The sequence below is a fragment of the Homalodisca vitripennis genome, unplaced genomic scaffold, assembly GCF_021130785.1.
Source record: "Homalodisca vitripennis isolate AUS2020 unplaced genomic scaffold, UT_GWSS_2.1 ScUCBcl_1133;HRSCAF=4372, whole genome shotgun sequence".
NCBI lineage: Eukaryota > Metazoa > Arthropoda > Insecta > Hemiptera > Cicadellidae > Homalodisca > Homalodisca vitripennis.
The window spans coordinates 12432-84520 of record NW_025777254.1 but is presented as its reverse complement, the minus strand read 5'-3'; the positions used below and the strand labels follow the sequence as shown (position 1 = coordinate 84520).

Sequence of the window (72089 nt, the reverse complement as noted above, 5' to 3'; positions counted from 1 at the left end):
AGGAAGTCCTTTTAATGCACTTGGACGCCATAAAATATATCATATTTTCACATTTATTTTATTACTCTTTCTGATATATATTTGTACAAAACTAAGTGTAAACAGATATTGGGCGGTTTCATAACGCCAATTTAGAAGCTTTGAACAGTACTCACCAAACAACTACTGCATAACTCAACTAATTGCTAAAGTGTACAATTAAGAGTAAGATTTTATACCAAAACTTTTAATTTTCCTTATCTTAATATTTTTCCTTACTAGTGTTCAAACAGTGGGTTGCAGAAAAAGGTTAAATAAGTAGTGGTTACTATCAAGCCCAATTCTAATGCCTTTCACAACACACAAATATGTCAATAAAATTGAAAATAGTTGGTAAAATAATTACACATATGAATTGTGCTATTCATAAAAAATAATATTTAAACAGAACAGTTTTAGACACAAACTGTTTTAACTAATGTTAACAGACTCGTATTATATAAAATTCTTGTTCTAATTACTTGATTTTTCCGTGCATGATACTTTAATAGTTGTTTTAAAAGACCATTATAATCGTTTACAGCAATTCTTAAGTTATAAATGGTGTATTACTTAACAATACACTTAAGAAAATAAACCCGACTTTCATTTATGCATTTAGCTTTTTGTTTCAATCTTTCTGTAGGTGGACTGCTTCTGTAGCGAGTCAGAAAGAAACTAGTAAAAAGGCAGTAGTTTACTGAATAATATTTAGCAGATAGAGTATAGATCTCGAAAACATCCGTTCAAGTGCTGTAGTGTGAGTACGGCGATCCCCTGTCAAACCCTCGTCAAAAGAAAACCTGTGAGTCGGACAGTAGGGTCCACGGTCCCGGCCTGGGACCCACTGTCCACCCCTGCAAAAGCAGGTAAGAAATTACCCCGACAGTTTTACGGACGTGGACCTACAGTCCGTTTACCACTATAATCATACCCAAAGAAAAGCATTTAATGATAACAATATGAGGTTTTACAGTGTTCAGAAAAAGGTGGCTGGAGGAAATTACTTTTTCATTCATAAAACAATTTCCTTAGTTATAAATCACTAGAAATGTCTATCTCTGAAATTTTACCAACAATAACGGCCAAAGATATAAATAATTCATATTTTTATCTTCATAAGTTTTTATTTGGGTTTAATTGTAATTTTCCAAAATTTCATACACCGTATGTTAGTCGTGGAGTATCTAACACATTTTTCTGTTTTTCTGCCTTCAGGAAATTGATCTAAATGTGCTGCAAACTCAAAGTAAAAAGAATAATAAAACCGATTACTCCACCTTGAAGGGTTCAAATTAGTCAAGTTATTTGCATATCTTACTACAAGGGACAAATGATACAAGTTCTTTTTAAAATCAGAAACAACTGACTACATTTTATGTCACAAAATATTGTTTTTATCAAATAAAAAAATGTTCTCGAATTACGAAATTGCATCACAAGTTTTTAGATAGTAAATCTCTTATTGAAATATAGGATCAAATATAGTGACACCTTTAAAATGGATATCGTTTTAATTGCAAACTACGAATTTTAAGTATTTTTTTTATATTCATTAGTTGGAAAGCGTAATTCCAAAGGGAAATTATACACACCAATAAACAATTACTTATTTTAAATAAGTAATAAGTTTATGTCAGTTTTTCGGTCAGAATTTACACGTTGAAATATAATAAATAGAATTTTGATCCCTCCACGTTTATTTCCTCCTCAACACAGATATTAATTTATCAATGGCGTAAAGGGAGGTTATTTAATCTATGGCTACAAGTAATAACGTTTTGGATGAATTAGATACTCAAAAACGAGATTTTTCAGTCAGGCTCTTTTTTTTTTAGTTTATTTCCAGGAGTATAACTATTTATAATCCCATACGTTATCATATATTTTGACGTGACAACGTCTTAAATTAGGTTGCGGCTCGGAGTTCACTCATGAAAAAGTGTAACGCCCCGGTAACGTTACGATGCCCGTCCAGTGGGTTCCGCCGCACGGGATCCGCACGGGATAAAGCAGATAACTGTGGGTCCGCCGCACGGGATAAAGCAGATAACTATGTTTATTCGTGAAAATGTGGAGTGCTTAGATTCGTCATTTACAACAACTACAACAATAAAGGTAAATAATTGTACACTGATATTTCATTATCCGTAAACTATGATTGATTGATTAATTGTTAGATTGACACAAAAGTTGAGAAACTGAGTTTATAGGTTATGTCATACTATTGACAAATGTTGATAGTGTTAAGTAAATTATTAGTTTAAATCACTCTGCAATCAATCGTAATTCAGTCGATTGAGAAAGAAAACAGCGCGTGTTGCTAGTCAAACATTTAAAATAACAAATTATAAACCTCTAAACCTGTCATAACAGTGCGACCAAACAAACGAACTAAACCGACCAATCACCACGCGCGGAGTTAGAATTTAACTGTGTTTTAGCAAGAATTTCAAATTCCAATTTTAGTAAATGTTTTATTCAACTTTAAACCATTTACAATAACAAATTTTAATTAATTTAAAATTATTTAACAATGTTTTAGTAAACAAAATATATTTCTATAGTTAAAATTTGTGCAATTCTTATTTTTCATTCAATTCCTTGTTCCTATTGTGCAATTTAATAATATTCATATCAATAAATATTCTACCGAGAAAAAGACGTTGTCACGTAACGTAAAATCTTCGCGCCCGTAAAAACCGACTTTACAGGCAACCATAATTTTTTTTTTTACAATAGTATTTAAAATTGGATATAATCTACACTTCAACGATCCTTCAGTTTATAGAATTAAAGGCATAAGTACTCAAGTCGTATCTTAAATGAAATGTTTGTCAGTCTTGTATAAGTTTTATATTTATCACACGGAGGTTAGTATAAAAAGTAAAAAATCCGGGTTTTTTGCGTTACACGACCTCATTTCTTAAAAACGTTTCCCTAAGTTTAAAATAAGAGTGTTTCTCTGATGATGCATTAATGCTATGAACACATTTTTAGACCTGTATTACATCAATACATGAAAGCAGGTAAGCAGTAATCAGTGAGCGACGACCAGTATTCATTGTTCCTTATCTTATCGCAAAATCCGGTTTTATCTGGTATTGGCGCGCTGGTCCCTGTGGTAAACGTACTGTAGGTCCACGTCGTCGATTATAGTATAACCATAAACCCAACTTTTATGTCTGTTGCAACTCGTCGTGAAATACAAAAAAATAGTTTCTGTTTTTTACGTCTTAGGAAAAGTTATGTTAGAAGACTGACTAAGATTAAATAAATCTTCCCAGTCATGCCTTATAAAACTAAGCGAGTTACAACTAGAATAATGCCGATTCCTATTTTTTAATTGGAGGCATTTATCGTTTCTATAAGCTGCAATAGCATATATTCAGACTGTTTGAACTGCCTAATGTTGTATATAAAATCTACATAAAAGTGTATAAGTTTTCTGAAAGTATTAAATTATTAGATTTGAATATTATATTAGAGTTAAAAAACACTGGACATATGATTAGTTAAAGATAATGTGTACAGAATAACAATATAAAACCTTTTTAAAACGGGTTAGTCATCCTGTTGTTTCATAATTGTTCAAAAATTGTATATGAATATTGTAAATAACTCCATTATTTGTATCTTTAATGTCTTATTTCTCCATACGGGCTGTGGTTATGAGTTATGCAAAAGTTGTTAATATTTAAATTGGTACAGTTCAAAATAGACGAAGTAACAATTTTAGCACTCTCCAAAGAAATTCGTGTAACTTGTTCTGCTAAAACGTAGACCCATTATTATTACACTTATGGCATTATGGTAAAACACATTGGCAATACACATATGGTATTATAGTATGGTATGGTCTGGTATGGTATTATGGAATGGTTATGTTTTGGTCACTTCTCCTGTCCATAATATTGATTTAAAGCAACATAAAATTATGGTTTTAGCCAGGACCAATTTACTAGTCAAGCAAAGACTTTACAATAATTGAAACTTCAAGTAGAAATAAGTTTAGCTGGGTCATTTGACTGCGCAAGGATCAGGCAGAATAAAGAGTACAAGGTACTGATAAAAGGTTAAAAGGTTATAGAGGATTTAAAACCTGCGGTAACTTTAACTCGGATCCAAATGTGTCAACTGAGACTGACTGGCAACCAGCTCTCCACTTACACGAAAATTACAGAACCTTTCAGACATGAAAATCAAGGGGTGCCTTAGTAAGTAAACAAAGCTAGGACAAACAGAATAATGATATGAAGGTATTTATATGGATGGACCAGGGGCATTGGACGTTCTAAGGTGAAAATAACCGGAATTGGAAAAAAGTTTGTTATACATACAAACTATCATTTCCAAAATACTTTAGAAAGAGTTTAAGTAAACTCGCTCAGAATATGCTGTTCTATGCTGATGCTCATCTAATACTGTTGATGGATGAGACAATGGGTCCTGATAGCATAGTGATGTTCAATACAGAACCATCTGTCTTCCTGTCAGGCATCGTCCAATTGTTTTACGGTTCATTCTTAGAGCACGGGTCCTTTTTGCGTTCTTTGGTTTTAGCACGGTTCCTTTTTGTGTTAGTTTTAGCACGGTAATTTAAAATTATTTTCTTTATACTAATCGTTTTAAACGAATTTTATCCTATTAAAACAGCAACGCCTCTTTACCAATTACATAATCTTCAAGTTCTTCCCCGTATCTATTCTAGAATACAGAATTGGAGAAGAGTAACAAAATTTGAATTTTAGTGGACGAAATACTAGTTTTAGGATCACCAGTGTCAAAAAAGGGGTTTGCTCAAAATAAAATAGTGGAAATCAATTTGATTTCCAGCAAAGTCCTCGATAACTCCTATATGGTAGTTTGGAAGTAACCATTGAGCGTTTGGTCCTTAGATTACGTGATCCAGAAGACTTGATTTTCTAGTTAAAGAAGGCATTCTTAAACTTAAAACATTTTTTCTAAGGAGAGGCCGATCCCCTTTTAAGCCTTATTCTGCCCGTCCTCATAGGCTACTGGCCTGTGCGAGGACCTTATCAAACAGAATAAGGGGGAGAGTCGATACAGTACAAGATCAGTGGTACTGATAAAAAGTGCAATGGTCACAGACAGGATTCGAACCTGCGTTATCTCTAACTCACACCCAAAGTCCAGCGACTTAAACCGCTCAGCCGTCGGCACTCCCTGAATTCATTGTCTGTTCATTTTATAATTGATCTCGCAAGCGGAGACAATAAAAATGAATCACAATTAATTGATAGTGTAAAACAATACAGCAACATTTGAAATGTACAGAAATAAACGTATCTTTTTATCTAAGATTGACACAGATTAATTTTGGTAATTGTGGCTGGCTCTCAGAATAAGACACTTACAAAAAAATTTTCTACGAAAAGTGGAATAAATCTTGAGATGTTACACTTTATAACTATACTTATTTATATTTAATTTTTACTACTGCAGACGAAGGACTATCAAAATATAAATCAGAGGTCTTAACAAAAAGATGTGTCCACAGTTTAAGTGTGTTAGAAGGTGAAATGCGTAAGTTGGAGATGTAACGCATAAGTTAATTATATCAAGTACACAAAAAAGCAATTTTTACTTGTTACCAAACTTTTATCGCAGGTTACGTCAGATAAACTAAAAAATGTGCATTACATTCTTTCAAATTAAGCTATCATTCAAACAGTGGAGGAACTGCTTAAATTTGGTATTTTTAGTGGATTTGTCAAACAAAAGGGATAATTTTGAAATCTATTCCTACGATAAACAACAGAACGGTGTGGTTTAATCCACGATTTTTTTACGGAGTTTATATTACTATACTATTTGTATTTATATGTGCACTCATTTTGAAAAAATGTTGAGTGAACATTATATTTAGGAATACCAAAATCATCCTACACACCTTAAGGAAAAGTTAGGTGGCCAAATATATTCATGAGTCAAAATACTATCTATTAAATCATTTACTCATATCCATTCATCGAAATTTTAAGTAATATTTTGCCCTCTAGTGGTCAGAAAAAAATACTCCTACTTATCTCTTTAAATCCCTTGGATTAAAACAATTCATAAATTTAAATATATTGTTATGTATTATCTAAAGTTATACAAGTAAATTTACACTTATATTATATTAGCTACTAAGTCAATGTGAAATAAATGTTAATATATTAAGGGTGTTTAGAAAGGAAAAATAAGATTTCCGTCAAATAACCTTCCAAATCGCTGTAAGATGACCAACCTAAACTTTAATGGTCAAAATTACCAGAAAGGTCCAACTTAAAGGCTTAGCGAGAACAAATGTTCATCAGTTAATCAGTGTTAATTATAGCATCGGTTATCAGTAGAGCAGTAGCCAGGGATTATCAGGGGGCAGTTTAACCCACCACCCCCTCCCCCACTACCCTCACAGACCAGCTTAACTCCTGGTTATTTATTCTAAACCCTCACCAACTACCCCTGTAACCCGCCTTAAAATGGTAATCCTTTTAAATCTGAGAATAATTTAATCTTAAAAAATGTATAGTCTTCAGTGAATAATATTTAAATGTATGTCTAATGTAAAATTCAAAATACGATTGTCAAACGTGGTCCTGTAATCTAAGCATAGGCAAATCGGAATTTGAAGACGGTTTAAGATTGCAGTAGGTCTACATTGGCATTGGGTGCCATATTTAATCTTTTTTAGTATTATTGTCATTACTAAAAATTGCGAAAGGAGTGAAGTTCTAGCCTGAACACATTTATCAACCAGGAGATTATTTATTAGCGTACAAAGACGTAGTACTCACACGGGGATTCGAACCCGTGTCCTTGAAGTGGCAATATCTAGCTACTTGGGACAGCGAAGTTTCGTTTCACCTGAAAATCACTAAATGCTTCGACTCTATGAATATCGTGTTTTTCAGTTAAGATATTCCTCTTGTCAAAATAAGTGAACTTGTATCAACCAACTCCTTAAGGATAGTAAATTTGAGTGTAAATCCTGTAGTAATAAGTTATTCTTTAACCTCTAAATAAACTGGGACATTCAAAATAATTAAGATTTTATGTTAGTTTATTTAGATCTTTTCGTAATTTTAAGTATTAATTTCCAACCTTTTTAGACTGAACAAGCGTGGAAATCATTTCAAATGTTTTAAGATACAAAATATGAGAGATTAAAAGAGTTCAATTTTAGTTTCATTTATGAATACAATAGTAAAAATTAACTAAAATCAAGTTCCAGTCGAATAAGCTGCTTGCACTGTAGACGAAAGACCTAACCAATATAAAAATAGTTTAACTTTATTCCTAAAAATAGTTTAAAACATTAAAAACAATATAAAACTGGCCTGTTTTTTGTCTGCACTTTGCGTATAAGTTAATTTGATTTGCTATAGATTTTAATTGATAACGGCAAATGTTTTCATTATCATCACTTTACTATTTTTACAAATTAAAACTTATTTTGTAAACCGTCGTTTTAAATAAAGTTCAAACGACGAAAATGAAAGGGAAGGTAACCGGCATCTTTCAAACAAATCCAGAAATATTTACTCGTTTTATTAACTGTGGTTGGGGCTATCAGAGGCAACCAGACGCCACGATATTCAGCCTGGGATTATAAAAACCAATTAAGTAATCAAAGAATTAATTTCACTCATTTTAGCCCTTTAAATCCATTCTGAAGTTTAGATTTAATTAACAGTACTTCCCCTCAGTAGACTGTTACAGTTAGCGCGTTACTTGATGATTTGATATTCTTTTTTTATTTAAAAGGACATCTGAAAGGAAAATCAATTTAATTAATTTAATAGACAATTCTCAACTGTTTTTCTCGTGTATTGCTTATTTAATTCAAATTAAATAGTCATAATATATTACAGTGGGATATGTTGTAAGTCATATTGAAAACTTTTGTTTGCACACCAAGTACATTTTTAATTCAACGATGAGTCCTAGATTCCTTGTAAAAGTCTATTTTACAAAAAAGTAAAAACACTTACTCGTAATCGTAAGTCATTACGTACTTTTAGGACTACATCAATTATAATTTTTTTACGAATCACTATTGCAATAAAATTTGGTTAGGCAATTCTTTTAATTTAAAAATCTCAGCTCTTTAAGATAATTTCCCATCCATTTTGTGTGTGTGTGTGTGTGTGTGTGTGTGTGTGTGTGTGTGTGTGTGTGCGCGCGCGCGCGTGCTGTGCGTGCGTGCGTGCGTGTGCGTGTGAATTTTTGGAGACGAAATTTTAAAATTAAGTTTTTAATCACAATCTTTTCATAAAAATATTGCTTTTGGACATTTGTACAGATTAAAATTGTTATATGCTCCAGCTAAAAATTCATACCTTTATTTTTACTTATCAATCGTTTTTTCCTTTGAGCCTGGTAATAAGATACCTTTAATGAGACTTTAAAATGCCTACATCTCATCGTGGAACTACAAACAAAATTTTAATAGTTTTTTTGTCTTCAGAAGAGGAAAGACGCTTTGAAAGTTGTGGTGAGCTCTTCATTCAAATTCATCCCCACCACAGCAAAGTCCTAGTTTAGGCCACTCCCATAACTATACAACAGTGAATTGAAAATGCACAATTTAATGTTCTTACCAGTGTCGCTATCTGTGGTAGCAAGAGCGTGTTTGATTCAGACAACGTCGGCCATCGATAGAAGCAGGTCTCATCGCTGTAACTCTGTAAGTAATTTGTTTAATTTCGATACACAATCTATTTGTCTTGAGATACATACACTGTACATTTCGATTTATTTCAAAATTATAGAACAAATGCTTCCCTGATGAACAAAAAATAAATGCTGAACGTAAATAAACCATTTTAAACCCGTGAAACTTGCAATATTTGTTTCAACCTATTATTTATTGTAATTTAATATTAGACAGTGCTATGTTTGTACGTATCTTACATTAAATATAAATTGGGGTATTAGGTGGGGTTTGGGGTGATCTGGTATCACGTATTTCATTTTCACGTTTTCTTGTATTTTTTCCCCAGCTTTGAGAACACGAAAGAAGACGGTGACACTTCCTGTAGCAATTTTAGATAAAAGTAGGTATAATTTTTTATTTTAAATGCTTAGCCGTAGTGGGGAGGAGAATTGCGTTAAGAAATTTGTTAAGAACATTGAAATATAAAAACAATTTCCTTGAAGATTATAAAGCTGATTGTTTTAGTCATACAAGTATACAGGAAGACAATGTTTTAACTGTAAATTGCAATTATGCATTTCAGTAATTGTGTGGTATGGGGGACTATAATAGAATATTTTTGTCTTTATAAATAATTACTTCTCTTGTCACCAATTCTCTCTGTGTAACGATGGCAATATTTTCGTATAAGTTTATTTAGGGAGAACCGCTAACTCTGAGAGAATTAATTTTATGACAGTGATTGTGGGGGGGGGGGTGTAGGACTTGATTGTTCGTGTTGAAATTGATCACTTACTTTTCAATTATGAAGAAATCACATATTGCTTAAGGTCTTCTAAATTGAGAAATTAAAAGATTAATTGAAATCAAAAGTTAATCGGATAGTGAAAATGAGGAGCAAACATTCAAACAGTGTATAAAACATTCTTTAAAAAAATGATACATTTGAAAAATATATGATAAATTACAATGGAAACTGTAGTTTATTCAACCAAATCGTGTTTTATATCAAAGACTATAAAATACTAAGAAATGTTGAAGTTTTGATCAAAGAGTGATTTCTCTGGCTGCTCCTTTTATCAAACCATACCTTTTCAAACAACCAATAAAAAACACTCTCATTAGTAAAATTAAGTCTTGTTTTTCTATCCTTACTAGGTTATGTTCAGAGTGAATTTTTTGTAAGAATGGAAAAAATCAACCCTAGATGTTTTTAATTAATACAAACATTATACGAATTGCTTGTCAGTGCTGAAGATAATAAAGTTCAATATGATTGCTTGGACGATTATATCGTTTTTTAAAGTTTTACAATTTTACAAACACTTGTGTATTTTAAAAGGTTACATACTATGAGTTATAAATCGTACGACCTAATTTTTAATTTTATTTTAGAATTTTTTTTTAAATTTGACATGAAATATTAATTGAGATCTGATTGGTGAATATACTCTTATAAAACTAATAATTTCATGTAATAGCCCCATGGAAGGTTTTATATATATATATATACATATATGTGTATGTGTGTGTGTGTGTGTGTGTGTTTGCATAAAATAAGGTTGGAATTAAATTATTTACAATATTTATTCTTTTATGTAAACTAAACAGTGGGCCCACACTTATATATAACATTATATGTGTGTGTGTGTGTGTGTGTGTGTGTGTGTGTTGTGTGTGTGTGTGTGTGTGTGTGTGTGTGTGTGTGTGTGTGTGTGTGTGTGTGTTTGTGTGTGTGTGTGTGTGTGTGTGTGTGTGTGTGTGTGTGTGTTGTGTGTGTGTGTAGGTGTGTGTGTGAAAAATAAACATTGTTACTGGATTCCTGCACTCTGTAAATTAAATCCGGATGCATAGGCCACACCCATGAGATGGATAAAGTATAAAGAAAACTCGTTAAAATAGTTGATTAACTTTGGTCATCGTTGAGAATGTAGCTCAAAACACATTTTTAAATCCGCTTTTGACACAAGTTCAAATATTTATCTGTATCTTACCATAAAAGGAGTGTTTAGTAACAGACCTGCGATAGGCGTGTATAAATTAGACACGCCTAGAGGTATCGTCACACAACTGTTATATCCTGATGATCCTTCATGTTGACCCCGGAAGACTTATTCCCTCGAGTGGTTTTGAAGCCCCTTACTTAGCCTTCCTTTGAACAATGAATCCTCAGTCTCTAATCTCATGAGATAATAAGTCCATTGTCTCGCATTGTCTGACAGCAGGAGATGAGCGGGAATCTCGTAAAGTCTGGGATTACAGACGACAGGCTGCTCCTGCTTTATTGTCAGCCCCTTCTTGTCACGTGACTGGTCTGGTTCTCGTTTAAATCTACATTACAAATGAGACTGCTTAAACAGAACATTTTTTTTCGCGAACGTTATCAATATTTATTATTTGTACATTGTAATAAGTAAATATACAAATGCACATAGTGTTTATTACAGTCTTTATATATATATATATATATATATATATATATATATATATATATAATATATATAATATATATATACAGTGCTGGCCAAATTATTAGACTAAAGTACATTTTTGTGTTTTTTTCTTCTCAATTTTTACTAAAAAAATTTTTAATTTCATTTTGGTACATGTTAAAGTATATACCCTCATTCGTGTGTTACTTTAGAATAGTATTAGCAGAAAATTTGGTCATTTTTATGTTGGCGGGTGGCAACACTACCTGTTTTGTTTATAATCTGCCTTTACAAATCTACCAGCTCCATAACCACAATCAAGTTACAGTTAATTTTTCATGTGGTTAACATGTTTTAGGTTCAGTAGATCTTTCTATTAGTGTGTTCTGTTATTATTAAAGTAAGTTTAAGGTCATTTGTGAGTGTATGAAACCACTTTTTTACTTCCTTATTGGCTATTTATAAAATTATCAGGAAATGGGTAAAAAGGCGGACCTTTCACCAAGGAAATGTGCTGTGGCCAAGGTTTCTTTTGGAAGAACATCATTACACACAAACTGAAATAGCACACAGACTAAATATTTCACAGAAGTCAGTTAGTAGGATCAAGAAAACACTTGATATCAGTGGTATTTATAAATCCAGCTGTATCGGAAAATGTGGACGGAAGAAAGCGTTTAAGTCCAAGGATGGCCAGAAAGTTGAAAAACATGACACTAGTCAATAGAAAAATGACCAGCAAGGTTCTTAGTGACCAGTTAAGAGATTATGACACAAATGTTTCACCCAAGACCATCAGAAGAACCTTGAATGGACAAATTCTTCGAGCATGCAGGCCTACAAAAAAACAACAAATAACACCGGCAAGGGCTAAGAAGTGATTGGAATAGGCCAAAGGCATTCAGTTCACTGATGATGATTGGAACAAGGTACAGTACTCTCAGGATTCAGTAGAGAACTGAATCCCTTTCACCCATTCCAATCTCTTCTTAGCCATTGCTGGTGTTATTTTTTTATGTTTTTGTATGCCTGCATGCGCGAAGACCTTGTTCATTCAAGGTTCTTCTGATGGTGCCATAATCTCATTTGTGAGTACAAATGACCTTAAACTTACTTTAATAATAACAGAACACACTAATAGAAAGATCTACTGAATCTAAAACATGTTAACCACAAGAAAAATTAACTGTAACCTGATTGTGGTTATGGAGCTGGTAGATGTGTAAAGGCAGATTATAAACAAAACAGGCAGTGTTGCCACCCGCCAACATAAAATGACCAAATTTTCTGCTAATACTATTCTAAAGTAACACACGAATGAGGGTATATACTTTAACATGTACCAAAATGAAATTAAAAATTTTTTTAGTAAAAATTGAGAAGAAAAAACACAAAAATGTACTTTAGTCTAATAATTTGGCCAGCACTGTATATATAAAATATATTATATATATATATATACACACAGGAGGTGTGTATGTCACTGAACACCTCCTAAACGACTGGACCTATTTTAATGAAATTTTGTTGTGTGTCTTCAGGTGGATTCGAAAATGGTTTAGATTTACAATTCGGTCCGATTTAAATTGTTTATTTAGTCAATTTTTATTTCTAAACTGTTGTTGATTTTGGAGTGTTTTATATTGGATCCGACAGACTGCGCTACGATACAATACAACGTGAACTGATACCTAACAGCTGTTAACACTTTCAACTGAAGTTCATTAAAGAGGCAGACAAAATAGTTTACATTACAATTTTATAATTTTTTTACTTTTTATTCTCATTTAAGCCTTAGCTCTTGGCTATGCTGACTTATTTTGGGTCACTGTGGCTATTATTCCTACCATGATTGGACCTCCTCGGGATTTGAACCCGTGATCTCTCAGTTAGAGAGCCTTGGCTGTATCCACTAGTCTACGGAGGACAAATTTATTATTGTAAACTGCTTGATCAGTAGCGTAATACAGATTGCAAAGACGAAGTTATTATCCAATTTTGATTGCGCCAATGATCAATAAACCATCTAATGCCATGGAAATGCTATTTATACGCTGTAACCAAAACTACCTTATTGTACAAAGCTGTGAATTTTTGCACGTAAGGTAATCGAATCTGGTTAGCTCCTTTGACATTTTGAATAGCTTTTTTTCTGTAGTTAAATAAAATCAAATGGGGAACACACTCTTGCCCTTATACTAGAAGCATATGCCCCTTATAAATATTTATTAATCGGTGAAAATATCAAAATCACTTAAGCACCAAAATTGAATCTAAGTTGGATTCCGAAACCAACATATGAGACAATTTTTTTTGTTAGTGCAACAGCATAAATCAATTGTGGAACCGTAAATAGATTACACCGGAAGTGAATTTAAAAGACCGGAACAGACTCATATTGACCGCAGCGACTTTTTAGATGTGCGATACACTATTGTCATTGAGACAAAGAGGCAAGCTGTTATTGTTATTGAAATCGTCGAAGAACTTCAATAAATTATTATGGCATGTTGGAGGGAAATACGAATCTTATGAAAACTGTTTCAATATACGACTTCAGGATCCCAAAACACTGTTCTTTAAACTTAAATCTAAAATGGATCAGGAGATTGGAATAGCTTTGAATTACTACCGATTATCTCAGAACTGTTTTTTATGTCATAGAAAAAGAATACTTGAATGTATTGTCCGGTTTTTCAACAAGAAATTGCGTGCGAAGCCGCGGGCAACTGCTAGTAATTTATAAATATATTATGTGTATAATTATTTAAATAATAGTATTAAAAGAATTGAAACACTGGAAGAAATACAACATGGGGAATGATAAAATGTTAAAAAAATTATTTTTAATAAAGTTGTTTTGAATTTGAATTTAAACAACATTGCGAATTCAGTTTTGAAAATTTTTTTAGCCAGCACAGTTTTGCAAATGACACAATTGTAGGGATCATTACGTCCATTACATAGGCTACATGTGTCATTATTGCAATCAATCTGATTGAAATTCATTTACCATGCCGTTTTCCCATTACCATCATCATGGTAATATACAACACCAATGTAAAGATGTTCAACAACACTTATACAAATCCCGTGGATGTCAAGTCCATCATCAAACACAAGATATCGTGCACACAGACAGACAGACATTTTTCCAATCCCTCCAGTGATGCTTCACCAACGCTCAGCCAATAGTGAGTTGTGAGGCTTTCTGGTATGTACTATAAAACTTTTGCTGTATTTGTAAGCACCTAGTGTAATAATAATAGTCTATGTATTTACTATGATCATTAACCATGCATAAGTAATTGGAATCGGAATAAATATTATAAAGAATACAATGAAGACGTATAAATATGACTAATTGGGTATTCCAAAAGAATATTCTAAATTGAAATTTTTTTAATGTAGTCTAAATGAATATTTGTGAACATATTTTGTTGTATTCCTGATCATTTAAGAATCTATCAATGGTGTAGTAAGATTTTAAATTAGTAGTTTTTGAAAGGATAACAGTTTTTTGAACATTTGTTTGAAGAATATAATAATGCTTTATAGTGAGAATAGAGAGATAACAAAATGACCAAAATCTGAAAATCTTGTCATCGTTTCAAATCATCTACTGTCAATAATTAGTTTTACACAAATACAGTAATTTTGTTAGTCATCTTGTAAGTTGTGTAAAATTTTCTTCAAGTTTTTAATAGTTTGGAAAGTTTGTTAGATAATAATATGTATATAAAACTTTTCTTATAAAAATATGTCTAAATAAGGATTGTAAAATATTTTCTCTAGCAACAACATAACTGTATTCTTTGTGTATTCATAAAAAATTAACAAAATACAACTTTTGTTAAACAACACTTCATTACTTTAGTTGTTAAATTTTCAAAACTCAATCCTATATGACTCATTATGAAAATGGAATTGCATCAGCAGTGGTCCCAATTGTATCTGTGCAAACAGGGATGGTTCGATTACTCCAATGATCGTTGGCCCAACGACCCTCCTGGAAGAAATTTAATTTGTACAGAGGGTCATTGGCCCAACGACCCACTTTATAAAGGTATAGAGGTTTGATTACTCAATGGCTCATTGGCCCAACGACCCTGTTTGTTTCATTTCTGTAAATTGTAAAAAAGGTTTGTTGGCCCAACGACCTGTTTTTATTTGCAACAACCCTCTTATTTAAAACACTAATGTTAGGGTCGTTTGGTCAACGATCAGTGGAGTAATTGAACTAGACCCATGCAAACTAAGGCCAGATTTTTTTACCATATTATATATAGCCCAGGAGCATGCAGCCTTGTTTTTCTTGAAATTGATAAGGGAATTTTTTCTAAGAAAGAAATCGATCTTCAGCCACTCTTGTATTGGTGGACGTCACAATGGGGTGGAATCACAAGGGTTAAAAACATGAAACCATAATATTTCTCATATTATAGTGTTCTCAACTTGGTCCACTTAAAACCGATTGTCTGAAGTATAAATAATAGCTATATCACTGTCAGACGACTGGATAAAAAACACTAAAAGTCACGACTAGAAGAGTTTTAACATGGTCAGCTGATGCTTATTTAAATATACAAGGTGATTATGGTAGTGTTACCAGCACTTTCTGAGCTTATTGTTCTATAAATAATAACGAAAAAAGTTCATATAAACATAGGTCCGGAAATGCTTTGTTACTGAGCAACAGCCAACAAAAGATTTCACCCACAATATAGTACCCGAGGTTAAATGATCATTTGCGGGGAGTTTAGGAAGAGGGATTCAGAGACAATAAATGATTCTTTCTAATGATTTTGAGATGATTAATTGAATAAAGTTTGTTCCATAACTATATCTCTCTTACTATTTAAGATGTACTATGTAAAACACAAAATAATTTGAAAAAAGATTTTTTATGTTTAACTTACAATTAGTTTGTTAAATAAGTAATAAAAACATAAATTTTTATAGAGAAACTTGTATAAAATTTAATACTGAAGAAAATTATGTAAAATAAGGCAACTACAATGAAATAATAGTTTTTCAAACCAAATTTTACCATCTTACTATGCTTTGCATTCTTTTATTGCGTTTTTATTATTTGCCTGTCTCTGTGATTTTTTCAATTTGATCAAGCACTTAAATAAATAAGTCAGACTATCGTGTACCCTGTAGGCTGCACGACTGCTTAATTTTTTAGGTACCTTTTGGGGTACACAGAGAAGCATTGAAAAACATATTGAAATTTTTATGCAAAATTGCGAAGCCTAAGTACTTTTCTCATTAATACTTAGATTTTTAACATAAAAAAATGATTATGGTTTTTGACATTGTTATTGAAAAATCTGACGGCATATATCAGCCAGGAAATTAGTTGTTGCCGTGAACGTGTTAGAAAAATGTAATTTTTTTAACCAAACACAAAAAGAAAATATAGCGTTTTTTCAAACAAATATAAACAAAAAGATATGTTATTCCGTCTAGCCATCTTCTTCCCTATAAACATAAAAATTCATACATTCTTAATTTTTTTTCTGCTTGATTTCAAAATTCATGAAAATACTATGTTAAATGTCTACAACTCTTCTTAAAATCATAGCTTCCACTCTTCTGTCTTTAGAAATGGTAGCTAGCTTAAAGAGTGACTAAAACCGTTTAGACATTAGTTCCTTTGCCCTGTAGGGTTTGTTAATGTTTTTTACAAAGTGCCTGACGAAAAGGTTAAGGATTTTTTATTGCACACATTTTATTTTCTTGACAGTTATTTAACGCAAACAGTATAACAACATAAAATAGTCAGTCAAATATTCCAAAAACTAAGTAAATTTCACAAAAAGAGATGATTTTTCAAAGTGAACACCATGACTAGTGAAACAGAGGAAGCAATCAGATAGGCATGGTAGGGGGAGCTGTATGTATGCAAATAGACTAATAACATGCAACATAGTCTTGTCTTCCCCCTTACACCACCCTTCACCTCCCACCACAACCAAATTTTAGTAGGCAGTGAATTAACATATCGTGTTTGACTAGCGTAAGTGTTTTAACTCACTTTCTGACACATACAAACGTATGTGATTTTAACATGGAATAAGTAAAAATAAGTTAAGGATGAAAAAGTAAACTAACAAGATTAAAGTTTTAAAGATAATTAAATATTTTTTATGGGTAGCCACTTCCCAAAAATAGGTGCTTCTTGGATACCCATTATTGAATACTAGTTTTTACAAAAAATGCTATTTTAATATTCACACCATTATTTCGACACGTTTTAATGGAAACCAATTTGAAAAAAACCAATTTTTGGTTGTAAAGTGAACTCTATATAAAAAGGTTGCTGTAGTAATTAATATACTTTCAAGAATGTACAGAGTTAAAAATGACTTTTTATTTTGCTACTATACAAATTATTGTTTAAACATGCACGCAGAAAAGTATTTTACTACATGTTATTTATTGCATTTCTGCTGATATTCTTTGTTTGAAGGTTATTTTTGACGATGGAAGGATTGTGAAGGAAACAGGATTTTTCCGGACGTTTGCTATTGTTCAGTTTACTGGTACTGATGAAGACCTCTAAACCGCGTTATCTCGACATTAGCGGTTAATTTGCAGTCCTGGACATCCATCATTTTTACCGTTTAGAGATTTTTATTACGGTTAAACTTTTTCTAATGTATAATGATTTTCGGTTTAACCGATTTTAAGGACAACAATTACTGATTTTCAGGATTTAGGAGTAAAATGAAAAACTATACTAATAAGTAAAAAAGCAATTTATTTTCGAACTTTGTACAATTGTTCCTACATTAAAAACGTAAAAATAACAGCTTTAAATTCAATTAAAATTATCTTTATAATATTTAAATCAAACTTGAAAGTTACTTACATTTTTCAAACCTTATAGCACTAGTATTATACTGTCAACTTTAACTCACAAACATTGCTCCATTAAGTTCTTTTAAGAGTTATACATTTTTGCAATTAATCCTAGTATTTTACACATTAGATTAATATCACTAAGATGACTACTAGCAATAATGAATCCATGACTTGAGAAAGGGAGCCCAATCACATAATTTTATGTGGATGTGGAGAAATTCTTCCCCTTTTTTCAACATTATGTAATTCACATACAAGATGTTAGAAAAAATGTTAATCGTGAAGTGGTTAAATAGATGTTTTCAGCAAAAAAGGTGTTTTCTACTATTGCATGTTCTTCTTGACAGAACTCAGCAAATTGCAAAAAGGTTATCTCCCTAGCAAATACTGCAATACTAGCATATTTACATTTGAAAACATCTCTAGTGTTATCAACTTGGTATTGGGTTGGTTGGGAGTAGCCTGTGCACATTTATCACTCATACAATTTAGGACTGACAACTTAAACCTTGCATGAAGTTGGACATTTCGTCCTTTAATTTTATTAATTATGAAAAAATTATTACGTACAAGTCGTAAGTACTAAGATGACAACATACGTTTATAGATAGTACGGATACATTTTGCTAAGAGATGTTATTATATCAGGTGATTTGGATGAGGACTATCCTCTTTAACTACATATTAACTAACAATCCTATTTTATGAATGTAATATAAAGTTTGAAATAATTAAAATAGTAATTATCTCAAAAACACCTATCATATAAGATATTGCAACGTTCTCTATTAATAAAAATTATAGTAATAAAACAATTCTTTTTTAGAAGTTCATTAAAAACAGTGCTTTTGTGTTAGGTCCATAATTGGCAAAAGATGATTTAAAAGGGTTTTACAGCCATTAAGTATTGCGTTTTGGCAAATTTCCCAGATATCCTTTATAATATCAATGACATTTTTCTAAAGTAAAACACAGCTGAAAATTTACATATTTTGTGAACTATAACAAGAAGTTACAACACTGTTTCAAGCTGCATCAGCAATCAAAATTTGTCGGTTGATGACATCAAAGGCCGTGTAGTACTGGTAGAAAAATGCGCCACCTAGAGTCCAGGTGTTATTTGCCAAACCAGTCGCTGGCCGGAATGCTGACAGACAGATGGTTATTCCAGAATAGGACATCTGCGTGAAACAAATTTTAGTTTTAAAGCCAAATCCACTTTTAAATTATTTTACATGGATAAATTAAAAGAATCAGACTTCAAGAAGATACTGCCGCTGATAATGTAGCAGGCACAAAGTACAAAGGTAAATAGAGCCCTACAAAAATAAATCAGATATTAGTTGCGTTAAGTATGGACAAAGTTTACTACCAGTCTAATTCAAAAGGATGCATAAGAATTGTTTATTCTCTTTCAATACCAATTTTGAGAAAATAATTGTTTCCTTTTGGCATTAACGATCAATTACAATGTTCATCAGCTGGAAATTATTAACAGGTGCTATTTTATAGTTTTTGTAAAGAACTTTAAAAAAATCTTTTTTGAAGAAAATGATGATTTTTAAAAACCTTATTAGATTTGATTAGGGACAAAATAAAGGGTGATTCACGAAGATATGCAGAAACTGTGGGAGATCATTCTATATGTAAAAATAATGAAAAAAGTGTATATAAAACATGGATCCAGAAATGCTTCATTACCAAGTTATGGCTAGCAAAAGGTTTCACCCCGATTTCAGCTCATGATGGTAAACAAGGCCATACTAAAATTCTAATAAGATAGATTGAGGGGCGAATTCAATAATTTTTTTATGGTTTTTGGACATGATTAATTAAATAAAACAAGTCCCAGAACTGTAAGTTATGCAGTTTTTGACAAAACCTGTCTCAAATGCAAAAAATGGTTTGAAAAAAAAAACACATATTTTCCTCTTTGGACAGTAATAACTTTGTTATCTCACTCAGAAATAGATCAAAACGGTGTAAAGAACCGAATAGTTGTTTTTGATTAAGTGAATTTTTATTCACAACAGTACAACATGGCTTTTACATTTGACTGATAATTTATTATCAAACTAACCCATTAAACAAATTAAATATCTACTAGGACATTGTTAATTTCAATTTTAGAAGAAAATTGTGGTATATAGTCACTGTATTTTCTTTCTGATCATCACATAAAGTCAGTCACACTGCTCTAGACGGTCCAAAATCCAGCATGAATGAATGGGTGACATAAATAAACAAAGCACCTTGTCAGGATGATCTGTAGCTTTTGATGGAAGTGATGGAATTAAATAGTAAAAGACTTAATGCTTTCACTACAGTGCTGCCAACTGCAGGAAGGGTAATTTCTCCTTCAGAAAAATTCAGCTTTAATTTAAATACCCAACAATTTGGAAACTATTCGACCTTAAGTTGAAAGCAATTTTTTTTAGTAGGTCCAGCTACTACCACTAATTCAGTAAGATAAGAAGCTAATGTATTATGAGATATTGTTTTGCTGACTTTCTCCCTACAACTCCCCCCTCCTCCCACGATTGTAATTAAACCATTCAAATGATCTCAACACAACATATATAAGCTGAATACACGAGTGCATAATTAATTATGATCCCTTGTACAAATCCTGGTTTTCAACATCTCCCCCTGGTTCTTACTATATATCGCTAATAACATTTAAAAAATCCAGAGAAAAAATAAGTAGAAGAGGAAAGCAATGATGAGATATGCGAGTTTTGTTACCCAAATATGAAACTTCTGATTTTTCCAACTCCCAAATTTTGGATAGGTAGATTCCTTGCAGCCAATGCAACCAGCTGTTCATATCATCTAACTAAGTTTATAAAACTATAAACAAGTTAAGGGTCTTGGAGAACCTTAATTGTAATTTCTCTAAGCAGTAGAAATTAAAGGCCAAAAATTCAGCACTTCAACCTTTTTAGGAGCAGCCATCACTACATTGTGATGGAACATACTTATTTGTTATGAAAGTATATCGGGATAATACTGATTCAGTATTTTTAATTTTCAACTACCAAATATAGTAGGATATATCATTGATTCAAATTCAACATTTACAACAATACAAATGCAGTATCATCCTTGTTTGCAGTGAATTTATTTATAAACAGATGACAAAAAATAGTACCGGTTATCACGCTGACACTGACTGTATATATATATATATATATATATATATATATATATATATATATATAGTGTTATTTTGTACACTTTTGTTCACAATATAAGTAGTAATTCATCCATCACGCAATTTCATATAATTCATTCTAGACTATTAAAAATATCTAATATTATCTTCACTATTGACATGTCAAGTATGTTTTTTATATGTTTCTTAGTAAAAAAACAAAAAAAGGATGGAATTGTTTTGAAATTTAGAATACTTAAAAGAAAACAAAAAATATAAACATACTTACTGCAGTAAAACATGCCTAAAATACCTTCAAATTAAAAATATTTTTTACATTTTTTAATATTTTCAGAATTTTTTTAAAGGTTAAATTTTTACATTGAAAGCAATTCATTTGTGTACATTTTGGTACAGGTACCAGCTTCTAGTTTTCTACTGGGCTCCTAGTTTGGATTTTTCAACTGCTGACCTATAAAGTTTTGAGGCAGAAACCGAAAATGGTAGTGTGCAATTTCAGGACATATTCATTTTTTGGTCCTGGTCCCAAAAGCATCAAAAAACACCTTCCACAACCTAGACAACCACAACTAGTAATTTACGTGAAAAAGAAAAATACTTACTTTTTGGATATAATCTCTTCCCTTAATCATATACTCTTGATTGTTAATATTAAACACAATTTTTGGTCCTTTGTACTCTTGGGTGCACGGAATCTACAAAATAAACAAACTAATTGTAAACACAACAAATGCCATTAAATGCCTAAATATGTCATAGAAGCAAAATATTGTTAATCCACATTATTTGAGATACAATAGACAATGTTCTATATTAAAAATGTCTTTAAGATACATTACAGTGTTACAAAAAGTGTATAAGTTTCGGGTAAAAGCAAAGCTCATAAATCTAGGAGTAAAATTTGTGTGGTGTATAAAAGGCCTGATTTGCAGCCAATGCTGAATAAATCCTTTGGTTCACTTTCTTCAGATGCTCTGGAAGCTTCTTGAAAAGTTTTATTCGAGCATATAACGTGTCTTTCAGATAAGGCAGTTCTTTGGCAGAATGTCTGCTTGCCTGGTACAGTGACTATGCCTTGGAGGATCCCTGGCTATGCAATACATGACTGAAAGTGCAGAATGTAAATGGATGTAACTGTCTGTAAGTTAGAGCGTTTGAAAAGTGTCTTACAACTCTTTCTAGGCCCTATTCCTGCCATAATTGTAACTGCTTTCCTCTGCATAACCAGAACTCACCATACACTCTTGTCGTTTTGTATAAGTCTCTGGTTTTACCTGTTCTGGAGTATGGATCGGTCATTTGGTCGCCCTACCAATTCAACCATATCGACCAACTACAGAGTGTCCAAGAGCGCTTCATCAGGATGCTTGGCTCCAGGTTGGGTTTCACTTACCGCACAACTCCTATAAGCGAAGTCGAGAGTCAATTTGACCTCCTACCTCTACATAGAAGACGTCAGCTCACGGACCTGATAAATCTTTTCAAACTGGTGAATGGACTGCTTGACTGCCCAGGTCTCCTCAGTGGCATTGACTTCTCCATCTCAAGAGGAACTCGTTCGATGACCATCTTCCGTAGACGCTACCATCCTACTTACTACGCTTACCACAGCGGTCTCTCTAGACTTCTTAGAGCTGGAAGTGATGCTGCTCCACATGTTGACTTCTTCAATGAGACTGTCGCATCATTCAAGAGAAAAGTGGCTTCCCTTGTAAATAACTAACTAGTAGCCTGCCCCCTCTTCCTGTCAAGTGACATTTGTTTCTTCCTCCATTAAGAACAAGATAATTTTTAAATGCATATTCTTGGGATGCTGTCCAATTTAAATTCATCGCACAGAATTGTTTGGTAACAATGCTCCTTTTTTAATCTTAAATTTAAACATAGTTTAGGTTTACCATAGGTGGATTAGTTTTAGTAAATTATTCTATTTCATGCACTAATTGTAAAAAGGTAGTTTGAAAAGCACTTGAGTGCCATATAAATTCGAAGGTTTTGATATTTTTTCATGTCATGTATATTTTTTACACACATTTTACTTATGTAAAATGCCTTACTTAAAACTGGCGATGATATTGCTAATTCCTTACTGTCTATAATATATTTAACAAAGTCAACAATTGTTGTGGTCATTTATTTGCCAGAGATGTAACTAAGTCCCTTTGTCCATGGATATATTTATAATTTTACCAGAGTTTTTATCAGCTCATCTACATAATTTGATTATCCTTGATAAGACATAATCTGTTCCACTGATATTGAACTTTTCATAGATTTATAACTTTTCTTATCTCCTCAGGTGTTTGTTCATTGCACAACAACTGATAGATAGATTTTCTCCTGGAGGTGATTGTTAAGTTGGACTGGTCATTACTGAATTATTAGTTACACTGTTTGTATTAATTATTTTCTAAGCTACATTTGTGAAGTCACTGAAGCAATCTACTATAATTTTTGTATCTTTCATAAACTCTCCTTTCCTCGTTCTGAATTGCAGTTTTATTTTTTTAATGTTCGGATCATCCTTTTTGACCTCTTGTTATTTGTGGTGTTCCATAAGGCTTTAGATTTATTACTGTATTCATGTATATAAGCATCATTTGATCTTTGTCGGTTTGTTTTCATTTTTGGTCATACGAATTGTTTATTGCTTAGGAAGCCTTTTCATTTGTTATTTGCTTCTAGTTATCTAAAACAATCAAATAAAAAGGCTACTAAAACTATTTTTATTATTTGCAACCACTTTTAATAACTAAAATAGTGTTTGAAAACTTATTAAAACAATTTAATATTTCTGAGGTATTTTAAAGTCGTAACTTAAAACGTATTTTGAAGTACTTTAAAAATCAAATATTTTTTATCAGGATCACCACAGATAACCCGTAATTGGATAAGCTATCAGTGGATAATCAAGGTTTACTGTATAGAAAAAATCAATCCTGACGAAAAATATCTTTTAACCACAGTACAAACAACAGTTTTAGAGGCTACTGGTGAAGGTTATGACATACCAAGTAGCGGTCGGAGAAGAAAATTCTCTCAGCACCAATGAGCTGGTTTATGACCTTTATCTCAGCGGGAGGGCCCATAATTCCATTAGTGCTGGTGTCAGCCAAAGCGTTGCATCCATTCTTGCACACATCCACTTGACTCTTCTTGCTCATCACAACAGAAATCCTGAGAACAGTTAAATCAATCAATAATTGGGTAAACACCTTCATCACTAATGTTATATACATCAGCCAAAGCGTTGCATCCATACTTGCACACATCCACTTGACTCTTCTTTCTCATCACAACAGAAATCCTGAGCAGTGAAATCAGTCAATAATTGGGTAAACACCGGCCCTCTTAACCGGCCTCGGGTCAACCGGCCGCCGCTTTAACCGGCCACAAAGCAAACGAGTCATCGATTGGTCAAAACTCGAACGGCTATTTTTTAACGGTTTAGACAATGCCTGTTCAGTTGAGCAGGTGGTTCTGAACGTGATACATACAGTTAGTTGACAGTTTTAAGTTGTGCAGTTTAGTGTTGTGTTGTAGAGTTTTTAGGTGTGCAGTTTTTATTAAATAAAACTAAAAGTTCGAATGATTATATACTTTTATTTTGTTTAAAAAATGAGTAAAAGAAACGTAAAAGATATGTTTTAACTGTGAAAGACAAGCTCGATGCAATCCAGCGAATTGACAAAGGCGAATCAGTGAAAAAGATATGTGACGAACTTAACGTCGGGAAAAGCACCGTCAATGATTGGCGACGTAATCGCAAACCCTTACACGATTTTTGCACTAGTGTCGAAACAGAAAAGGTGTTGACGAATCGGCCCAACATTAAAAACAACAAATGAGATGGTTGACAATGCGTTATGGCTATGGTTTATGCAGGAGCGGCGAAGAGGAACTCCGATAACTGGACCACTTTTACAAGAAAAGGCAATGTTTTTTCATTAGAAACTAGAAAATCAAAATAACGCAGAGTTTTCAGCCTCAGCCAGTGATGGATGGTTAGAAAGATAGAAGAGGCGACATAGAGTAAATTCTGTAAACACTTATGGGGGAAAAATGTCCGCAGATATTGTAGCAGCAAACGAGTTTGTAATCAAACTAGGAAACATAATTGACGAAAAAATCTTTCACCAGAACAGGTTTACAACGTTGACGAGACTGGTCTGAACTTTAAACGTCTACCACAAAAAACATTCTCTGTTTGGAATGAAAGTTCAGCTCCTGGATTTAAACTTAACAAAGAACCAGTTACACTCGCCTTATGCACAAATGCTGTAGAATCACACGAGCTCCCACTTTTGGTCATTGGAAAATCCCAAAAAACCACGAGCGTTTAAAAACCCAGCTGAAGATGACAATGAACAGCCCATTTTAATAATTGAAGAAGATAACAACACAGCTCTACTTAACGACTTAAGAAAATTGAGTACTAGTGATGATCATCTTGAAGAGAAAAATGTAATTGAATGGGTGACGACGACCTTGGAAAAGATATTTTTAATGACGATCAAATCGTAGAAAAGTGGTTGAGGAGGCAAGTGAACAAGGCATTCCAGAGGACTCTGATGAAGACGATCAAGCAGAAAATAATCAGTCACGAAGAGGGGATAAAGCACTTCAGTTGGCCGCAATGTATATTTAGCAGCAAGACCTGTCGACAGCTGTTATGTGATGTTCATTAAAAGTGGAAAGACTATGCCTTCATAAAGATGATGGGGAAGAAAACACAAAAGAAAATAACAGATTTCTTTTAGCATTTACCCGATATTTAATGTACTTTTTTGTTTCGGTTGTCTAAAATTACCATACTTCGGAAACAAAACGTAGGTTTTACTTATATATTTTCTTATACAATGTATTACTCTATTGTTATTATGTATTCTATATGCCACTGTTCTTTAAAATATTAAAAGTAATTATGTTTTCAGTAAAATAACCTTTTGAATTAAATACATATTAGTTTTTGTTTACTGGTACAGTATTACGTAGTTGGTACGTATACAATATACCAATTAAGATGTTCGTCGGATTATTAACCGGCCAAACCGCTTTCCGGCCGGGGGTTCGGTCCTGTAATGGCCGGTTAAGAGGGCGTCTACTGTATTGTAATCTCTTAGATTATAATTCACAAGAAAATAAATTGTAGTAAAAATTAACTAAAGTATAATTTTCAAATATTTGCATATTATTGTTTTCTAAGGATGGTGAAAGAACGTGTTATTTCCTACCTTATAAACAATAACATGGAGATGAAAACTTAGCCGGAAGCTTGACACAGTCAAACAACAATATCTTGGTAAAGCTATGAAATATAAAATTTGTTACAACGTTAATGGAAACGTAAAATATATACAATAAAAATGACTTTTGGGCTTCAGATCATCTCAATGAGTTAAAGTTAAAGTTACATGGAATTATTAATAGAAAAAAGTAAAATTATATTCTTTCATTAAAGTAATTTTTAGCCTAATTGTTATTTAGTATATAAAATTGAAAACGTTTGTTTCTTAAGTTAGTAAAAAGAAAATATTACACTGAAATTCTGATCACAGCTGATGATAAACCTTTAATGTAATCAGCTGGGAGGCACGACTCTTATTGTAACTTGGCAGTGGTTAGGTTGTTTTATCCCATTTTTATTCATTTAAATCGTGTTAAACATGCAACTAATATAAATATTACTACTGTTTCAGATTATATAGTAGTAAGGTACATAATTTTTCTGGATTGATTGGGATTGGACGTGATCCACATGATCTGGATAATCCAGAAATACAGGAAAAACACAATGGAGCTGATTTATCATTTAGTTTTTTAAAGTTTAATTAGTGAAATGAAACAAAGTTTAAATTATAAACAAGTGATGTTTACTGTTTAAAAAAAAAATCTAAGTCAGCTTCTTTAAACTTAGATGCACTGCTTTCGTGAAGTATGACCACGCGGATCATTTCTACTGACGTCATGTCAGGCACCCTCAAAATAAATTCTCTTGTTGTGCCACAGCAATAGAATGGGTCATGATATCTTCTGGTTCTCCATTATTAGAATGGTTTGTCCTCTGTTATCGTTGAAGAACAATCTGCTGATGCAATCTGAAAATTGATCATCAGCTTGCTATTGTCAGTGTGAAAAAGTCAATAAAGTTTTTTTTTACATAGAGGAATGCATTTATGCATGAGTGTGGGGCTCACTCCGTTGAACACAAGGAATAACCACTAAACTCCCTACAGGCCGCTGGGATCCAGGCCGGGAACCATTTACAGGATTACTTTTGTCTGGCCATGACTTGCGCCTTGACAGAGCCATGCTACTTTTCCGGGAGCCTAAGGGTCAGTCAGACAACCCTCTTCCCATTTTACGCAAAAGACAACATGAACAAACGAGCAAACTCCCTTCAACATATCCTTGCTTCACAGCATTATCCCTATCATGGTTTCTGCAGAGATAATCATAACACTGAAGACAAATGGTTTGTGTTTGGTGAAACGCCCGCGAGATATCCATAACACTGGAGACTTATTTTGTATATGGCTGTTTCCTTCACACGTGTTCAAATAAGCCAAAAAACATGTGAATGTAACGATTCCCATTTTACTAGTATTGGGCCTTATGTTCACATGCTCATTTCCTTCTTAAATACGTGTGAAGGAAAGTTAAATTCTAATAATATTATAAATGCAAAAGTGCCTTTGTTTTGCTTTTGGGGATAAACCATTCGACCGATTGTACTGAAATTTGACATGGACATTCTTGGGGTCCCTGGGATGAATATAGGCTTATTATTTCAAAAATCCACTGGCCTGCGCCCCAATGGTCTTTAAAGCAGTGAAAAATCCCATCTTGGTCTTTAAAGTTCCATAACATGAATTAAAAGAGTATCAACTATTCTGTGTAAACATTTTATTATGACAGCTCCACCATATGTTTAATTAATTTAACAAATATTCTCAATTTTTTTTTACATTTATGGAGTGAAAGCGTAACAAAAGTAACAACACTTCTTATTTCAAAAACTAAGGGTCTGAGCATTCTCTTAATTCAACAAACCATTTGCTCCGTGCCTAAAATTTAAGAAAACAAGCGAGCACAGTGAGTCTGTGATTATAGCAAGTGGACTCACAAAGACATGAGACACTAAATGCAATTTTTATGGCAGAGAATCGTTGAGGGGACATCACGTTCATTACTTACTGATTAGGTATATAATACTGATATAATTTCTACATTCAACCAAGAAAACACTATGATATTGCAAACATGGATGCGGAAGCAAGAATGTCTACTTTACTGTAATATCCATCATCTTAAATATGGATGACAACTGTCAAAATGTAAGTATTGAAAGGTATTAGTATTATTGATGTTGATTTTAGTTTTTTATTTTCGATAAAAATACCAATATCAAAATTATGTATTTTTAAAAATGATTGTTTTTGTTCTCTTGGGACAAGAAGCTTATAAATTACACTTTGTCTCCTATAAGAACCTTAACGCTGCTTTCGGAGTAATAGGATATTCAGGATGGGTAAGGTTAGGGAGTGGGGGCCACCTCCTATGGAGATCCATGTGGAAGAATTAGGGTACTAAATCTCTAAGTCATGTCTCCCTGGAAGAAGGGGAGGCCAGCTCTGAACCAGCCTCTCTAGTCAAAGTAGGCAGGGGTGGCATATCCTTGTTGAGACTAGCAAGAACCTCTGAGGTTAGGGAACAAACCTTACCAACTCCAACAGTCATCTCCCGTAGTAGACTAGACCTATCAAATTGCCCTTGAACCCCAGAATCTCGACATTTGCGGTTAGTGATGTGCCGCTCCCAGACATCCATAACGCTGCCCAGATTGAAGTGGCACATCGGTTTTTGCTGTGCCCAGTGGTAGGTTCAACTGGAAGGTATAAACCAGCCAAAAGAGATTCCTGCTGCGTTAAAGAATTAGTTATACTGAATTAATTTTAATATTACACAACAATATATTTTTATTTAGCTAAACTTTATATACCTCTTAACTATATACACACTTTTATGAACATTTCCAGAAACCTAGAACTACATAATTGGAATATAATAACATTTAGCTAACACTCACTTGGTCACAGGGAATTGCCAGTATACATTTGAGTTAACGTTGATTGTGGAAAAGGCAGTCTTGTTGTGCTTGGGATCTATTCCGCCAAAAAAACAGAGATCCTCCCCTGGTAGTCGTTGGGTCTCTGAAATGTAAACCAACATTATTTACAACTCATGACAGTGTATTTTACTATAATATACTGATAACTCCCTAGGTGATGTAAGAGGAATTGGGTAAGCGATGATGACGTAGATATGCTCCTCGTGATTTTCATATGAAAACAAACATCGTATTTTCAAGCCTGATGTATGAGGTGTGTAGGAAATTTTCATCTATTCGCTACTAAACGTTGTGGTAGCAACTCATCCTTTGTTAAGGGGTGGAGGTGAGAAGGGGAAAACAGACTGATATGTGACTCCCATCATGCATCATCAACTGTTGCTTGGCCTCTGATATTGGGTTGTAATAAACGTACCATTAACCATTGAATTTATCATTTGCTGGTATCGTGAAAATGTTCCGCTCTTCACCATCTTCTTTTTCTCGAGCACTAAACTGTGACAAAACCTGAAAAACATTATCTTTGGAACTATTTTTCTTTTATACTGTAATTTCTGCAAGTCCACCACTACACTATTGTACTACTTGTGTTACTATCCTACATGAGATAATAAAAATCAATATCCCTAATAAAATAGTTTTTTTACTCTATTTTTGTGTTTGAACAATTGTTTTGATTCCTCTATAAAACCCCACCCATCATCACCAAAGATTCCACCTGAATTTCAAAACATCTTAAGCTTCCTCAGATAAACCATTTTGTAAATGAAATAATAAAACTTTACAAAATTACTCCCCCCCCCCTTCTTTTAACTACCACACACCCATAAAAACATAACATTTTATGACAATCATATCACAAGTTGAACATATGATTTATTTTAATTTTAGCTGGTATGTGAGAGAACTGGGATAAAAAAACCCAGCCAGAGTACAGTACAGCTCTGAAATAAGCCAGCACTTATAGGGTTAATAATACATACTCATCAATGTAGAAAATATCTTTAAATTATAGATATCTTAAAATTAAGTGTCTGTAAAACAGTTTATAGTTGGTAATGTTGAATGCCCAATCATTTAATACGACGTGACACAAATTTCTTATTTAAACGGCTTACTATATTTTTATTTGTTTTATTCTATCACTCCCTCAAACTATGAAAATGAAATAATGTAAAATTGTTGAGTTGCATTTTACCACCTTGTTTAGTTATCTTATTTCAATTTTCAATAGTATTAATTCTAAATTATCTAACTCTGAGTTTTTATTTCATCCAAACTGTTGGACGCTGATATAAAGTAAAAAGGGAATGAATTATTTCTAGTTATCTTATTTCAATTTTCAATAGTATTAATTCTAAATTATCTAACTCTGAGTTTTATTTCATCCAAACTGTTGGACGCTGATATAAAGTAAAAAGGGAATGAATTATTTCTATTTTCAATCTCTTTATGGCTGAGTCAAATGTTTTTTGAAAGAGATGCCAAATTGTTATCCTTCTACAAACTTTATACTAAATCTTCCTCTTTGTAGGCTTATTTGTACTTTTTTATGTGAAGATAACAGATCTTGGTGACAATAAGCACAGTTTTTACTCAGGAGAAAAACAAAAATTAAAATTTTTGAAAATACCAAAAACTGACGCTTTGACAACTCTAATCAGAACTAAGACTGATTTTGAAGAGAATCAAGGAATTCAATACCAAGATAATATGCTATTAGTTTCTGGAATAAAAATTTGTTATAGTTTACTGTTACTAAAAAAAAGCAAACTACAATCAAACTCATAACCAGGGCTGGACTCGGCTTTAGTGAGACCTTGAAAAGATATTCTGTCAGGCCCCGTCACGTTCTACCACCACTCCCTCATCACACTGCTTCATTACACCATTGACAACATTTTATCACTTTTAGTTTGAGCGGGCCTGCTCATAAAGAAAACCAAGACGTACCTGTTAATGTAGAAAGAAAATATGGGTTCTTTGAGTCTATTTTGTCTTATCAAATTGTAGAAGAATGGAGTCGCATTATGCGCAAGCTCTTGGAACCCGAGGCCAATTGTTCCATCACTGTCGTACATAGTGTAGATCCATGGGAGGTGAGTCAGTTCAGCAAATCCCTGCCCTGTTGTATTCATCTGTCCTACCTATCAGGATAATATCGGTTAGTAACAGTAGAAAATCATTTTTAATAATGCATAAAGAATGTGATTAACTAGATTATTGTAAACCTTCTCGAAATTACTACATGAAAAATTCTAACTTGTTTAAACACTTTTATTGCTCCCTGGTGTATGGACGACAAGTGATAAACTTCTAACATTTAAATATTTTACATTAGCAAACGGGTTTCTTCATCAAAATATTTTTTTTTCATTCAAATAGATTTTTAAGTCTTTCTAAATCATATGGATAAAAGTTTCTTGACCTACAATGTTTTATACTGTAATTTGTTGTAATAATGTACTTGACTGAAAAAAATCTTAAACAATTTTTAGTTTTTATGTAGAATGTTCATTTAATAAACATATATTGCATTTTCTGTCTTATTTTTCATATGTGTTGATTTAATTGAACATTAATTTTTTTAACTTTGTATTTGTTTATTATTGCCTTACTTTACATCATTCTCTTCCAAATTAAATTATTTAGATGTTTTTGTATACAAATTTGCATGTGTATTGCTCATTTAATAGTTAATATACTTCAAATCTAGAACAAGCATGTTATTTAAGACAGAATTTTGCATATTTTGTCTGATATGTACAATATGGGTAGTCTTACAAGCATGAAGCGTATTTTATTAAATTTTTCAGTTCATTTAACATAAAATCCAATAAATTTAACACCCAACTTTAAGCCATAAAACATCAGTTTCGCTTTATGTCCGTTCTTTCCCAGAAAATCAAGTGAAACCTTTTGCTTTTGCTAGTCTTAATTCGCTAACAAAGCGTTTCCAGACATATGTTTATATTTACTTTTTTCATTATTTTGATGAGAGATAACCACTTGAGAAGTTTGTCAGGTTACTCGTGGGACACACTGTAGTATAAATGCAAAAAAGTCTTTGTTTGTGTTTTTTTTCAAGTGTAAACTACTCAACTGATTGTACTGACATTTTACATCAACATTCTTATGGTCTTACTTACATTAAAAACATAAAACCAATATTTAACACTTTTATTATTTTGTGAGGCCTTTCGATATCAAAGAAATAATGAGTTTATTCCTCCACAAAAATACAGTTTAACAACAATCTACATTCTAGGAATATACACTGCCACTTCATCCAGTAGTGTGGCAGCGCAATAACAGAAAAATAATGTTTATTAGCGAGAGTCCAAACTCTTCTTTATAGACTGCTCACTCCGTGCCGCCTGCTAATCACTGTACTTAATCTTATCAATACAAATTGCCTTATTTGACTAATGTACTTTCGATTGATTAGATATTAAAACTTTGTCTTGTTACTATATTAAGGAAACAAACATTTAACAGCAACAAATATAATACACATATACAAATAAATAATATAATAATGAGGTAATAAATAAATACACATACTATTTACAGTTTAACAAAATAAATATAACGACGAGAAACCAATAAATAAGCCAACATACAATAAATAATTATACAAGAGTATTGTTTAAGAAACTGATATTACTATTTTCAAATAACCATTTTTTCAACTTAATACTAAACAATTTTACTGTGCTACAGTCTTTAACTTCTGAAGGCAGTTGATTAAGTATTTCGGCCCAACATATTTAAAAGAATGTCTAAACAACAATTTCTTTACTTTAGGCGTTCTAAAATAGTTTTGTACTAAGTTTCTCGTTCTATACATTAAATGGATTGTGCCTGTATTACCACTTCTTAAATAGAAGAGCCTTAGCACCTTAAACACAAAAAGATGTTGTAAAGGTAATAATCTTAGCTGACAGTATAGGGGAAAAGAACTTTCACGCTTCCGTTTTTGTAAAATTATTCTTAAAAAATGGTTCTGAATAACATGTATTTTTGTTATTTTATATTTAAAAGTTCCTCCCCAGCATTGTATCGCATACTGCAGCCTAGAGTCAACTAGTGCAAAATATAGTGTTCTCAACAGCTTTTCACCACAAATATTAAAAAAAAAAAAAATTTTCGTAATGATGATTTTAATTTTTTATATAAATAATTAATATGATTTTCCCAAGTTAGTTTTGTATCTAAAAATACTCCAAGATATTTGAAGCTGTCTACTTTCCCTACACTTAGACAGTTACAATAATTAGTTTCAGGACAGTTTAGGATGTGGTACTTCAGCTCAGATTGGAAATGAAAACTTCTAAAATCAAAATTTATATATTTAGTTTTGCTAACATTTATTTCCATTTTATTACTATCGCACCAGATTCTTAAAATTGCCAGGTCTTATTTGTCTCCAGAGCGGTAAAATATTTTTTTCAGAATAAAACAGAGCAATATCGTCCGCGAACGCGCTAGGGACGCCATTAAAATTAGACCCTAAAAGGTCATTAATAAAAATAAAAAACAGAGTAGCCGACAGGACAGAGCCTTGCGGCACACCTGATTTCACAGAAAGGTGTGAACTAAAACTATTTTTAATTTGTACTTGTTGGGTTCTACCCTGTAGAAAACTATTAAACCAATTTAGGGCTATTCCTCTTACTCCCAGTGCATCTAGTTTCAGTAATAGTATTTTGTGATTAACCAAGTCAAATGCTTTTTTGAAATCTATAAATAAACCGGTGGACTTGTTTCCTTCATTAAGGATTGTGTAAATGTAGTCCGTAACCTCAACAAGAGCATCCTCGGTGGACTTCCCTTTCCTAAAACTGTATTGTCTACTGCTAAAATAATTTTTATTATCAAGATCATTAATGAGCCGATTTTTCATAAGTTTTTTGATTATTTTGGAGAAAACTGACAACATTTTTACTAAAGCTTTTTTTAAAAATAGGAACAACAACACTGCTTTTTAAAATTTCTGGAAAAACTCCCTCCGAAAAACTCAGATTTATAATGTAAGACAATACCGGAGAAATAACTTCCGCGATGTTTTTTATTAAAAAGGAATTAAAACTGTCAAAACCAGAGGATTTCTTATTTTTATTATTATTTATTATATTTAAAATTTCGTTGGGGGTTGTTGGCATAATAAAAAAAGAATCACAACTTTGCTCTAAATTTAAAGTAGGGACTGCACTATCTTGAAGGTCAACACAGGAATGTACCAAGATAAAGTATTTGTTTATCTCTTCTGCAACTGTTTGTGGGTCTGAAACAGTTAGCCCGTTATCTAATTCTATTTCACTAACACCTACTTTCGCATGGTCACCACTTAACTGGTTTATTACCTTCCACTGCCTTGCAATATCGCCATTACAGTTTTCAATTTGTTTAGCGTAATATCGATTTTTTAGCGTTATCTATTTCATTAGCTAATTCAGTACAAAACTTCTGAAAATAGTTTTTGAACAAACGATCGTAAGGCCCTTTATTGTAAATTTTATAAAGTTGTTTTCTTCTCTTAAATTTATTTCTAAAAAGATATCTTCTTCAGACACATCACAAAATAATAAAAGTGTTAAATATTGGTTTATGTTTTAATGTAAGTAAGTTATCAGTACCAATATAAGCTCCATCTACAACATTCTTATGGTCCCTGGGATGAAGATAGGCCAATTTTTATTTTGAAAATCCCTCCGGGCTACACCCCACTGGTTTTTAAAGTAGCGAACAATGTCATCTTGATCCCATAAGTTGTGTAATATTAACTGAATGAACCTGTAAAATGTAAACAACTGTTCTGTGTAAACATTGTTTATTATTTTCAATTTGTTTACATTTATAGTGAGTGAACTGAACCGAACCGTGGAAGAAGGGGTGGTTCCCTACAAGGTAACTCTTGAAAAAACATGTCCCAATGACTACTGGAAAGCAGAAGCATCAGTATTTAGTATTCACTTTAGTGCTGGGAAGAATGGTACGTTCGCTGAAGTGTAGTAAATGGAGTCAAGTTGATAACAAGTAGATGAACAATAAAGAAGATGTACTTGGTCAGCAGATTTTGAGGATAGACAGCAAGTCTAGATGAGTGAAGCGCCTAGCGTAGGTCCTTCAGCAATGCCCTAGAATGTCTCAGTTTACATTTATAGTAAGTATAAATGTATGGGTATCTAAAGAAAAACCATAACTTTCCAGTTTTAGATTTCGGCGATTAGGTAAGTACCTACTAATGTACCTTATAAAATGTCCTAAAACATAAGAAGGTCAGAATTTGACTCCAAAGACTCCCTTTGAAGCAGTTGACAAGAACTATGGTAGATGAAATTTTGCTGGACTGTTCTTTTGAACTGATTTACCAATTCCAGCTCTAAATGTTCTTAAATGCTAAAATACTTTTACTCTAATTTTAAAGACTGATATAAAACCCATCTTAGTTTTCTTTTGACAGAAGTAGGCTTCTCTTATCTTTGATATATATTTACTTGATCGGGAAACATAACAAAATCAACGAGGGAACAAAACATACTAGGAAAAAATCGCCATACCTATAAACTTTTGGACGTATTTTCTTGATTGTGGCAACAAGGCAAACTCATCATTGGCGTCGGAAATAAAATTCAGTCGAACTAGCAGTGATCATAAACGTGCATTAAATTGCGTGCAGAGTTGCAGGTAACTGCTAGCAGTGCAGATACAAGAGGCGATGTAGTTTAACTTTTACTATAAATTTAAAGACCGTCATGAAACTAATCTAAGTTGTCTTTTGGCAAAAGTAAGCTTCTCAGAGATATATATTTTCTTGGCCGGGAGATAGGCAAAATCAGCTTAGGAACAAAAAAATACTAAGACCGAAGTAAATTAAAGTAACTATAAATATACACCAATTAACATATTTTCTTGCTTGTGTAAAGAAGTCTAATTCAACATTGGTGTCGAAAATATAATATACTCAAAGCAGAAGTGCTCATGCAGGTGCGAAACATACGAAATTGTGTGTGAAGCCGCGGGTAACTGCTAGTAATCTATAAAGCAATTCATTGTTTCATAATAAGACATCTAGATGTATATTAATAAAGTTAGTTGATGGATACAGAATGTAGAACTTTGTGTGAATTATTAGACATTAACCCTAGAACTGGCGGTCATTTCATCCTGTAGTGTCGGGCTGTTTTGGAGCTTCGCGCAAGGTTTTTTTAAAAAAAATATTAAAAATATAAAATAAAAGCAATATAAATAAGAGTATATATTTTTGTGTTCAGAATTAAACGTAGAATTGCACTATATTGTAAAATTAACCATCAAAAATTTTCTAATAAACACTTTTTTTAATCAAATATAAAATTTACGAAAAATATTTCTTAAATTTGGGGGGGGACCATACCTAGCAAATGAAGTTATAGTGAGAAATATTTATAAGTGAGATAGCCATTCTGTGTCAAATTTTATCTAGTTTCAGAAAAACATAAACATTATACACATTTATGAAAGCATCATAAAGCTATAGAACAAAAAGCAGCGATGCGTATAAATTCTGAAAATCGGGTGTACACGTAAGACTTTGGTAAAACAAGTTTTGCTAATACATTTATCTATGAATACATGTTATTTTGCATATTTTATTACTTAGAATAAAATAGAATATACAGTAGTAATGAAATAATTACCATAAATTATTTTTTGAAAAGTAAAAAAAGTTAAATTTTGCCATTATTCAAAAATTTTGCGAAAAATTTTCATTCAGCAAAATATAAAATAGTTTCTAAAGCTTGTACTATATAAAAATTTATAAATTTATGGTTTATAAGTAATAGGAAATATTATGTAGTTAGAAAACTATAAATATAACTAAAGATATTGAAAAAATATAGAATAACCCAAACAGTTATTATATATAACCAAAGAAATTACAGGAAATATATATTTTATTGTGAAAACTATCTATTTACCAAAAATAAATAGTTACTTCAGAGCTAAAAGAGTGCTATAAATAACGTTTAGTAAGTGAAAACAATAACAAACTATGTGAAATGAATTTTAGCCAAGTCATTTTGCCATAGCCTACACAAAGCCGGTAATTTCTCAAACATATTTCAGTAAATAGAAATTGATTTATTCTAAAATATATATGTTTACACTACGACGACATCAAACAACACACTACACATTAAATACGACACTAAAACACGCGTAAAACTATTAAAACTTACAAATATCCACAGCTCGGCACGAAAGTGATACAGAACGGCAGCGGCAATATGGCGGTCACAACAAACGGCGTCGCGTTTTCTTTTACGTTCAAAATAACAAGCTTGCTACGTCATAACCATAATACAAAGAGGAATAAAACTCATCTGTTCCTTAGCATTTTTCTTCCCGAATCCAATGGTGCATGAATTATATCGATACGTTACCGGAGTATATTATAAAAAGTAATTATACGAGGGAATGCTTGATCGACAAAATTTTGACGGTTAACACCACAAAAGCGGCATTAACCGACATAATTATGTCGATTAACAGTTCTAGGGTTAAGAGCTTAAATGACAAATTACTACTCTAAACCATTACAATTTAGTATAATTTACATCCTCGATGACAGCAATTTGGTAGGATGTTCTTTGCTTTAGTTATATTGGCAATATATCCTTTCACTCTAGGGGGACTTTCTACAATTGTTTTATAGTCGTGCAATGCATTTTTTACGACTTTTTGTATTTATTCCGGGAAACATAAACATAAAGTAGTAATTTTGAATCATTATGTGCATTTACTAAACAAAATATGTTTACCTCTAAGCTGACAAGATGACTAGACAAAACCAAAAATTTAGGCTAAAATTTCTATAGACATTTACTTCGAAGTTATGAGTTAAGTTTACTAACCTCGATATTTGTTTTAGTTGTAAGCCAAACTATTTGTAGTTTAAAATAATATGTAATTATTTTCTTATGTGATTATTTTTAACTCTTACTATCAGATTTGAATGATCAATAGTGAATTTCAAACAATTCCGAAAATGTACGATACACAACCTAGGCGAACAAACTCGAACATTTCAAGTTACTTGACAATTTAGAAGTCATTGGAGTGTAACAGAAGTTTAGTAATAGTAGTAGGTTCTACTTTCCATCAAATATCAGTCCTGCTTGGTGCAGATGAAATAGGCCTTCATCAGGAATAAAAATAAAAAATTATTATATAAATTAGCTGGAGCGTGGCATCGTTGAATCACTTTAAAACTTTACAAACACACTCCACGAACATACCCACCAAAAACACATATTTTATGTAATAATTTTGTATCTACATTCCTGAAACTATCGTGACAAAACATGTAGATTTTATCTGTATCACACAGGACTGATATTTGACGGAAGGTAAAAACGAATTATTAGTTGATTTGTTCAACCCAAGGGCTAATAATATGTTCATGATGTTTAGTTTAGCTCTAATTCATCTTCTGCTTAGTGCAGCGTCTGAAAAGAGCTGCACTAACAGAAAAGAGCCTTGTTTAACCCACCAGTCATCCAGTGTAATCGAGATGAAGAGGTATTAGTCCACAGCGCTTTTGGATTGTGTCTAAAACATCGTATTGCACTCAATTGGGGACCTGAAGAGACACTGAGAACACCTCTGCATCTAGATTACACTGGATGGCTGCTGGGTAAAACAGACATAGCTCTTTGGTGTCTCTGATGTCGAAACAATGAAAAGAGTTTGTTGTGAATGTCTCTGCCATTTTTTGGTTCTCTCTAGATTGACGTGCACGCCAGATTCCAGAAGTAATATCTGTGAATATGTCGGAATTGGGCGATGCCATGGAGCTAAACTAAACAATCATAATAACTTAGAAATACATGCAACATAAAGATGCTGGACGTTAGTACATATGACATACTAGATACTTAGGTTATTAATAGTAGAGTCCTATACATCTCCAAATAGTATGTGTATTTACTACATACGCATTCGTATATAGCTTACATGACCCAGTATAATAATCTATACTTACAAGGAACACATCCTTGCTCATGTAACCCATAAATTCGTTGGACACATTGAATTCTCTTCCATCTGGTTGGTATGTGGAGGATGTTTTATGGTTGTAGCTCTGGTGCACAGCTAAAAATAAGCCACAGAACATTAAAAATTTTGTCACTACAAACTAGAGAATTTCCGTTTACAAAAAAAATGCAGGATCTTAAAGGATAAGTGTTACAGTCACAAACAATAGTTGAACCTGTGCTGTTACTACTCCGTTACTAGTTAATAGAAGTTACATCTGATGTTCTTGGAACTAAATTATTGGTGGATTAATAATAACCTAATTGGCACGCGTATTAATTTTCTCTCTTGTGAACTTTGTAGCTGCCGAGCAACATCTCTTGTGCCCCATGTCCGTAAGTAAAATTTATATTTTCGTATTATAAATTAGCCCTTTCATACGAGACATCTAATTCTACCTGTAATGTAAAGTAAAGATAAAAATATTAAAGTAACAAATTAGTTGATGTTTTATTTGGCAGATTAAAATTGATAATAGTTTGAGGATGTCATTCTGATGAGATCACGTTGTCATGAATCGATAAATGACTAATACTATCGTGATTTTGCTTTAGGCGAGTTCTTCCAGTCTCTTATTTTAACTTCTGAGTCTCTGAGTTTGATTTTAACTATAAGTACAACTTCTAATCTACTAATCTTCACTTTTACCGACTACAGCTGCAATTAAGGCTAAGGTGCTGATGCGCGCGCTTGTAAGTCAACAACGTGAAGGGAAGTTAATTTTAAAGTTTTAAATAATTATTAAGTTTGTATGCAAAATTCCCATAGAACATTGGAACTATTAGGCCCACCTCTATGATATCATTTAGTTCATTACCACTGTATTTGGCAGCAATGTGGCAGTACATTATTTTATGTTTAACATCTAGAAGTGGTGCTTTTATGTTTATTTGCCACAGTTAAACATATAAGTAAACTTTGCAAATCGAGTATTCATTACTACGACCTCAGCTGTATCCAACCCCATGTGTTTTGTTCGTTCGGTACAGGTTATGGCTCTGTAAGAGACGCAGAACTGACGAGCAGGTGGTCGGAGTTAGACCAAGGCCACACTAGAATCCCAGGCCTCGCTGCTGCCCTGCCGCTGGCTGCGTGACGTCACGGTAAGGGGCGGCTCAAACCATCTCGGCGTTTCGCACCCTCATACTTTTACTTACTTTCACTTGTCATTGACACCAGTCAATTGTGACCGTTTGTTTGACTACAGGACACATCTGTTGGGATACTGTGTGTGTGTTGGGGATATTGTCGGAGCCTGGTTTATATGCCGAGTAAATGTTGCGTTCCAGAGTGTAAAAGCAATTATGTTAAGCCATTTGTTAATGTTTTTTCATTTCCGAAAGATCCTGAGACATTCCGTACGTGGCTAAGAGCGATTCACAGAGATAGTTGTGAGGTTACGTCCAACTCCCGCGTGTGCATTAAACATTTTTGACGAAAGATATATAATAAAGGAAGACACTGTAAACTCGACCTGACGGCACCATTTAACAGTTAAGCGGGATAGGCTAAAGCTAAGGAACGATGCGGTTCCAACAATTTTTTAAAACTTGGCCTGACTACATTGGAAACTAATCTGCCGGGGGCTGAGAGGAAGGGGTCCAGAAGAAAGAAGAGGGGAAGCAGAAGAGCGACACCAAAAACAAATCCAAGAGGAAGAACGGCGGGACACAATTGACTCATTCAGCTGTCTCACAAATAATTACAGTAAAATGTGTAACTTAGAACTTAACTATGTATATTCCCAACAGGACAACAACCAACTATTTTTATTTTTAGTTTCCATTAAAGACAATATTTACCCTACACAGTTACATTGTCCTTAAACAAGACGACTTGTCCTTTTATTTAGTTAAAAAATAATAACTTGATCAAGAATCGTAGTTATTTTGCGAACGTTTTCACAGAACTTAAAAATTGACAGTTGGTCCATGCTAAGAAATATAATTAAAAAGCTATCCTCTGAAGTAATAGACATACCAAAATCAGACAAAGTAGAATGTATAAGCAGTTTGTTGGATGGGATGTTAGAAGAAACAACAGACACTAATGTTGCAGAGAAGTTAACTTTCTTTAAAGAACAAATTAAATTAACATCTTCAGTTAAAATTTCATATTGTACGTTTTCCTTAATTTGGTTTGCAACGTTATTCTTTTGTTTTCCAGCTGCATACAAAAAGATAGAGATGCCAAAGTTTTAACTATGCCCCACGATCCACGATACTGCAATCTTTTACCTCAAACTTAGGAACTGTAGCTCTGGACTACTCATATTAGATATCTAAAAAAAAATTATCCTGTATGAAAGAAAATGAAAAATGTATGTAGCTTACTTATTGATGAAATTTATGTAAAACCAGAAATGAGCTATACAGGTGGTAAATTGGAAGGACTAGCTCATAATCAAAACCAAAACTCTATTGGATTAGCAACAACCATTCAGTCATTTATGATAAGGCTCACTACTTTCACACAATAAAGATATTGTAGGGTTACTTCCCTGTAGAGATTTAACCAGTGATTATTTGTATAGTCTAATTTTAAAAGTATTGAAAATGTTAACTGCTGTTGGGGTAATATAGTGTTAAAAATTATTTCCGACCACAATGGTGTTAACAGAACTATGTTTACAAAGCTTTGTGGTGGAACACTTAATAGTAGTTTTTTCAATCCTTATAACAAACAACAGGAAATTTTTGTTATGTTTGACACTATTCACCTTTTTAAATGTGAACAACTGCCATAAGAAACAACTGGCTGAACCAATCAGACAGTAATCAATCATTTATCTTCCCTGACTTTTATGATAGTAAAAATACTCATTTTGCAAGTGTTTCACATCTAAAGATTATTCAAAAATTAGAAGAACGTAATGAGGTTAAAACAGCCCTATCATTAACAAAAAAAGTTTTATTCCCAACTAATATTGAGAGACAAAACGTAGATTTATGTGTGAAACTGTTTTGATGTTAAGAAACATAGCTGCTCTAAAGCACCACGCTACTCAAAATAACAATAATGCATTTTTTGGCACAACAATGTTTTTAGAGATAATTCTTACGTGGTGGAAGATTGTTAACGTAAAGAACCCCTTCAAAGGTGTGAGGTTTTAATGATAAGTTTTGTAATCCAGAGCAAACGTTGACGGATGAAAGTGTGTTATATTTAATGAAGTTTGTTGAGTGGTTAGAAGCATGGGACAGCTTGCCAGTTCAAGGGGAGGAAACGGGTAATAGAAGGAAACGAAATGGCAAACTCACTTTGGACACTCAAACTGCCTTGGTTCACAGTGTAAAGACTATAATAGTTTGTAATTAAGTACTTATTTAAATAGTTTTAAGTATAAATATGTACTAATAGGTAAATTTCAAACGGATAACTTAGAAGCGAGGTTTGGGCAGTACAGACAAATGTGTGGAGGATGCTACAATATTTCTGTTGTACAAGTTCTTTGAGGCAGAAAAAAATACTGAAAGCTGTCAGCCTAATAAAGGTTGTATCAGCTTCTAATAAGATATTTGAGATCAAAGATTTATTTTTTTACAGACCAAGACCTTGTTGAATAAAAGCGATAGTTTTGATTTTAATGATATTGATTTTGAAGATGTAATTAATGATGTTGCCATCTCAGAGAATGACTTTAGTAGCCTTAGTTTACATAGGTGGGTACATATGTTTCAAAATGCTAAAATCGAATACTTGTAAATAATGTGAAAAATGCTTTGTAGAATACAAAGAGCTAGTCTCTAGCAACAATGTGTACTGTTCTTATCTACAGGTCATTGACAGGGGAAGTTTGAAGTACCCATCTAGTTTAGTTGTAAATATTTTAACTGATTGTCTTAAACTCTTTAAACTTGTTGTAAGCGACAGGTATGAAAAAATGTTTCTAATGTTAAAAACAACAGAGAAAAGTTTTTGATTTAATTTAATGTTAGATCACCTTAGCGACTCATAAATTTTTTCCATGTAAAACTTGTTCTGTTAGTTCTTTGATTTATGTAAAAAAGTGCATAAATATCTTTACTAATATTCTTTTAAATAACTATAGCAAACAAACAAGGGAAAAAATTGTAGAAAAAGAGCGTGGCAAATGTAAAAAAAGAAAGATTAATAAGTTAAGGCCAATAAATAGTAACTTTTATAATAAGAATAACTTTTGTATTGCTTATTTCATTTACCTAATAATTCCAAATGAATTAAATATCTATGTACTATGATGAAGTATTTGTGCTAAAGGGATACTCCTTGAGATAGGATAACTACCTTCACCGGTTATGCTGAAATATTGATAAGTTTCACGGTGAGTCCTGGCGGCCAATGCTATTCTTACGAGATGAGCGCTGCTCGCCCCGCGCCCTTACTGTGACGTCACAATATGAGCAGCGCGGCCTGGGATTCCTAGTGTGGCCTTGGTTAGACAAAGGGTGCTCCCCTCCCCCTGCCGCAGAGTGAAGATTGTTTATAAATACTTCCTTGGCAACCACAATAAGCAGGGAGCGTGCACCGGGCATTTGGAAGGCCTTTTGTAAGCTAAAAGACTCTCCAAGAGACATAATCTATAATATTGGATATAACTGTATAACTTTGGAGTTTTGGTCAAAGTCTACCATTGTTGTATATACCTCCATGACGAGGGAAGGGTTCATGTTTTAAATAAAGTTCGTAATAAATTTGTAGAAGTCTAGTGTAAATAACACATATACTGAATCTCCATATACTCCGATTCCAATTCCAAGAATGAATTAGAGCTTTTAAAAATTTACACGCAACCGTTCGGCTTACTTACCACATGGTAAACTAGTCCTGGGGCATTCAGAAGAGATGACCCAGCTATATGCCCAAGCGGTATCCATGATCATTTTGAAAGTCTTCCCAGGTTTTCCAATATTTACCAATCCGTAGTACTCGGACTGTAAAGACAACACATATTTTGGTTAATTTCTGTCTGTACAATTGTTTTAAGCAAAAATAAAAATCACTATTATATTGAGTATGTGTTTTTTATCCTTAGGATTTTTATCTAGACCTAACTAAAAAAAAATTGATTTAAAACAAAGTACAAAAGACTAACCTACTCTGGAAATGTATAATTTGAATCAATCTAATTTACAGGTAAAGTGGAGGGACTGAATTTAATTCGGGATAAAAAAGTCAAGGAAAAATATGTATTAGTTATAAATGCACGATATTAAATTGATATAGGATACATATAAATTCCAAATCAACGATCAACTGATTTAAAAGTGAAATTTGATTGTTATTTCATAGCTACCATTTGTTAGATGCTAATTCTTGAGTAGGGGAGGAATAAGAAGATAAAGACTTTAATACATGTTTGCATTTCTATTGAACAGACTTGTGACTCAGAAGCGGAAAGACAATTTGACTTATTTGCACACAAACTAGTTGTTCCTAAAAGTGATATAGGAATTCCCCTTAAGGAAAAAACTGATCATTAGCTGCACTTGTTTTCATGAAAGGTAAAAAAATCAAATTATAGGTCTACATATTTTCTTATGGGTAATAAATGTTAATAGGTAAATATAACAAATGTCAGATACCTGTTATTAAGATAAAGAGCCTAAAAAATTGCTTTTTTAAGCCAAATAGCAACTATTTTTTCATTGGCTGGTAGTTGGATTCTATAAATGTGTAAAGGTTATTATTTACTCTCCCAATAAACCTCCCATTTCAACTCCAATGAAAATCATCACGGTTGACATTTATTCCTTCCTTGGGAGAATGCATACATTGATTTAGCTAAAAAGTAGGTTGTGTTCTTATACAATGCAGAATAACATTAGGAAAAATCCTGTAAATAGCAGATTGCAAGAAATGTATTTTAAGAAAAATAAACTACAAAAACTGTCACTCAAACAAGCTTCAAAATACTCTTTTCAATCAAGTGTTGCAGTAATGACTCTTGAATTCCTAACCTTAACATACTTTTTAATTATATTCCCTGTGGTAGACAGCTTACATCAAAGTATTTGAAGAGAGGGAGAGTGTCATTGGTAGGCACAAACTTGCCGTCTTTCAACACCAACTTGGAGCCCTCAGCTCCTTGACGAGCCATCTCATAGATCCCCTCAATCAGTTTGATGTCTGCTTCCTGACGTAACAATTTCTCCAGACCTGTTTCCATACGCTGTAGTGGTATCCTGGACAGAAAACATCAAAATATAGAACCATTGGTTATAGAAAAGGAATACGAAGAAGTGTAACGGTCAATGATCGTCCTTTTTATTTCAGCCACACCCAGTAAAGTTGTAAGATAGGTTAATAGACGTCCTGATCCTGTACATCCTCTGCAGGAATGATTAATTTCTAAGGAAACTCAAGTCTTTATAGACAGGATTTTTTCATTATTCAAATTTGCCCAATCCAAAAAGTAAATAGAAATAAGTTTAAAAATCAACTAGGAGATGCTACACAATGTGTGTGAAGAAAAGTATTTCTAAGTCAACTGACATACCCTAGGGTTTGAAATATTACATATAGGGAAGTTCCATGAGTTATTTTCGCTAACATTATTTTTTTTTGGAAGGCAGAGACAAGAACAGTTCATCATAATGACATAACATTTTCACAGCAAGTCAAATCAAGTCTGTTCTTTCTAATAATTTAAGTTTTCAGTAAGAAACACTTCCAAAAATAGTGGCCTCTGGAGAATACCAAAGTACCAAATTGAATACATCATGGTAGGTAATCCATTACAGTAGGACCTACCATCTGAAAAACCTACTTTAATGTTCACTTGCATTCAAGTTTATAGCTTAGTAGGCTTTGAACTAAACCCTTTTGACTGAATGATTACAACATATACTACACTAGGCCTACCAATATAAAGCAGCTAAGCTAAATAGCCTAATCAGTGTTTTGTTTTTAAAAGAAAAAACACAATTACACTAGTAGTTACTCATGGCTTCACACACAATTTTCAAAACATAAAAATATTACATATGGTACATATTATTTTAGTATCCATGGTTGAGAGATGCAAAACGTAAATTAAATGCTGACTGGTTCTATTCTAGGTTTTAGTTTTATGAATAAATTTTATACATCAAACAACTAATTTGGTCCAAAAGTTTCAACTTCTGTCTGTTTAGATTAATTTTGTATCTACATATTTCAAGTGGCATAGATTAGTTTGACTAGTGCCCTGATCAAGAAAATATATAACCAACATAAATCAACTACAATTAAAACCCGACTACTTTAGGCTCTTTTAATTTACTTTCTGACTATCTTTCAAGTCATAGTTTGTTTTCTTTGTCCATATAAAGAAAATATGTTACTGTGGTCCAAAAGAGTTGGTGATTTTGCTTGAAGTGCAAAGTGCACCACCAAAGTGTGCTTATAGCCCGCAGTATTTGTGGTGGTACTTTACTCAGATTTTGTTAAAAGATTTAAGTGACATGAGAAACTACTGTTAATAAATAAACATGGTCAGTGCAGCGTTCAGCGTCACCTCACATTTCCTGAAATCACAATCCAACATTCCTCGCAGTAGTATATCTAAATTCAAGCTTAGACCATGTTAGGACTCTGACTTTGATGGGTAATGTACGAGAATAAACTAAATAAGGTGTTGTTAAATTATCAGTCATATATCAATAATAAGTATCTACCTTATTGCATATACAGTTAATAGATAGGGATAAAGGATTACTTTGTTTGTTTTTAAAGTTCAAAATTTATAAATTACTATTTTCAGTTTTCTCGTTTCTCCGACGTCTATTATAATGGTTTGAAATACTTTAGAATATTCATTTTGTAATATGTTGGATTAAAATTTAAATGCTTATAGTAATTAATTGTAGAGAATTATGGTGATCCCCCATTTCCATGATAATATTTTTGCAGGTAGGTCAAACTAAAAATAGGAGTTTTGTGTGTGTCACACAGACTCTAAATAACTATTCTGTGCTTGGATTTTAATTTTAATTGAATTATTGTCAAATTAATTGAAACATTTTTGACATGTTTTGTGTGGTTTTCTAAGGCCAAACTAGAATAATTGTTTGAATGTTTAAAATTTGTTGTGTGGGTACTATAGAGAATACACATAAAAAATACATTCTGTAAACTGATTTTGCCAATATCGGTCAACTTTTAAAAGTGCGGGTTCATGGAGCTCCTAATAAATTGTGCCGAGAGTGAGATGGGTAAATGTGATCTTAACGGCCGGAGTGGCAAAATACGAGTTTCGCATTATTAACCTACTGCTATTGTCTCTTTAACAAACCAATAAAAGGTTTCAATGGGTGGAACATAGAAAGATCATTTAAAGTAAAACTACTTTTCTGGTACAGAATAATATGTCATTGTTTTATGTGCGTCTCGTGGTCTTGTGATAGTAATAACCACGTATTGAATGCTGCTGACATCAGCTGTTATGCTATCTTTGGATACATAAAGTGACAATAATGCTAAAATCGGGGGAATTTGACCCAAAAGACGTTTTTGTTAATTTAGACATACTAAGAATAAACGTCAATATCAGCCTAACAATATTGCCTCCGGCCATCAGTGCAGGCTACAGCAGCACTAAGACAAGCTATCAGGAGCAGATAATGCTGAACATCATGGATGACAAGAAACAGTATACAAATTGACACTTACATTTCAATTATTAAAAAACAAAGTTATTTGAGATCATACCATAATAAACAATTTAGCCTTTCATGTACTTTGTGTGATTTTTGCAATATATATTCAAGAGAACCTGCACACCATTATATATTTTCTGAAAGTAAATAAAATGAAGAATAAATTTGCTACCTCCGATTCTAATATTTATATTATTATCATACTTTACCAGGGGCAGACCCACCACTTAACCTTCGAACTGGCAATTAACATTAAATGTTGATCTGGCACTCATGTGTTTTGACAGTTCATATAGTACATATATCAAACATTATCACCACTTTTTTAATACCATTTCAAAGACAAAGAATTGCTGATTTCATGGTGAAATTTGTTTTGGCAAGTGAAGTCATAAATCCTGCCAGAAAGACCGTCTTCATCAAACTATTTTGAAAATTGGTGGTATATCTATCATGGGTAAGGTTTGTAATGTTGCTTACAGCTTGTTATAGGTTTGTTTTAGGCTGTGATATACTAAAATTTTGTATATTTAGTGTAAATTATACTTTTTGTCATTTTTTCAAATAATTGTACCTACAATAACAAATTTAGGTACATCCCACCATTAAAAAAAAAAAAAATTAAATTTAACTATCAATTTATTTATTGTTTTGCAGTGCATATATTTCTCGAAATTTTGGTATATTTTGCAACCATTTAGTGTAAGAATGATATTTATCATTAATCTGAGAAAATAATCATAACCATAGCAAAAATTCTTCTTTTGTGTACTATGGCCTATTTGTGGTTCTTACAATATCTATCTATATATATATATATCTATCTATATATATATATAGATATATATATATATATCGTTTGACAGGTATTTGGTCTTCCGATCATATGTTAGTTTGCTTATTTAAACGCATATGTGACAGATACGGCCAAATACAAAATAATTGAATCGGAAAAAGTGAGCGCTCTGTGGTGTAATGGTAGCACATTCACCCGGCAAGTGAGAGATCCGGGTTCGACTCCCGGCGGAGCAAGTACTTTTTGCGATTCAATGTTTATTGAAATTATATATATATATATCTCAGGCCTATATATATATATATATATATATATCTATTATATATATATCTATTATATATATATATATATATATATATATATATATATATATATATTGTACTACCTATATAATTATTCTTCAAAAGAACTTAGATACCATTATATATTTTCTTAAACTAGGCTAGATAAAATGAAGAATAGATTGGGTATCTCCGATTCTAAGATTAATATTAGAAAAAAATTATTAATATTATTCCACTTTACCAGGGGCAGTGTTACACTAATTTGAAAAATTGTGGTCTTTTTTTATTTTATTGATGGTTTAAACACAACAATTTTATACAATAATTATCTCCACTTTTTCCAGAAAACATATACAGTAATTCATATGTATTACACATATGTTTATAGTAAAAATGTTTTTAAATTTGTGACTATAAAACACACATAAATGGCCTGCCATCTGAGAAAAAATTACTCCCAGTTGTAGGCATTAGAGAAGCTCCACACGATGAGAACAATAAACACATTGCTGCATTTACAATAGCCTACTTGTTGAAATTATAATATTTGCCTTTCAAATGTTGGGGAGGGGGAGGTTTTCACCACCTCTCATATACGCCCCTGTTCTATAGGTATTTTATGTACAAACAAATCTTATAATTTTACATAACAAGGCATATTTGGTCTATTGAGAAAGTCCTACCAATTGCAGCAATATAGTATCTACTAAAAGCAAATAAATGAAATATAAAATCTATTGACAGTTATTGCAACTCGGTTGCACAATATAGTCAAGCTGCCAACTACCGGTACTTTTTTTATCATGAACATTAGGCTTTTAAAAAGAAACAATAATACTACTTTTACTCACCTGACAATACCATCATATTCAGTAGAGAAAGAACCGTGCAAAACAGGCGAAAACCAAGATTAACACCAAATTGATCTTCATGATTAAAAGCTAATCAGTAATCGGTCCAATTGAAACAATCAACCATGCATCAATCAATTCCAGAAAAGACGCAAAGATGCAATGCCGGTGCCGGCTGCTGCAACACGGAGTGAAAAAGTACCAACACAACACTGATCAAACCAGAAAGTCGGTACAATAAGATCTAACAGCTAAGCGCCTGATCTATTGATGTTTGGACCCGGCAACAGCTGTACAGCGACTCAGACTGTACTAACCAATAAGAGTAAGCGATTGACCTTGAGTTGGTTTTCTTCTCTAGTAGCCGGACTCTACAGTACAGCTGTGTACAATACAGCTACATATAAACTCCGGTTCGCTAAATGGTTCAACCACTGTAATTTCACTCACAACAGACCACAACCACAACCGTACTAAACGGACGGACGTTCAACGTTAACGGTTTAATATTTGAAGTTAGAATGGTGTGTGCCAACTGTCCGAGACAAGATTTCTCTTTCTTTCTGTTTTTACTTACCTTGAGAACTGCCTGAGACAAGATTTCTTTTTCTTTCTGGTTTTTTATCTTGATATTTATATGGATTCATTCTTTATGTTCAGTATTTCCTTATGCATTTCTACTGAACGATTTAACATTTTAGATACATTTTAATAGCTGCAAAATTGGAGATGATAGTCTTATGAGGAACTAGGGACCTAAACGGAGAGTTTAATCGGTGCCCTTCAAAATTCGTACCTACTCGATGTAAATCAAAGCAATTTTATCTTATTTATTATTTTAATATTGGAATTTGGAATACACCTCCAACCATTTCGGTGACAACCATTTCTCCTCACCTTTTGTGAAGATCCAACTTTATAAATAAGCTAAATATTTACACACCATAAATATTTAATGCATTTTTCTTAAATGCATATGTTTATCAAATATTTCATAAACTTAACCCATAACGTGATTTTTATTTCTTTATAAAATTATACGACATTATTTGGTTATGCTAAAGTAGTTTTATATTTTAGTAAGTTTTATAATTATTTTTATAAAGTAAGTTTTATTATTAGGCCTATGTACTATAAAGTGTAAGTAACCATACCGGTAATCCTTTAACCTTTTTTGTGCTGGAGCATAATAAAAAAGTTCATCAAAGAAATGCCAGAGATTTTCCTCAAGGTATTGCTAATAAATGCCAAACCTATTTCAGCGAATTTGTACCATTTTACTAAAACATCCATACAATCAAAACTATTTTACATAGGCTCTTAGTTTTTGTAATTTTCTTTACAGAAAAATTGTGTCTTTACAGAAAAAACGCATAAAACATCCATATAATGCTAATGTATTACATAGTAAAACACAAATGGGACTTACCACAACGTTTTTGAACGTTGTTTCTAGTTTCGTATGCAAAACGGCATTTACAAAAATCCTCAACACTAGAGGAAAGTGCCCAAATTCGGACCCCCATTTTGTTTTTATATTATAAAATATATAAATTATTGAAAAAAGCTGTTTTAAAACTATGTAATATTTACTTTACTATGTCGTGTACTATTTGTAATTTATTTATGCCAAAAATATATATAAGTTACAGGAGTAAATACAAAAATTTGTAAACCTTACACTTCAGTGAATTTCAAAAAGGTTGCCTAAACTGGACCCCTGGGTAAAATGACAAAAAAACTTAATTTACTGAACTAGGAAAGGGAATAAAACTGAAAATCAATTGCAAAACGGTTTGACAGAAAAGTTTTTTTATTTGAACATTTTTTTAACGTAGAAAATTGAAAATGTGAAAATTCAAGGTTGGGAAAATGTACATTGGGTTCAGTGAATAGGTTGTAGATTATTAAAGGCAAAAATCACAGATATAAATGTCCTTATCAGCTCCTGCGCAATCTACATGGGCCCACATAGAACACATGATACACATTACCCAGAGTTCTCCTTTATTGTCCTCTGAAAACTAGTTGTGTGGAAAAGATAGTTCCAGCTGGAGCTCCTTTTGTAAGTTGTTCACTCATGTTTTTTCTAGGGAAAACTACCAACGGGGGCACAAAAGAACCACTAGCACTCATGCAAGCTACAACAGTGATTAGGGCTCCACGCTCTCCTGAAGTCAAGGAAGCAACCTGTTTTTTCCCCCTTAGACCTACAACCTTTGCTACTTTTGATTGAACAACGGTTATTCCGCTCTCGTCAACATTATAAATTCTATCAGGAGTAAATTTTTCCTTCTCATAAACTTCATCCAAAAGGCCAAAAAACATCTCAACATTTTCCTTGCTAAACCCAAGAGCCCTGCTATAAGAAGTCCCAGTTGGCTTTCTTTCTGATAACTTAGACTTGTGCCTTTGTAAGAAAAGACGTACCCATTTTTTCCCTGCAATTTCATTTTTGAAAGGGTGTGCGATTTGATTTCTTTCTGCCAATTGGACAGCGATTCTTCGGAGATCAGCACGAGTAAGACCAAAAAATGATGCCTCCATCGCAAGACAGTAAGTAACTAGCTCCTCTTCAATATCTTTACTCAAAACAGTTGGCCTACCCCTCTTTACTTTTACTGCCTCTTCAGATGTGCCGTACTTAACATTAGATAATCTTATAAGAGTAGTTTTGGGCACATTGAAGTGTTTACTAGCCTTTTTCCATCCCATATTTTTTTTACGAACTGCGTCTATTGCTTTTATCATGTCAGATTCATTCCATTTTCGCTGGGCTATTTTCCCCATTCTTCTTTTTAATCTGAAAACAATACAATAAGGAATATAATCTGGAAAAAATAACTAGGCCTATTTTTAAATAAAATATCACACGTTATGCAGGGGGTCCAGTTTAGGCAACTGTTGGGGGTCCGTTTTAGGCACCTCATTTCTGAATTTTTAAAACGCCATATTTAATTAAAAAAAATATCCCATGGAAATAATTACATGGTTACGTGATTCCTTCAACATTACCATTTAAGAATATATAAGGGTTGTAAGGCTTACCTGTCACTTATCGCGTCCAACTAAAAAAAACTGAGCACTCACAAAAACTTTTAGTATTGCAAAAACACGTAATGGCCGACTGTCAAGAAAGCAACTGGAGCAGGTGACGCTAGCGCTCTTCTACTTTGTGGTGGAACCTTGCACTAGTATTTAAACTGTTTGTTGCTAGGTTTCAGCACTCATCAGAGACAATAACCATGGGGGTCCACATTAAGGCAGGGGTCCGTATTTGGGTACTTTCCTCTACTACTATGTACAACTAAAATTGCACACCATGATATTCCAATATAAAACAGCATACTAATAATAATAAAATAAAAAATTAAACTAAATACAAACATAAAAAGTTTTGATTCATATTTTAAAAACCGTCAAAATTATGGTTTTAGAAAGCTATACCTTCACCTTGTTGTGTTGCCTTACACACAATTTTAAACGAAACTAATTAAACTAAATTATATTTAATCTTCAAAATAGCTATAATTTTTTATTTGGTTCATTCTTATTGTATTCCAACAAACTTGTAATACCTACGCAAAAAATTATCGCGGTAGAATTTATAACGGGAATGTCCTTATAAACGAACGTTTTGATTCTTCTGTAGTTTTCGAAACGTACGGACGTTGGCACTAAAAGGGTTTATCAAAATTTCAAATTTAGTCTGTTTATAACTATTATATTCTTTTCTTTGGAATATGGTTTGTGACGTTTCAAATTTTATCTAATCGGCTACACCGAATTTAAAAAATGATTGATTATCATAAAAGTGGTTTTGGAATAATAATGTTGTTCTTGCTTAAGGCACGTAATTTTGTAAAAATTATTGCTGTTGTACTTATTATTGTAAAAAGCCTTAAGTTAAGCAGTCAATGCAAAACAATAGAATAGCGATAGAAAGTAGAAACAGTTTGGATTTATTGAAATGTTAGATTATGTCTTCTGCTCTGCTGCCACTGTCTCAAGGCCAAGGTCGGGACACACCACACCCGACACGTGAGTCGGCCATGTGTTGGTGCGGGCTCCAGGCTTCAGTAAAACATGTCCGTATGCTGCCCGAAAACAAAAATCTAACCGTTTTATTTATAAAAGAGCATATTTCTTTCGGATGTTACAGTGATATAAACTTTAAAAAATCATAAAACTAAAAATTAGTCATATTTTAAGTATTTTCATAATAATTGGTAAAATAGTAAATATTTGTAAGAGTATAATGTTTTTTTCGTACTTTCAAACCATATTACTGTAAATAAAATATTTTAATTTTAAGACTTTATTGTAGTGAGAAGTATATACTAAATATAAAATGTCATATAAATATTGTAGATCTGATCCCTACAAAATACCGGGAAACATTTTGGCAAGTAATTTCAATACATGCAAAATGAATTGAGGTTTACGAAAAAATTATAGGCTACATATATAAAAAATTATATATATATATATATATATATATATATATATATATATATATATATATATATATATATATATATATATATATATATATATTTAAAAATATACTTTATTTTAATGGTGTTGTTCTAAAATCACTAAGTAACAACATATTTTATAGTTTTCTAATTAGTCAAAACCATTAAAAATGCCATCTAGTATATTGTATAGTAATTTTAGTACAGTATGAAAACTGTAGTTTACTATAAAAAGACTTCGACCGCAGTGTGCCCGTCAAATTCAAACTTAAACTAACGGTGGCGTTGCAGGCACGGCGCGGACATGTTGGTTTGGGGACGGTTCGATTACTCCACTGGTCGTTGGCCCATGACCCTCCTGGTAGAATATTATTTGTACGGACTTTATAACGATATAGAGGTTTGATCACCCCACTGGCTCGTTGACCCACGACCCTAATTGTTTTATTTATTTATTTTGTACAACTAGGGTAATTGGCCCAACAAACCTTATATATTCAATTTACTGGTATATATGTTCGTTGGGCCAACGATCAGTGGTGTAATTGGACCATGAATTAACATCAAGCATCAATAATTTAAATGGGTCGTTGGGCCAACGTACCTAAACTAAATAAATCATACAATGTTTATAAAAGGGCCGACCTACACAGCGGCATTAACTGATTTAAGCGGGCAGAGGGTCGATTAGTCCACTAGTTCAGTCGCCGTCTCCTTTCTCGGCTCGCTTGCAAGAAAGACAATCTTTTACTTTTTTAGCATTCCAATTAATACCTTATTTAGTGCGATTCTCTGAATACTAATGTGTGCAAAAATATTTAATAACTGATAAAAAAGGTGGACGGTTCGATTACTCTACTAATCGTTGCCCAACGAACCTTCTGGAAGAAATATAATTTGTACAGAGGGTCGTTGGCTACACTAATGTTTGAGTCGTTGGGCCAACTATCGGTGGAGTCATCGAACCAGATCCTCATGGATTTGCAGGTTCAATACCGCGCTGCAATTCTTTCAACACTCAGCTAATTCACGTGTTGGGCGCGGTGCAGGTATGTGTTACTCGACCATTGTCTTTTGAACGCAACATCATTCTAAATCGGTGCCAAGTCATGGGTACCGTTGTGTCCATCATTCATAAACTAGAGTATGTAGAATAAACGTAAGTACCATATGTCGTTGTGTTCTTAACATTCGGAAATAGAGTATTATTTTTTGATTGTTTCTATTGTCATATTATCTAAATAAGAAACTTGTTCTGCGTTGCTAGTTAGAAAGCTATACTTCACGGTTTTAGTTCATTACATTAGGCGGATTAAGGTCAGATTCCGTTATATGCCCCCAACGCTTAAACCTTTTTCAGTGAACTTAGAACGTTACAAAACGATGTAGTTGAGTAACAGAACTAACACTCCATCAATCAACAAGCATTTCCAGGTATTGCGATCGGTATTGTTGTCGCTGTTATCTTATCTTTCTCGAGAAGCCCAATTAAGGCAGGCCGCGCGGCATCACAAGATTATTTAAGTTTTTTGGATGGTACATAGTTGCCTTTCCATTACAATTCAATTTATATTTTTGATCAGCTCCTCTGGAATTTGATATTTTACTGATAGGTACTATCTCGAGGGATGTTTTTTCGTTGACATCAAAGGTCAAAGGTTGACCGAAGGTGATGCCGAAGCCCGCGCTGATGGCCGGAGGCACTCGTATTTTGGGTGGCGTAGTGTGATCAAGAAGAAAAACAAGTTTTGTGTGTTGTTCCGAGTTAGCGAAAAAGACAGGAGGCCTCGGAAGCGTGCCCCTCCCAAACTCGGAGCAAATCATAAAAAAAAATAATCACATGCCACTAGTGGGAAGAGAGACAAAGAGAGACAAGATTTCGAGTAAATGATATATAATTAATAGGTGGCAAACATTTCCATGCAAAATACAATATACAGTTAACTGCAGCACCACGGTGCACCGCGTAACTTAATAACTAAATAACAACAATCAATAGAATTCCAATAAAGACAATAACATAATAAATAGAAACAATAACATAATAAATAAAAAATATAATATACTAAATAACATAATATCAGGTACGGCAAGTAGGAAAAATTATCTTTAACAGGTAAGTGTTATGAACTGAGGGGAGGGAAAAGGTTGTAGAATTTCTAGGCCCACTATTTTTAAAAAGTAATTTGGTTTCAGGTTTGTAGCCAAAAAATAAAAAAAAAATATTTAAAGCCGATTTTCGAAGGAGGCGGGGGCTTAGTTGCCTCCACGAATCCGAATTAAAGATGAAATCCTCCCCTTCAGTTCATGTAAACTAAACTAAATACACACTACTCTTAACACTGGCCCTCCTCCAGATCTAATATCTGGCAGCGCTCGCTGCACCCCAATCCTCACAAGTTCAGTATTAGAAAAGTAAAAAAACATTTTGGATCCAACCTTGTTCCAGATGAAATGAATATGAGCACATGCACTCCGGTTGGATGCCGGTACAGGAGCACTGGCAGGGCGCGGGGCATTCAGTTTTGGTTTTCAGTGGTTTCATTGGGCAGACTCGCCGCACCAGTCCCGCTGACGACACTCACGGGGACCCTGCCGAAAGTCGGAGAATTAGCCAGCCATGTGGAACGGGACGAGCAGCGAACAGACAGCAAACGCAGTAGCTTCTCCGAACGTGTCTCCGAACAGTCTGACCGCTCCGAACAGTAGCCGGAGCCGGTGCCGGTGAACAGCTGGTCGGTAAACTAGTCAAGGTCAACCAGCTGACCTCAACCAATCAGTCCAACCAGGCAGAAAATCAATACTTGACGGAGTGACTCCCCCACCGACTGACAAGAGTGGCCGAGGTGGGAAAATAATAGACAAAAAATAAATTGCCCAAACTGAGCCGGCTCAACCTCCCCCACTAAAAAGGGTGCAACCCCAAACAAAACCTCTCCCCCACTGAAAGAAGAACCAACAAGCTCTGGCACAGGAAACGGGAAGTCGAGAACCCTAACAGGAAACGAAGTCCTGAGCAGGAGGCAGACAAAACACGATCCTCCTGAAATTTTGAGAGGCGCCTCTCTTGGAGAAAGAAGAAAACAGAAAGAGAGTAAAACGACACCACAGGGAAAACCAGGGGTGATCAGTCCCCGGACACCCCCGCAGCCGCACCAGTATCCAGAGCATGACCAGAGGTATCACCACGGAAGGCCTTCAGATGAGAAAACGTGGGCCTTCCGCCACAACCTCCCCGATACGGGATCAACCAACTCAGCAGTAACTGGGGAGAGAAAACGAAGAATCCGGTGAGGACCTGTCCACCGATAGCAAAGTTTGGCTGCCCGTTTATCCACGGCCGAACTGACCGGATGGGCCTTACAAAAGACAAGATCCCCCACCTGGCAGGGGCTAGCAATACGTCCCTTATTGAATTTTCTCCTCACCCTTTCCCTAGACTGTAGGAGCTTAACCCTGACTGCTTCCCAAGTGTCACTTACATTGGGAGTACCAGGTACTGGTAGAAGACCATCCAGACTCCAGAGATTAGACAAGGGATCAGAAGGAGGACGACTAAACATGACCTGAAAAGGCGTGGAATCATGACTTTCGTGAAGAGCAGAATTGAAGGCTAACTGAAGCCAGCTCAGGTTTTCATCCCAGGTAGTTTGTTTCTCAGCGTGATAAGCGATGAGGGCGGCTCTGAGATTGCGGTTGAACCGCTCAGCATGAGAAGGCTGGGGTAGTAAGGAGATGTCGTAACATGTTTGATTCCATGCCCAAAACAGAAGCGATGAAACTCCCTCGACACGAATTGTGTGCCGTTGTCTGAGACGAAGGTGGCGGGCACTCCAAAATTCTGTAGGAGGCGGGACTTGAGTGCCTTGACGGTGAGCGACGCCGTGGCACTCCTAAGAGGAATCAACCAGCAAAACTTAGAGAAAGCATCCACAGCGACAAGCAGGGAGGTGTTCCCTGACTTGCTACGGGGAAAGGGTCCCACATAGTCAATGAACACCTTTTTCAAGAGGCCGCTCCGCCACCTCGGAGGAAAGAAGTCCTAATTTGGTATTTTGTGCTGGTTTACTGACCGAGCAAAGATGACAAGCTCGTACTCTACCAGCAATGTCTCTGTCCATACTCTTCCAGATAAACTTATCTCTGATTTTAGCGATGGTCTTGTGAATACCTAAATGACCGCCCACGGGAGAGAAACATGAAAGTAGGAAAAGACCATCGGTATGAGGGCACTCGGCAGAACAATCTTGGGACCACCTCCGCGTCGAGCACGACAGCAGAGGACACCCTTGGACAAGAAGTAAGGAGAGTGGGCTTCTCCCTCCTGGAGCTCACCAATGATGTTTGACAACTCGGGGTCTTGAAGTTGGTGAGAGCCAAAACTCTCAAAGGCAGCAGGGAAATCCAACATCACCGTCCCACACAACGGTGCTTGAGAATCAACAGGATCGCTGGGTAGATGATACATTCTAGAAAGAGCATCGGCGACGACGTTTTGGGTGCCGCGAATGTGCTGCACCCTGAATTTAAAGGCCGCAATTTTGACAACCCAGCGACCAATCTTCCCGAGTTGTCGAGGATGGGCCAATAGCCAGGAAAGAGCCTGATTGTCAGTTTCCAGCAGAAATTCGGAATGCTCTAGGAACCTCCGAAACTTATCCATGCCGAAAACGACCGCCAGACACTCCAGCTCATAAATAGAAGATTTCTTTTCCTGAAGGGTCAAAGTCCTAGATGCAAAAGCTATAGGTTGCCGAGCGCCGTCGAATTCTTGAGAAAGCACAGCTCCTACAGCACAGGATGAGGAGTCAGTCTGCAAGATGAAGGGCCTACTAAAGTCCGGTATTCGCAGCACAGGAGGTTGGATAATGGCCTCCCTAAGCAGTTGAAAAGCACGTTCTTGATCTTCACCCCAAACGAACTTTGCGTCTTTCCTTCTTAAGGCGTTCAGAGGGGCGGCCACCTCGGCAAAGTCAGGAATAAACCTACGGTAGAAATTAACCATGCCTATGAATCTGGCAACACCCTTGGCATCCTTCGGAGGAGGGAAATCCCGAATGCCTTGGGTCCTGGCAGGGTCTATAGATACACCCCTAGACGACACGAGGTGACCGAGAAACGATATTTCAGTCTTGGCGTAAGACACCTTCTCCGGATTGACTGTAAGGCCAGCCCTACCCAACCTAACCAAGACCTCCTCAAGATGTTTAACGTGTTCCGTGAAAGACTCACTGTAGACCAGAAGGTCATCAAGATAATTAAAGACATATCTGAACTTCACATCGTGGAAGATGGAGTCAAGCAACCTAGTTAACGTTTGGGCCCCCACAGCTAGCCCCATAGGCACAGATCGGTACTGATACAAATTCCACGGAACACAGAAGGCCGTGAGAGGACGTGATTCCTTCTTCAACGGAATCTGATGATATGCTTGGTTCAAATCAAATATAGTGAAAAATTTGGCCTTACCGAACCAATCAAAAGCAGAATGGAGATCGGGGAGAGGCACTGAGTCTATTTCAATTTTGGCATTAAGTTTTCTTAGGTCAACCACCATACGATGTTTTCCATTAGGCTTTGGAACCAAGAACGCTGGACTGGCATACGATGAGTTTGAGGGCTCAATAACTCCTTGATCCAAGAGATCCTTGATGATACCACGCATAACCTCCATCTTTGGAGGAGCCAACTTGTATGGGTGGGAGCGTACTGGCTGAGTGTCAGTCAGACGAATTTCATATTCAATAAGATGGGTAGAACCGAGCTTGGGTGTGAGGACCTCCGCAAATCTTGAGCAAAGCTCACGGAGAACCCCAGCTTGCTCCTCATCCAAGTGACCGAACGGGTCCCCAGGGGCAGAACCTTCCTCACACTCCACCTCCACAACCTGCGGCGTCGATTTGCATTTATCAGAAAAGGGGACTGACACTCGCCGATTGAATTTGAAATAAGACTGGCCCGCCTGAAGATCCAGCACCAAACCAGTCTTTTGAATAAAATCCGCCCCCAAAATACAATCCATACTCAGGTCCTGGGCCACAAGGAAGCTCCACACCCATGAAAAATATTCAACCTTAAACTTGATTGAAGCCTTCTTCGAAATTGGAAGAGGGGAATTAGAAGCAGTCCAGCAAGTTAAAGAAGACTCCTCGGTGTGTGCTTCACCAAACCTAACCTTGAAATGGCTTCAAAAAGACGGGAAGAGATGAGGCTACAGGCTGACCCGGAATCAACTAGGGCCTTATGCACTGAGTCTCCCACTAAGATATTGATATAAGGGCACACCGAAGATGCTGTCCTAAGCCGTAGGTTTCCCTTTTCTGCTAGACTCATAGTGTCCAAACTATTAATCAAATTTTTCGCACAGGTACTATTTTTTTGAAATTTTTTCTTAGACCTCGGGGGAACTTCAGAGAAAACCCCCCTTTGATCTAGTTTTTTGGACCAGTGCGATATCTCCTAGGACACTCCCGACGAGTATGACCTCGTTCACCACAGGCATAGCAGATGGGTGGATGAAGCCCACCAGAGTGATGTGGCCCATCCACGGGATTCTGTACGGCCGTGACAGCCCTGGAGGGCTGGATGGAACGATGATTGTTCCTCTCCGCCCTCTGCCGGTCAGCAAACTGCACGCTGCGCGAAGCAATGCACAGACGGTCCAGTTCAGAAAAGGTGGAAGGGCGACCAGCAAAAACTAGACGGGACCTCTCTTCAGGATTGAGACCCTCAAGAATGGTGGTGACCACAGTACTTTCGGGGATATTGAGCCTTAACACCCTATCAGTGTCCCTCACCTCGGCCACAAACTTTGCCAAACTCTCTCCGTTGCCCTGAGGCCTAAAGAATTTCTCCACACGGAGACGTTCCCTCAACTGACCAGGAACAAAGAAATCCAATGCCTCCCTATGAAAATCATCCAGGGTACCACCCCTCTGGAGAACTCGAACCAGACAGTCACCCAAAGGTGGCCTACAAAACGGAGAGATGACATGCAGGAAGCTCGCTCCCTGAAGACCAGGCAAGTCATGCAGTCGCAGGATCTCAGAAAGAAGAAACCGCAGCAAGGCTTCAGTATCTAGACCATCCACCGTTGGTAGTCGCTGCAGCAACGGGGTAAGTGGGTTTGGAAGCTTGTGATACTGAACAAAGGATCCCGTCATCACAGTCCCCAGTCCTCCAGATCCAGCAGGCATTTGGGTCACAGGCCCCCGGGCCCCCGTCCACACCAGACACCTCCGCAACGACTGATCCAGGGATCTGGCCTTCACCCTTAACAGCCGCAGCAGAGTCAACCGCAGACACAGTTTTTTCAGGAGCCTTTGCCCCCTCGTCCCTCTCGAGTACAGTCAGCAGGCCGTCAACCAAGGTGACGCGTTCCTCCAACCACTCCTTATCACCAGAACTGGTAAGCTTGGATCTAAGTAGCGACAGCCTCATATGTAGATGGGTAAGCCGGGACAAATACCTAGCCCTCTCTCGGCCAGTAGGCGGCGACTCCAACCAGTCCTCCTGACTATTTTCAAAAGTCTCCAACTTAGCCTCCAAAAATGGGCCTCTGTTTCTGGAACGTCAAATCCCTAGGCCAAGTCGTGTCCAGGTCCATGTTATCCCGCAGTTGCTTCCGCATGGACTCGCAGTCGGAACCCGGAGTAAGCCCACGAGCCAACAACTCAAAATGGAGATCCTCCTTCAACAAGTATTCAGGCACCAGAGAGACAGGCATAATAACAAAGAGTAACAAAAAACTAACAAACAACACACTGACTCGAAGTCAACAACTAACAAATCAAAATTAGTAAGGCGACAAGAGAATAACTTAGTGAGACAACACTCTCAGCAGGGTCCCCAGAATTCCTGCCGTCCACGAAACACGGCAGCGAATCCAAAATACCACAACAAAACACTACGCCGTACCAGAACAAAACCAGAAAAAAAACAATGAAGACAAGATATAACAAAAACACACAAGTAACAATAATCCGAAAATAATAAAACAAGTTTACACACTTCCTGTAGATCGGCGGAAAAATAGCACAGCGAGACGGCACAGGCGCAGGAAGTCAACTAACAACTTCAACTCATGCCTCTCACCACCAGTGGCAAAACAAAAACCCCGGGCCCGTAGAGGGTAAAAAACACGTAACCACGCTCTGCTACCATTTTGTTCCGAGTTAGCGAAAAAGACAGGAGGCCTCGGAAGCGTGCCCCTCCCAAACTCGGAGCAAATCATAAAAAAAAATAATCACATGCCACTAGTGGGAAGAGAGACAAAGAGAGACAAGATTTCGAGTAAATGATATATAATTAATAGGTGGCAAACATTTCCATGCAAAATACAATATACAGTTAACTGCAGCACCACGGTGCACCGCGTAACTTAATAACTAAATAACAACAATCAATAGAATTCCAATAAAGACAATAACATAATAAATAGAAACAATAACATAATAAATAAAAAATATAATATACTAAATAACATAATATCAGGTACGGCAAGTAGGAAAAATTATCTTTAACAGGTAAGTGTTATGAACTGAGGGGAGGGAAAAGGTTGTAGAATTTCTAGGCCCACTATTTTTAAAAAGTAATTTGGTTTCAGGTTTGTAGCCAAAAAATAAAAAAAAAATATTTAAAGCCGATTTTCGAAGGAGGCGGGGGCTTAGTTGCCTCCACGAATCCGAATTAAAGATGAAATCCTCCCCTTCAGTTCATGTAACTAAACTAAATACACACTACTCTTAACACTGGCCCTCCTCCAGATCTAATATCTGGCAGCGCTCGCTGCACCCCAATCCTCACAAGTTCAGTATTAGAAAAGTAAAAAAAACATTTTGGATCCAACCTTGTTCCAGATGAAATGAATATGAGCACATGCACTCCGGTTGGATGCCGGTACAGGAGCACTGGCAGGGCGCGGGGCATTCAGTTTTGGTTTCAGTGGTTTCATTGGGCAGACTCGCCGCACCAGTCCCGCTGACGACACTCACGGGGACCCTGCCGAAAGTCGGAGAATTAGCCAGCCATGTGGAACGGGACGAGCAGCGAACAGACAGCAAACGCAGTAGCTTCTCCGAACGTGTCTCCGAACAGTCTGACCGCTCCGAACAGTAGCCGGAGCCGGTGCCGGTGAACAGCTGGTCGGTAAACTAGTCAAGGTCAACCAGCTGACCTCAACCAATCAGTCCAACCAGGCAGAAAATCAATACTTGACGGAGTGACTCCCCCACCGACTGACAAGAGTGGCCGAGGTGGGAAAATAATAGACAAAAAATAAATTGCCCAAACTGAGCCCCGGCTCAGTGTTTTTTTCAATAAAGAGTTTATTTTTTGTTTGGTAATGTTTGTTTTTGTTGAATTTTTTGTGTTTGGAGAAATGTAGGGGTGTGGTCGATGTAATACGTAAGTACACTTTTCTTCTTAGCTAGTAACCAATTGAAATTCATTATAATCATCCGTAAATGAAAAATTAGCGTTGGGGGCATAATGTTAGTTCTGTTATTCAACTACATTGTTTTATAACTTTCTAAGTTCGTTGAAAAAAGTTTAAGCCTTGGGGGCATATAACGGAATCTGACCCGGATTAATATAGCTTTCGGTAGACTACACAGACAGACATGCCAAAATGTTATTGTATATGTTTTTCAAAATAGACATACCTGTGTGGCTTGCATTGGATTCTTTGACGTCATTTTTACAATTTTATTAGTTTGACCAGCACAGCAAGGACGTAGTACGCAAGAAGATACGAGGGATTCCTCAAATTTTCATTTTTTTAAATTACTTTTTTAGTATATTATTATTATTTAAATAATACAATACTACTGAGATGTATTTCTGAAAGATCGTTATTAACAAAGACACGGGTCAAGAACTTTTTAAGGGGCAAAAATGGGGCCTTAATCTATGTTTAAAATGGGAAAATATCAGTTGTTTGGCCCCAAAACTTTTTCCTGGCTACGTTCTTGCAGCACGGAGAAGTTATTAATAACTTTTACAGTTAATCCTACAAACTGCTTGCCAAGTCAACGACAAACTACACAAAAATCTAACCTTTTTGCTTACTTCATCCAAATTTTTTAATACATTTCATTTTGAACATTTGGAACAAAATAAGATTTAAATCCTTAGGATGAAAATACCCATGGATAAGTTGTCTACTAAGTTATATGTACTTTAGTTTTGAACATATGCCGTAATTTAATGGAAGAAAACTTAACATTTATAGAATTTATTATATTATTTGAACTGTTTAATAAATAAAAGATTTCTATGTCGTATCTTTGTTTACTACGTAACTGAGTTCGGATCATTCTCCCAAAACTTGAACCATACCTAATCAGTAGCGTAGCCAGAAATTTCGTTCGGGGGGGGGTTCGAAACCGGGGGATCCGGGGGACGTTTTGTGTGTTATTTGCCTATGAATTCACTGGTAAAAGGTAAATACCAAAAAAATGGAGCTTTATTAACTACGCCTTATAGAAAGTGGAAAGATATAATAGGCAAATTAAACTCTCACAGCAACTCTAGTACCACAAATTTTCTTGTATAGCTACAGAAACTTTACGAAGTTCGATTCTGGCCGAGTAGAAGGCACCAAAGTGATGTTGGATTTACTGGATAAGAAAGAAAAAGAACAAAACAGAGCTTCACTCAAGTGTATAATGGACACAGACACAACTATATTCTGTGGAGAAAATGAAATACCCCTTCAGGGACATTGGGCCACTGACGGCCGAAAACCCTTTAGAAAAGGAGGGCAATTTTCGAGCGTTGCTCGGGTACAGATCAAACTAACTGCCGGAAAAACTCTACTGGTTAGAAGTTACTTTGGATTGAGGTATTTATAAATGAGTTATAATGACAATTTTTTGTATCATTACACTGTAGACGAGTATATAATTATCGGAAAAAAATAAAAAAAATCACTTTCGGTCGGAAATAAAATACACCTTAAAAACTCACCTTAAAAAAATGATTAGAACTTCAACTACTTCAGACTTCGGTTATTGAGGTAAACGTGGTATTTTTGATTGAGTTAGGACGACGATTTTTTGTTATCATTAAACTGTACTCGAATACCTATATAATTATCGAGAAAAAAAAATCACTTCCGGTCGGTAAATACCGAAGAAAAGCTCTCTACTGATTCGTTTTGGCGATTTTGGATTTCACTGGTTGAGAGGTTGAGGTAAAAGTAGTACTTATAGTTATGTTAGGACATTGATTTTAGGGATTAATTCAACGCCGACTAATAAATATATAATTATCGAGAAAAAAACAAAAATAATCACTTCCGATCGGAATATACTAAGGAAAATGAAATAATACCTCAGTCAGTGAAATCTAAAGTAGTCGGAACTTCTTATCAGTAGAATTTTTTCGGTGCATTATCCGGAAGTGATTTTTTCAATTATTCTTCTATAAAATTATATAGTTATTGGTCGGCGTTCAATTGATACCTAAAATCAATGTTCTAACATAATTCTAAGTACCACTTTTATCTCAACGACTCAACCAGTGAAATTCAAAATCGTAAAAATCTGAATCAGTAAAGCTTTTCCTCGGTATTTTCCGACCGGAAGTGACTTAATTGTTTTTTTTTCTCGATAATTAAAACTTATATATGTATTAATCGGCGTTGAATTAATACCTAAAATCACCGTCCTAACATAATCCTAAGTATCACTTTTACCTCAACCACTCAACCAATGAAATCCAAAATCGTCAAAACTTGAATCTGTAGAGAGCTTTTCTTCGGTATTTACCGACCGGAAGTGATTTGTTTTCTCGATAATTATATAGGTACAGTGTACAGTTTAATGATAACAAAAAATCGTCGTCCTAATTCAATCGAAAACACCATGTTTACCTCAATCACTGAAGTCCAAATTAGTTAAGTTCTAATCAGTAGAGTTTTTCAAGTATATTTTCCGACCGAAAGTGATTTTTTTTCGATAATTATATACACGTTTACAGTTTAATGACAGCTAAAATCAACGTCGTAACTTAATTCTAAGCAGTCATTTTTACGTCCCCAAGACGAATTTGAACGAAGTGGTCGCTAATTTAAACTGTTCACCGTGTTACTTTTCAGGTTACTTTGCGACGTCACGTGACCGCGCCCTATAGAAATACCGTGATTACACTACTGACTACACTATCCGAAAGGCTGAGCCCAAAAGTATCGTTTTATACTTCATGATTTAAACGAAAGGACAATTATATTTTTAACAACGGTCACTTCTGTCAATTAAATCAATCAATTTAATGTTTGTAGACAAAAGTAATGATAACTGTCCTTTTTTTCTCCTGCTCCGTGCTTTATTTTTTAATATGTCTAAAAACTTTCGCTACGCCACTGCACCTAATACATTGAAGGGAGAGGGATGGTTCATTCCTTTCAACCGGATGTCTGCCAGAATATTTCTCCTTGCTTTGATTCTGTTGGTTACCAAACCTAGACTAGAATTCTTGCTTCAAGAAATACAGCAATGGAATAATTATTTAGAAAATGAAGCCACGAAAATTGTTCCAAGCAATAGAGATAAGTCAAATGAGCGCATTGATAATTTATATCAGTAAGTGTCAATTTATCTCAACCTTTCAAGTTATCTCGTTGGTGACTCATTTACAGAGAGATCACAAGAAGTTCTTCAAACTGATTGACCTTGAGATGATACTATTGACCTGTCACTATTATTAGAACTGCACCAATAGAAGTATGCCCTCTAAACTTGTCAGATAAAGCTACAATCGAGTACAAAGAAAATAAATGATGGCACTTGAAAATTTAGCTGAGTTGAAAATAAGTATCGTAAATAAATGATTTATTCCAAAGCTAAGAAGCGTTGAAATGAATACAAAACTGATAGTCTACTATTCGCTACTCACTGTATAGTAGACTGTATATTACTGTATAGTAGCGTTATAACTGAAAATCCATGTTAAAGGGCGCTCCAAGGTTGTAATCGTTGATGATTAGAAGATTTTTTTATCGTTGGCCTTAGGGATATCAATGATGGTAACGAGAAAATCACAGAATAAAAACAGGCTTGAGACAATCATGTGCCATTTTAACATGTGACATTTGGTAGATTGGTTAGTAGGATTTTCTTTACATTATACCTTAACTTTCGATACTCATTGAGTTTATTTGTGTATAGACGAGATATAGTTCAATGATGGTGCATACTTCTCCATGGGGTTGGCTGAACTTTAGCAAAGCAAAGAACTGAAGGTGATATTTTGAGAATGAATAGGTTATAAACTTGAAATTGTGTATATTTTGATTAACCACGGATGATTTTGGCAACGTTCTTTTTCTGTCTGTCTATCTGCTTTTGTGTTTATCGCCGAATAACTTAAGAACGAATTGCGCTATGGATGTGAAAATGTTACACTTAACGTCATTTCTACATAGGAAACAATGTTTGATGACGGGCAAATAGCTGAGCCTTTACATTGCGTAAATATCCGCAGGATATCTCGAGAGCGGTATTATCCGTAAGGCTTGGGATTTAACTGAGGTCCAAGAGTATAACAATAGGAGTTTTAATATTTTACATAGTGACATATGTAGTCTAATTATCCACAAAAAGTTTGGCTGGTACAATGTCTCTTTTGTCTGCTGAGAAATGTAAACATATATTTTCTATATAGTTAATTGTCTGTCTGTCCATAGGGGACAGTTTTGCATGCAACCTCAGTGAAACCTGTTACGTGACAAGTGACTTAACGTTTTACTACTTTGTTTATTTGTACACTAAACTGTTCAAAAGGAAGTGAAATACGCTATTTCACTAATTTAATATCTCCTTATCAGAGTAAAGAAATGTAGTACGTTTTAAATGATCTTACTTTTAGAGTTTTATTTAATTTAGTACTTGGTAAGTTATTTTGTAACAGCTACACATTCTTGAAGTATTCTTATTTTCGAAATAATGAACTCCAAGAATTTAATATTCCTTTAAAATTGAAACATTAGCAATAGTACCGATGTATTACGAAAATAAAAAATGAAATAAACCGGCATAGGTAGTCTATTTGTATTTCGATTCGAAAAACCTTTGATGCGTACAACCTTCGCTAGTACCTTTCACATTATTAAAATATACTATACAGGGTGTTCAAAAATAAGGAAAATATTTGGGATTTTGTTAAATGAGTAAAAATAGACTAAATAAAAATCCTTTAATATATGGTCAATTTTGTTTAGTTGATGTCTGCTTACCTATCGGTTTTTTTTAAATATTTTTAATATCACAACTCAGGATCGATGTGTTATGGCGTTGTAATTTTACATGTTTGTGTCTCTTATTAGACTATTACTTTTTGATGAAAGAAAATCATCTGCATTTTTAGTTAATGGGACCTTTTCGACAGTTCAAAAATGATTAACATTCTTAAAAGTTGGGTCGTTAAAAGCCTCAAAGTCAATACCTTTTGTTATGTACCTCAAAGATCGCAAAGTGAACTCTTTAATTGTTTGACATCAGAAACAGCTAGACTGCAAAATATAGTGTAATCTAGTGAAGAGGTATTCTTATCGCATCATCAGGTGCACAATTGAGTGGACTACGATGTTTTAGACACAATCTCTAGGCACAGTGGCGGACTGAGTTTTCTAAACATAACTTGGGTATGGTGGAAAGTATTGATTCGATGTGAATGTTGAGTTAAGCTTCAATTCACCTTCCTTTTTTGGATATCTTCAGAGGAACATCGACTTCAAATTCCAGACGCTGCACTAAGAGGAAGATTCTGTTTATTTGTATCTTTTTAACCATATTCCAATATATTTGCCAACATATTTGAACGTCCTTTATAAATAGTCTACATTTCATTTAATAGCTAAATGTTTTACCATGGAATGTACTGGTAATAGCCCAGGAGACGCAGGTATCAACTCTTTAAGAGCAGCGGTGTGTACAGCTACTAGTACCTATAAGAGCTCGTAAGTCATCAAGGTCAATCACAATTCTACCAGTAGCAGATGCCAGACATGTAGAGTTGCGTCGATTTCAGGATTAATCTCTTGAGAGTTTTATCTAATCAGACGACATGTCCGCGTTGCCCAACCCCTAGTGCCTCCATCTACCACTGCTTAAATCCCTGGTACAATGGCGGCTTTGACGTTTTCCCCATAAGAGCCTAAATGCACGTCCAGAAGTTATTTAGTTTTTTGTAAATTGTTATTTGTTTAGTATATAAACGATGAAGTACCTAAAAGTTTGAGATTTTTTCTAGATAACCTATAAAATTACAGAACACACTAAACGAGCTTGGATGCGTAATAATAATATCTTGTAAATAAGACATCCCCCATAATTCTACGATTTACAATAAGGTCGTAAAAGTGCATCAGGTGTAGCATTGTTTTAATGGGACTACAGTCTGGATGGTCACCAGTGCAGTGGGACTGTTTCTTACGGCATTATCCCTTACCCTAGAGACTGTTCCTCAAAAACAACTTTAATAACTTTTTACTATTGATATATTACTTCTAATATGTAATTGTATCTGTCTTGGTATTCATTTAGTTTATAATAGATTTTTACACCGATGCTTTGGATTCTAACATTAAAAGAGTATTAATTTAGTTTTTGCACGTTTTCAAAAATTTTGGTTATACTGATATATTTCTGGCTTGCTCTTTTTGACAATATAAAATATTTAACGACATGTGTATATTAAAGGAGTATTTGCAAGAATTAAATCTAGATAACATTTTTTTTATAAAAAGGAGAGGCCGAATCCCTTTTAAGCCTTATTCTGTCCGTTTTCATGGGTCACTGACCTGTGCGAGGATCTTATCAAACAGAATAAGGGGGAGAATCGATACAGTACAAGGTAGATTGTATTGATAAAAAGTGCTTCAGTCACAGACAGGATTTGAACCTGCGCTATCTCTAACTCAGACCCAAAGTCCAAGGTCTTATTCCACTCGGCCATCGGCACTCCCAATAATTTGATAGTCTGAAAATTTGATGCTGATTGTCACCGCAGTGGGTTCAAAATCCAGTCAGTGGTTTTCTTGTATCTATTAGGATGCTGATGGAGACTCAAAATAGAAAGGTAAAAGGATTGTCAAGATAATATCATATCAGATAAGTAGATTATAACAAGTGTCTGATAAGAAACCACAGTTGCTTCTTCAAGCATCACGGGATCCATCTACGACTGTAGGCGAATTGTGGCTGAGCTGGTGCTTGAGTGTCTGCACAAAGCTGAAAGAGATACCATCAATATTCGTCCTCTATGTTTGTCTGACGCGATAGACCAGTCCAACCCCAGTTAGTGATGGGGGAATCGAATACTTAAAAGGATCGAATACAGTGTATTCAAAAGCACCCTTATATTCGAATATGTATTTGAATACTTTTTCAAACAGACAAGTCTAGACTTGTCTTACTTCCTTCCCGTACCGCATTGTTTCTTGGATATTTGGAAGTGCCTGAAAACATATATTTATTGACCCGCTACTCCAGTTCCGTCTGAAAGATTCTTTTCTACTGCAAGTTTTGTCACCAATGATCGTAGAAATAGATTGAAGCCAAAACTATCAATCATATTTTGTTTTTACACGACATGAAATAAACATTCTTTTTTGTCTTCATTATTTAACAATGTATTTATTAATTGAATATAAATGTACAATTATACATTTTGTCGAGTTTGAAAATTTTTAATGACTTATTCCAAATTACGAATTTCCCCTTAATTGTTCTTTTCATAGTCCAGATATATATTATATATATATATATATATATATATATATATATATATATATATATATATATATATATATATATACTAGCGGGCCCGGCGCGCTTTGCTGCGCATTTCAATAATTTTTTGCAAAAGTTGCCCGCGGCTTCGCACGCAATTTCCCGTTGAAAACAGTACACTATATTCACTTATTCTTTTTCTATCACATTCTAAACATTGCTGAGATAATTGATAGTCGTTCCATCGTGAGCCTCTTGGGCGTATTATGAAGGTATGTACCATATTCCTGCCTCTATCTAGCTGTTACCCACGGCTTCGCACGCAAATCTTAAGAACCGAAGTCCTTATATTACTTAATAAATTTTTTTTTTACTATAATAAATTTTAGATTAAATTAGTTATATCTCCGATGCCACGATTGAGCTTGCTTTGTTGTCTCGATCGAGAGAATATGTACACACGGAGTTTTGAGAACCATACTTCTGTAAAAAAAAACAACTAAGGTTGATTTTATAAACATTCTTTATATTTGTAGCCAACGTAAGATAGTAATTATGATATCTGCATTACTCTTCTGATCAAGCATGAGCATGGTTTATATTAAATAAATATTGCAGTTAAAGGTGAATTTTTACGTCAAATTTGAATTGTATTATCTGGATAGTAAAGTCTATGTTTAACAGTGATTGCAAAAACAGTTTAAACAAAAATTTGTCGTTTCTCTTAAGCTTTTTCTATGCTTTAAAACTATAAGTGTAATATATGTTTACAAAGAACAGCTGATTAAAAATTTGAAAAGACGTTAACATATGTTTGCTGCAATGCATTTCTTATGGGTATTTCTGTAACCAGTGGGGCGGAATCCTGAATCGGGAAAGGGATGGGCATAGCTTATAAACCTTCTCCGTGGAAAAATACATATACGTACAAATTTTCATCATGATCGGTCCA

The 72089-nt window shown here is 34.4% G+C and overlaps 1 protein-coding gene across 1 annotated transcript; it reads right to left on the bottom strand.

The window, feature by feature from the left end:
- Window positions 1-17864: 17864 nt before the first annotated feature.
- Window positions 17865-50383, bottom strand: LOC124371229 (lysosomal aspartic protease-like). The gene is made up of 10 exons (XM_046829560.1): window positions 49927-50383; window positions 45361-45541; window positions 44167-44290; window positions 39325-39434; window positions 31248-31441; window positions 29710-29789; window positions 29253-29376; window positions 24175-24340; window positions 21766-21858; window positions 17865-19169 (listed from the first exon to the last, which is right to left on the bottom strand). The coding sequence occupies exons 2-10, from the start codon at window positions 45523-45525 to the stop codon at window positions 19014-19016; spliced, it is 1212 nt and encodes a 403-aa protein (XP_046685516.1). The 5' UTR covers window positions 45526-45541; window positions 49927-50383; the 3' UTR covers window positions 17865-19013.
- Window positions 50384-72089: the final 21706 nt, after the last annotated feature.

What these genes read in the sequence shown, in the direction of transcription:
- LOC124371229 (XM_046829560.1), bottom strand. Translation starts at nt 45,525, where the DNA reads ATGGAAACAGGTCTGGAGAAATTGTTACGTCAGGAAGCAGACATCAAA. An exon ending in CTCTCTTCAAATACTTTGAT is followed by an intron (nt 44,291 to 45,360) that starts GTAAGCTGTCTA and finishes TTGTCTTTACAG; the next exon opens with TCCGAGTACTACGGATTGGT. An exon ending in TTTTCTTTCTACATTAACAG is followed by an intron (nt 29,790 to 31,247) that starts GTACGTCTTGGT and finishes GTTTTGTCACAG; the next exon opens with TTTAGTGCTCGAGAAAAAGA.